This window comes from Fulvia fulva, chromosome 9, assembly GCF_020509005.1.
Source record: "Fulvia fulva chromosome 9, complete sequence".
NCBI lineage: Eukaryota > Fungi > Ascomycota > Dothideomycetes > Mycosphaerellales > Mycosphaerellaceae > Fulvia > Fulvia fulva.
This window is the reverse complement of record NC_063020.1, coordinates 2051870-2122188: the sequence shown is the minus strand read 5'-3', so window position 1 is coordinate 2122188 and position 70319 is coordinate 2051870. Positions and strand designations below refer to the sequence as shown.

The 70319-nt window shown below is 47.1% G+C and overlaps 15 protein-coding genes across 15 annotated transcripts; 9 read left to right on the top strand and 6 right to left on the bottom strand.

Moving 5' to 3' along the window:
* Nucleotides 1-14499: 14499 nt before the first annotated feature.
* Nucleotides 14500-16427, top strand: CLAFUR5_09276 (Efflux pump dotC; the record flags this gene model as incomplete). Its single annotated transcript, XM_047908424.1, has 4 exons — nt 14500-14697; nt 14748-14892; nt 14964-15261; nt 15314-16427. The coding sequence occupies 4 exons, from the start codon at nt 14500-14502 to the stop codon at nt 16425-16427; spliced, it is 1755 nt and encodes a 584-aa protein (XP_047766372.1).
* A 437-nt stretch (nt 16428-16864) lies between these two features.
* Nucleotides 16865-18240, top strand: CLAFUR5_09275 (L-saccharopine oxidase; the record flags this gene model as incomplete). Its single annotated transcript, XM_047908423.1, has 2 exons — nt 16865-17026; nt 17080-18240. 2 exons carry the CDS (start codon nt 16865-16867, stop codon nt 18238-18240), a joined length of 1323 nt encoding a protein of 440 aa, XP_047765993.1.
* Nucleotides 18241-19598: 1358 nt separating this feature from the next.
* Nucleotides 19599-20131, top strand: CLAFUR5_09274 (uncharacterized protein; the record flags this gene model as incomplete). The annotated part of the gene is made up of 2 exons (XM_047908422.1): nt 19599-19780; nt 19837-20131. 2 exons carry the CDS (start codon nt 19599-19601, stop codon nt 20129-20131), a joined length of 477 nt encoding a protein of 158 aa, XP_047765992.1.
* A 185-nt stretch (nt 20132-20316) lies between these two features.
* Nucleotides 20317-21398, bottom strand: CLAFUR5_09273 (Sugar transporter STL1; the record flags this gene model as incomplete). The annotated part of the gene is made up of 2 exons (XM_047908421.1): nt 20317-20464; nt 20521-21398. 2 exons carry the CDS (start codon nt 21396-21398, stop codon nt 20317-20319), a joined length of 1026 nt encoding a protein of 341 aa, XP_047765988.1.
* Nucleotides 21399-21446: 48 nt separating this feature from the next.
* On the bottom strand, nt 21447-21851 carry CLAFUR5_09272 (Galactose transporter; the record flags this gene model as incomplete). Its single annotated transcript, XM_047908420.1, has 1 exon — nt 21447-21851. One exon carries the CDS (start codon nt 21849-21851, stop codon nt 21447-21449), a length of 405 nt encoding a protein of 134 aa, XP_047765987.1.
* Nucleotides 21852-22200: 349 nt separating this feature from the next.
* On the top strand, nt 22201-23196 carry CLAFUR5_09271 (PI-PLC X domain-containing protein 1; the record flags this gene model as incomplete). Its single annotated transcript, XM_047908419.1, has 1 exon — nt 22201-23196. The coding sequence occupies one exon, from the start codon at nt 22201-22203 to the stop codon at nt 23194-23196; it is 996 nt and encodes a 331-aa protein (XP_047766371.1).
* Nucleotides 23197-23564: 368 nt separating this feature from the next.
* On the top strand, nt 23565-24143 carry CLAFUR5_09270 (uncharacterized protein; the record flags this gene model as incomplete). The annotated part of the gene is made up of 1 exon (XM_047908418.1): nt 23565-24143. The coding sequence occupies one exon, from the start codon at nt 23565-23567 to the stop codon at nt 24141-24143; it is 579 nt and encodes a 192-aa protein (XP_047765990.1).
* A 1581-nt stretch (nt 24144-25724) lies between these two features.
* CLAFUR5_09269 (uncharacterized protein) lies at nt 25725-26330 on the bottom strand (the record flags this gene model as incomplete). Its single annotated transcript, XM_047908417.1, has 2 exons — nt 25725-26062; nt 26129-26330. 2 exons carry the CDS (start codon nt 26328-26330, stop codon nt 25725-25727), a joined length of 540 nt encoding a protein of 179 aa, XP_047765873.1.
* A 1338-nt stretch (nt 26331-27668) lies between these two features.
* On the top strand, nt 27669-29384 carry CLAFUR5_09268 (uncharacterized protein; the record flags this gene model as incomplete). The annotated part of the gene is made up of 1 exon (XM_047908416.1): nt 27669-29384. One exon carries the CDS (start codon nt 27669-27671, stop codon nt 29382-29384), a length of 1716 nt encoding a protein of 571 aa, XP_047765874.1.
* Nucleotides 29385-30185: 801 nt separating this feature from the next.
* CLAFUR5_09267 (uncharacterized protein) lies at nt 30186-33417 on the bottom strand (the record flags this gene model as incomplete). The annotated part of the gene is made up of 2 exons (XM_047908415.1): nt 30186-30278; nt 30334-33417. 2 exons carry the CDS (start codon nt 33415-33417, stop codon nt 30186-30188), a joined length of 3177 nt encoding a protein of 1058 aa, XP_047765871.1.
* A 539-nt stretch (nt 33418-33956) lies between these two features.
* CLAFUR5_09266 (Autophagy-related protein 9) lies at nt 33957-36822 on the top strand (the record flags this gene model as incomplete). The annotated part of the gene is made up of 4 exons (XM_047908414.1): nt 33957-34007; nt 34088-34704; nt 34791-34885; nt 34997-36822. The coding sequence occupies 4 exons, from the start codon at nt 33957-33959 to the stop codon at nt 36820-36822; spliced, it is 2589 nt and encodes an 862-aa protein (XP_047765872.1).
* A 1174-nt stretch (nt 36823-37996) lies between these two features.
* Nucleotides 37997-38830, top strand: CLAFUR5_09265 (uncharacterized protein; the record flags this gene model as incomplete). Its single annotated transcript, XM_047908413.1, has 1 exon — nt 37997-38830. One exon carries the CDS (start codon nt 37997-37999, stop codon nt 38828-38830), a length of 834 nt encoding a protein of 277 aa, XP_047765897.1.
* Nucleotides 38831-40020: 1190 nt separating this feature from the next.
* CLAFUR5_09264 (uncharacterized protein) lies at nt 40021-41284 on the bottom strand (the record flags this gene model as incomplete). The annotated part of the gene is made up of 4 exons (XM_047908412.1): nt 40021-40198; nt 40246-40272; nt 40323-40939; nt 40994-41284. The coding sequence occupies 4 exons, from the start codon at nt 41282-41284 to the stop codon at nt 40021-40023; spliced, it is 1113 nt and encodes a 370-aa protein (XP_047765898.1).
* Nucleotides 41285-43070: 1786 nt separating this feature from the next.
* On the top strand, nt 43071-44254 carry CLAFUR5_09263 (Putative galacturan 1,4-alpha-galacturonidase A; the record flags this gene model as incomplete). Its single annotated transcript, XM_047908411.1, has 3 exons — nt 43071-43476; nt 43531-43866; nt 43917-44254. The coding sequence occupies 3 exons, from the start codon at nt 43071-43073 to the stop codon at nt 44252-44254; spliced, it is 1080 nt and encodes a 359-aa protein (XP_047765869.1).
* Nucleotides 44255-45528: 1274 nt separating this feature from the next.
* CLAFUR5_09262 (uncharacterized protein) lies at nt 45529-46842 on the bottom strand (the record flags this gene model as incomplete). The annotated part of the gene is made up of 2 exons (XM_047908410.1): nt 45529-45550; nt 45599-46842. 2 exons carry the CDS (start codon nt 46840-46842, stop codon nt 45529-45531), a joined length of 1266 nt encoding a protein of 421 aa, XP_047765870.1.
* Between the last annotated feature and the right edge of the window lie 23477 nt (nt 46843-70319).

Below are 70319 nucleotides of genomic sequence, written 5' to 3'. Positions count from 1 at the left end.
TACACAACGCACCTAGTCTGACATGGTAGATTGCGACGAGGAAAAGACGATAGCCTGAGCAAGGAAAAGACGGCTGTTAGGACGGGGAAAAGACGTACAATGCAAGTGGATTAGTTCTGTGATCGGGGAGGATCGAGGGCAGGGTGATAAGGAACTTCATATTGGTTAGTAGGTGGAAACGCAAGGAGTACGCTGCCCGGCGTGGTGTGTGCCCCGAGCAAACCTGCGAGGCATGGACGGCCGCTTTCTAGAGATAGGCTGCGGTAACGCGAAGGGCGTCAAAACCTGGGGCGTGGTGTACACTGGCAGCGACGGCTGACACTGTCTGTACAGCCCGAGAGGACGGATGCGCATGTCGGTCAATAGAGAGCACTAAAGGGCTTAGGCCTATGGAGGTGGATATTGGCTTAAGGAGCAAACAGGGAGGGAGGGCGTAGAGGGAAGCTTTTGCTCCGGGCTAACCTCTCGAAACGAGGCTACACGGTGGTGCTAGATGAGTGGGAAAGCGCGGTTAAGACTTGTCACCTTATCTCGTAGCTAGCTTGCTAAATACGATTCCTTCCTTGCCCTCGACATCGCAGGGGCCTTCGACAACGTCTCACACCAAAGGCTAATACATATCCTACAGCAGAAAGGCATCCCCCAGTGGGCAACGTCGTTCGTCTTCTCCTTTCTCCAGGAACGGACGACATACCTAGTCCTAGGAAGGTACACGTCCGACCCGGTGAAGGCAGAGACTGGAATACCTCAGGGATCTACTCTCTCCCCTATCCTGTTTCTGATATTTATGTCGGATCTAATCCCCCTACTCACCTCTCCGCAAACCTCAGCATCGGGGTTCGTAGACGATACAAACATCCTAGCCTGGTCAGACTCGACAGAAGAGAACTGTCGCCTCCTTGAAGATAGGCACAAGAAATGCGAGGAGTGGGCAAAGAAGCATGGTGCCCGGTTCGCCCCTGAAAAGTACCAACTTATACACTTCAGTAAAGCGAGAACACACCATAATATGAAGGCGGCGGTAAGAATCCAAGGCTACGAGACCAAGCCATCAGCGGAGCTACGAGTACTAGGGATCTGGCTCGACCCGAAGCTAAGCTGGAATGTACAGATTAAGAAAGCCCAGAGTCGAGCGCAAGTCAATGAAGCCTCGATAAAGAGGCTTACGGCATCTACATGGGGAGCAACATTCGACAAGGCAAGAGTAATGTATACGGCGATCGTCAGACCAGCTATGTTGTACGGGGCACAGATTTGGGGAACAGGAGGCGCAGGCAAGCCGATCCCGAAACGGATAGAGCAACCCCTAAACAGGACACAGGCAGGCAACCTACGTAGGGTACTAGGCGCATACAAGACAACGTCAACAAGCACGGTAGAAATGGAGACAGGAATACCACCAATCGGCCAGTACATCCGGGGAATGAGAATTCAATACGCGGCAAAGACGACAGGTTACCTAGCACAAACCACGATCCAGGAGGCAAAGAATAAGATAGAAAGCCGCTACCGGAGAGGGGCAGGATATAGGACAAGCCAAAAAGAGGATGACCTTACGACCTTTACGGCCGTACAGACAAGCACCGAATGGCTAGCACGAAAGGAGGAGGAGCGTAGGACTCGCCAGGCCGGCGGGAGCAAGGCTAAGACCCAAAACCTAGCGGAACAGATAGCGAGCTGCCTATGGGAGCAGGACTGGAAAAGGAAGCCCCCTAAGACAACAGGCCCGATAGCGCTCCGAGCCTTCCAGAGACACAATTACCAGCTATATAGGGACCTGACAAGGGCCGAAGCAAGCATAGCGATCCAAATCAGGTCCGAACACATTGGATTAAGGGCCTACCTGTTCAGAAGACGCGCACTAGACATCTATAGCCCAGCCTGCCAGTGTGGCTACCCATCGCAAAACCCAGAACATATGCTACTACGATGCCCGCAGTGGGCGAGAGGCAGGGGAAATTGGAGGCACCAAGCGGGAAGGAGAGACTACAAGTCAATTATTAGGGACAAAGGCAACATTCGCCGAATCTCTCGGTGGATACTACAGCAGGGATACCTCCAGCAGTTTAGCCTCGCGAGCGAGACGGAGGAGTGGATAGACAAGAGGCGGAAGCGAGGGGGGTTGCAGATAGGGTAGTCATCAGGGCAGGCCCATGACACTAGCGTACCCCTAACAAGGGAAATTTAAGACGACAACGAGGAGGAAAAGACAGGCGGGAAGGAGGAGGGGTTTTCACCAACACGGTTTCCCCTCTATATATACAAAAACAAGATAGCATAGCTGCATAGGCCAAAGGGCACTACAACAGCTTAATGAAATATCTATCTATCTATTAAATAGGTACGGGTAGATAGTAGCGGAGTAGAGTAAGAGATTAATCTTTAACTAACTAATAGTACGAGTATAAAGTAATATAATATATTGACTACCGAGCTTTAAATACTATTATAGTCAAGTGATTTCTCGTATTAGACATATTCGAAAGCTCTTATCAAGGCCATTCTAACGATATATAAAGCAGGCCACTACCCCTAGGATTAAGGGAGTTCTACCTTATTTAATCTAGACAGCTTAAAGCTCTCTTCACCCTGTTTCTTTAGCTCTAAACGCCGCGGAGGTGCCTAGCTACATTAGGCAACTCCTAGGTAATAGTAGCCTAGGCTACGGCACTAACGGCGCCTACGGCTCTATAGGCGAAGCTCCCCTAAGATAACTAGTAGCAACTTATAGAGGACGTAAAAAGTATAGAAACTAACGATCAGCTCCCTTACCGGTCTCTATAGGTAATAATTACTTAGCTACGTACGGCGCTTATACTGTCGTATTACCGAGGGCAATAAGAAATAAGGACGACGTCCTAGGCGATTAGTAAGGCCACCCGGAATCAACACCCCTATAGCTAGGTATCGGTCGCGGTATTAATACTAGGCCCCCGCCTTACGCACGATATAGTTACGATCCGTATTGTAGTAAAGGAAGACTAGGCCGAAGTTACGAAGCTATCGAACAAGGAGCTCGCCTAACGAATTAACTAACTAGAGGTAGTCGTAGTGAACGAATAGTCTAACGGCACTCTATAGATCTATACTAGCTCTACTACTACTAGGAGGCACCTAGAGGTATAGCTATAGTAGGCATCTAAGGTTACGGTATTAGCGAAGGTCTTAATAAAGCAATTTATAATCCTAGTCTATAATATCCCTAAGGAGTTCGACCTAACTAACTAAGGTCACCTACGCGCTCTCTAAGAGGACAACCCGGTCACTCTTAACTCTCTAATCTAGAAGGCGACTTAGCTCTATAGGAAATGGGTAGAAGGTAAGAAGGCCTCGGCGCTAATAGTATAGCTATAAGACGCGAAAGCGGCGGATCTAGCGATAAAACAAGGCCTAGTCTAGCAATATAGCCTTAAGATAGTAGAAAAGTACTCCTTATCCTTTCGTGTCCTCTAATGCTTTAAATGCTAATAGTATAGACACCAAACCTATACGTATATAAACAAGTAGGCCTGCTCGAACTATATAGGAGACTATATATCTAGGGACTATATATTAACTACGAGACGGTATACGAACTATCCGGGGTACTACCTATCGTATAGTACGGAATGCCTATAGCGGAAACTAGTGAAAAACAAGGCAATCACAAACAGAACCGTCGCCCTAAGATTCTACGGCGACCGTAAGGCTAGCCTATACCGGAACTAACTAGCGGCGGTCGGGTATAAGCGCCCTAGGGCTAAGAACGATATAAAGGATGCGTAACCTAGGGCGTACGGGAGGCCACGTGCTCTACTAGCTACGGCGAGGGAATCTAACTAGGCCCGGCTCCCCTTTAGTATATAGCCGATAGGCGTAGACTAGGACGTATAGGGCAGTAGGATATAGGACGATATAGAGGAAATGATTGTCGATGCCGATAACTAGCCTCGACACGCTTAGTATCATCTAGTATAACGTTAACTATAGCAAGGATATAGTCTAGAACTATTTCCTATACGAGGCGGACCCGCGCGTCTACTACGTCCTTATAATCTAGGAGCTATAGATTGACCCGTACTATAAGAGACTAACGACCTACAAGTTACTAGGCTATACGATATGCCTACGAGGCGACGGCAGACCCCGTACGTGCTTCTATATTAGTAAGGACATACTAGAATCCGACTAGGAGGTAGTGTACTACGTAGACGAAGAAGGCGGGGGCGATATTACCTCCCTCTACGTAGGTAGCACCTAGATATACAACCTATATATATAACCGCTAGCCTCGAGGTCTAGCCGCGACCTAGGGGTCTATAGACACCTAGACAGTGCGCTTAAGAGACAAGGGTACTATATCGTAGTAGGAGACTTCAATATATACTACCCTTCCTAGGAAAGCCTTATATAGCCGTACCCTATAGCCGACGAAGTACTCGACTTGATAGCGAGTAACGTAATTGCCCTTAATACCCTAAAGAACCTAGGTACCTAGAAGAGAGGGGGACTCTAAGGTACGATCGACCTCTCCTAGATCTTAGATAGCTACTACTATACGGTAACCTACTATAGGATCGAATATAAACTCGAGGCGTCGTTAGACTATATACTAGTTAGGACCTCTATTACGATATAGATATAACGTATACTAGCGGGAACCCCTAAGCTAAACTAGGGAAAGGCCTACTAGGCTAATATCTAGGCGTACCTTAATAACTCTAAGAGGCTAGTCTAGATTACGTAGTAGTAATACAACAGTAAAGACGAGATAGACGAGGTAGTCTAGGGGTTAATAGACGAAATAAAAAAAGCGACCTTACTTTACGTTCCGCTTACCTAACTAACGACATAGTCTAAACTATACTAGACGCCGAAGTACACTACGGTAGTAAGAGAAGTAAGGAGAGCCTACCGGGTGTAGACGACTAGCTATAGCGAGGAGGCCTAGAACGTATATAGGGAGGTATACTAACAGAAGAAAGCTATAATACGGAGGGAGAAAGCAGTCGGCTAGAGGGCTATAGTAGAAGAAATCGCCGGTAAGCTAGAGAGGATATAGAAGCTAGCGAAATAGGCCCGATAGGATCCTATATAGGGCCCCTCCTTCTCTATCCTAGCGCTACAATCGCCTAGTAGCCCGGTTAGCGACCCCGAGGCTAAGGCGCGTCTACTAGCTAGCAAGTTCTTCCCGCCCCTAGTCGAGGCTGATCTAAGCGATATAAATAGCTCTACTCCCCTAGCCCCTAGTATCGCGGTCTAATAGGAGGTGTCCGAGGGAGAAGTTGCCGCTGTACTAAGGAAGTTACCGGCGAAGAAAGCCCCGGGGCCGGATAGGATCCTAAACGAGCTACTAAAGAAGTGTAGAGATCAACTAGCCCTAGTAGTTATAGCGATCTTTAACGCCTGCCTACAGACCGGGTACTACCCGATAGCTTTTAAACAATCGACGATAGTAGTCCTACGTAAGCCGTAGAAGGAAGACTATACGTAGGTGAAGTCGTACCGCCTAATTGCGCTCCTTAATACTCTTAGGAAGGCGCTTAAGAAGCTAGTTATAACGAGACTCTCCGAGGCGGTAGAGGAACACTCCCTACTCCCGGACACCTAGATAGGTACGCGCCTATAGCGATCGACGCTATCCGCGATAGAGCTTATCACCTCTTAGATAAAGGCTATCTAGTATAAGAATAGGGACAAGGTAGCTTCCTTACTTAGCCTAGATATATCGGGAGCCTTCGACTACGTATTATACCCGCGGCTACTCTATATCCTAAGGTCGAAAGGACTCCCTAAGTAGCTTATCAACTTCGTACGGTCCTACCTCTAAAACCGTAGTACGTCGATCCTAGTCGGCTAGTATAGAAGCCTATTTCAAGTAGTCTATACTAGAATTATATAAGGCTTAACGCTAGTACCTATTCTGTTCCTCTTCTTTATAGCGACGCTACTCCTAGCCCTAGAATCCTAGAACACCGCTACGAGCGGCTTCGTAGACGATATAAACATCCTAGCGTAGTCTTCCTCGACTAAGGAGAACTATAGGCTACTAGAAGAGAAGCACAAGATCTACGAGGACTAGGCTAGGAGGTACGGGGCTCGGTTTGCCCTAGAAAAGTACAATCTGATACACTTTACGCGCCGGCTACGGTTCTATAATATATAAGCTTCTATCTAGATATAGGGGCATACGACTAACCCGGCAAATTAGCTTAGGATCCTCGGACTATAGGTAGACCCGGCGCTACGGTAGAGGAAGTACGTATAGGTAATATTACGGAAAGCTAAATAGAATATAGTATTATACTAGAGGCTTACTACGTCTATATAGGGGGCGGACTTCCGGTAGTTACGACTTCTATATACGGCTATTATACGGCCAGTCCTTACCTATAGTAGCCAAGTGTAGTCCTTAGGCGAGAGGGCCTACCTATCGAAGGGACTCGTCGCGCCGCTAGCGAAGATCTAAAACCAATACCTAAGGAAGGTCACCGGGGTATATAAGTCGATACTAACGAGGATACTTAAGTACGAGACCGCTATACCGCCGATCGACCTATATATCTAGGGACTACGGACCTCCTACTTAGGCAAGTCGGTATAGTACCTAGTATAGAAGGTTATCGCTAGTATAGTCGTAAGGGCCCGCGAATCAGTACTAGCGTATAAGGGCATTCGACCCGGAAACGAGCCGAACTACCGGGTAAGGGACGAATAGCTAGTAATATAATAGGAAGGTAAGAAATTGTTTATAGAGTAACTATAGAAAGAGAGGTAGAACAACTAGGTTATAGGGTATAGTAGACGCCCTTAGCTAGCGGGATAACCTAAGGAATAGTTAGCTACGAAATCCGCGGTTAAGCACTCCCCGAAGCTTATCTACTACCGCCTTACGAGGGTATAGAGTAGTATAGTAACCTAACTACGAAGCGAACACATCGGCCTCTAGGAGTACCTATTATAGAGGAAGGTTCTAGGATATACGAATACTAGCTGCCCCTACGGCTATCGCTCCTAGAACGTACGGTACGTACTCCTCGTCTATCCGAGGTAGTCGCTAGAAAGGGGGGAGTGGATAGTAAAGGCGAGGAACCGGACGATTAGGGCACTTCTTAATAACGCTAAGGACCTACGGCGTATTACGAACTAGATACTAGAGAAGGGCTAGCTAGAACAGTACCGCCTAGTAGGAGCAGTATAGGAAGAGAGGATATAACGTAGCGCGACGAGACCGGCTAGGAGCGGGGGCTAACGGGGTAGTGATATAGACTACGCACGTTTAGAGGGAAAGCTAATCTAGATAAGGAGTAGTCGGGGGCGGGAAGGGTTTTCACCTATTCGGATTTCCCTTTGTATATAATAATAGATATATACCTATATAGGCTAGATAGGGTCCTAGGATAGGGAAATGACAAATCTATCTATCTATATAGTAATATATTAGGAACTAATGTGTTGATTATATTAGATATCTATCTAAGCTAAAGGGGAGAGAAGGTATCTCCCTATAAGCTAAGTCATTATAGATACCTTAGGCTACTAGATCACTTCCTAATTATTGACTCCCTTTAAGATACTACATCTTAATAGTTACTTCGGATAGAGTCTATATTTCTTATAAACTGCCTTAGTAACTGACTCTAGGAGCCCCTAAAGTAGAAGACGGCTACGGGAGCTATTATTAATGTCTTCGGGATTAATTAGGTCACTAGAGGCTACGAAGAGACGGATAAACTCCTTTATATCCTACTCCTTAGGACTTTTCCCTTTCTCGGCCCGGACTATCTCTTTAAGATATTCTCGACTTCCTAATATCGAATAGGTATTAAATCTCGAAAATTTAGCTAAGAAGGACCTCCTAAAGGTGCTCCGCCTTACTTACTATCCCTCTAACCTTATTACTAAACGTCGGATAGTAGTCTCGTAGTTACGCTCGAAACGACCCTAGAAGTTGTCTTTCTTAATTAATAGCCTTAGTAGATACTAGTACATAAGATTATTAAACTTCTCCTAGAACTTAGTAGCGTTCCTACTATTAAAGAGGGGGTTTTCCGGACTCCCTAGAGTAGGGAAGCGAGGTCCTACATTTTCTATAGTAATAGTAAGACGGCTAAACAAAGCTGCTATTACATCTGGACTATAGGGTATTCCTAACGTTATAGTACCCTTATTTAAGTTATCCTCTTCTTAGTCATTTCGTCGTGCTCTTTCCTTACCCTTATTATTAGAGCTTAAAGCCTCCGGGGTATTATCTTTATTACTATCCGAGTCTTCTATCCCTTCTAGAATTATAGCCTCTCTATAAGGCCTTTATACCTTCGTTAGACTCTCTAGTAACTCTTAGCTAGCTCTAATACTAGTAAACGACTCGAACCTCGATAAAGATATAACTAGAACTTATAACCTTATTCGTAACTATAACCTTACTCGAGACGTTATACTTACTTTGCTTAATACTAAGAACCTTGACCTTAGGTACCTTGATACCTTAAGATTTCGACTTCGAGTCGACCTTAACCTTGATTTTACTAAAATGTACTAATAATACTACCTATTAAATAGGTACGGGTAGATGGTAGCGGAGTAGAGTAAGAGATCAATCTTTAACTAACTAATAGTACGAGTATATAGCAATATATCAGGAACTAATATGTTGATTGTGTTGGATGTCTATCTAAGCTAAAGGGGAGAGAAGGTATCTCCCTACAAGCTGAGTCATCGTGGATGCCTTAGGCTACTAGATCACTTCCTGATTGTTGACTCCCTTTAAGATACTACATCTTAATACTACCGGGTATATACTTAAACCCCCCCTTATTAACTACTAAAATATAGACGACTAACTACCCTAGTAGGTAAGGGCGCGCCTAGTGACCTTAGGATAGCTTACGCGTAGGTATATATACTTACCGGTCCGCGGGCTATAAAATATATATAGTGATCCTAAAAGATAATAAATCTGAGATTTTTAGATTCCTATATTTTTGCCTTATAGAGAGATTCCTCGTAAATCCTACCTTCCTACTAAGGTCGCCTCCTAGCTATATATGTCTTAGTAGTACCCCTATATACCCCTACTACGTAATTAACCGTTAAAGGTTAACGAGATTCGACGCGGAAATTTCAGGGTCTAAAGGGGCCCTCGACTCGTTAATACTATTTAGGCGTCTATTAAAGCACCCCCGAAATAGATTAGCTAATTAAGACCCCTAAAGTCGCTTAGCCGAGAAAGCTATTTATATAACTTCCCTAACCTCTAGAGAACGTAGGGGAATCTCAGAAAATCGATTAGCTTATTAAGATAAGCTCCCTAGATCTCTAGGGAATAGACGTTACTAGGTCACAAGTGACGGTCCCTAAATCATCCCTTAGAAAGTAAAAGGCTAACTATAATATTCAAGGCTATGACATAAAATAGAAAGCCCTAAAATCTATAGTCCCTAAGCCCGAACTAACTACTAAAGTAGGAGAAGCAATAGACCTCTTAGAGAACCTTACTACTTTTTACTAAGCTTTCTTTATAGCTATGTAATTAGTAGATAGTTCAATACTATAGGATAGCGAATTCCTAGAAGAAGTTAAGAAAATGGCCTTTATAGTAACTATAGAAGCTATTATATATAAGTAAGAGATCCTAATTCTAAAATTCTATAAGGATACTATAAATAATAAGAGCCCTTAGCTAGCGGGACAACCTAAGGAATAGTTAGCTACGAAATCCGCGGTTAAGCACCCCTCGAAGCTTATCTGCTACCGCCTTACGAGGGTATAGAGTAGTATAGTAACCTAACTACGAAGCGAACACATCGGCCTCTAGGAGTACCTATTATAGAGGAAGGTTCTAGGATATACGAATACTAGCTGCCCCTACGGCTATCGCTCCTAGAACGTACGGTACGTACTCCTCGTCTATCCGAGGTGGTCGCTAGAAAGGGGGGAGTGGATAGTAAAGGCGAGGAACCGGACGATTAGGGCACTTCTTAACAACGCTAAGGACCTACGGCGTATTACGAACTAGATACTAGAGAAGGGCTAGCTAGAATAGTACCGCCTAGTAGGAGTGGTATAGGAAGAGAGGATATAACGTAGCGCGACGAGACCGGCTAGGAGCGGGGGCTAACGGGGTAGTAATATAGACTACGTACGTTTAGAGGGAAAGCTAATCTAGATAAGGAGAGGTCGGGGGCGGGAAGGGTTTTTACCTATTCGGGTTTCCCTTTATATATAACAATAGATATATACCTATATAGGCCGAATAGGGTCCTAGAACAGGGGAATAACAAATCTATCTATCTATCTATAAATAATAAGAAATAGGGACATCTTTAGAAGGAAGCAATCTAAACGGAACTAGATACTCTATAGAGTAACAACACCTAGGAAAATTCTATTCTACTAAAAGGAGCAAATCTAGTTATATTAAGATAGGTCTTTGATATTAAGAGAAGTATTAGTAGAGCTATTAAAAAGTTTAAGGCTAGACTAGTTATAAGGGGCTTCTTATAGAAGTTTAGTGTTGACTTTATAGAGACATTTATACCTATAGTAAGACAGGACACCTATAGGGTGTTTATAGCTATTATGTATAAGAAGGATCTTTATCTTTACTAAGTAGATGTGAATAATGCATTTATAGAAAGCACCCTCTATAAAGACATCTTTATATTACTACTACTAGGAGTTAAGCTTCTACTAAACATAGTATTCAAAATCCTTAAAAGCTTGTATAGACTTAAGTAAGTAGCTAGAGATTAGAATCAACTCTATATGTTAAAGCTCAGAGAGATTAGATTCGCACAGTCAGAAGTAGATCTATACCTACTTATCTATAAGAGGAGGGAGATTGTAATCCTTATATATATAGATAACATTCTAATTACTATACTAAAGTTAATAGATATTCTCTAGTTTAAAAGAGAACTTAGTAAGATCTTCAAGATTAAAGATCTAGGTAAACCTAAAAAGATCCTTAGTATAAGAGTTATAAGGGATAGGAAGAGAGGAATCCCAAAACTTGACTAAGGACACTTTATTAGGGACAGCCTAGCTAGGATAGAAATGAGCTATAAGAAGGCAGCACCTATATACTCACCTATAGATAGCTATAAGGCCCTTGAACCTTCAAGCTATATAGATAAGAGGTGTAATAAGGCAGAGTACTAGAGTATTAATAGTACTAAGATATAGCTAGTAATAATTATAAGGCTAGACATTACTTTTGCCCTAAAAGGATAAGCTTATTTATAAGTAACCTATCCACCTACTATATAAAGGCTTTAAAGAAGATCACTAGGTACCTAAGATTATACCCTAATCTAGGACTTTAGTTCTTAAAGTCTAGAAAAGGACACCTTATTAGATACTATAACTCTGATTATATAATAGATAAAGTAGATAGAGTCTTAATCCTTAGGTATATCTTCTTCCTCTATAGGGCACCAGTTTCTTAGATAAGTAAGAAGTAAAAGTCTATAGTAACATCTATAATAGAGGCTGAATATATAGCTATAAATATATATACGAAGAAGTCCTAATTCCTAGCTTTACTACTAAGAGAAATAGATTGTCTAGAGTTAGTAGGAGACTGTTCCTATTAACTAAGAATCACTAGAAACTAGGAGACTGTATCAAATTTGAGACTAGTCTAATTAAGAGGTAACAATTAAGCTACCCTTACCCTAGTAAAAGATGTATATGTTTATAACAAGTCGAAGCATATTGACATTGCCTATAACGCTATTAGGAAACTTTAGTAGAGGAGGCTTATTACTATTAAGTATACCCTAACCTCTAAGATGGTTATAGACGGGTTTATAAAATTCAAGACTAGTCTATACTTCTAGAGGTTTATAAGCTAGCTTAACCTATTATAAAAAGGTCTAAGTACTATTAATAGGAAGTGAGTAGACTATAACCTCCTATACGAGATGAGTAGGAGTGTTAAGATGTAGCATCTTAAAGAGAGTTAATAATTAGGAAGTGATCTAGTAGCCTAAGGCATCTACGATAACTTAGCTTATAGGGAGATACCTTCTCTCCCCTTTAGCTTAGATAGACATCTAATATAATCAACATATTAGTTCCTAATATATTGCTATATACTCGTACTATTAGTTAGTTAAAGATTGATCTCTTACTCTACTCCGCTACTATTAATCCGTACCTATTTAATAGTAAGCGTAAAATACGGCTACTAGTAGCTACTAATACTAAAGACAATAACAACCCTAGAGTAAGTATATACTATTTACCGGTGCGGCCCTAGTAGTACTATTATTAATAGGTATTTCTCGGACTCCTATTAGCTAATAGCGTAAGGGCGAGAAATACCCCTATTACTAAAAGTAGCGCGTCTAATTAGAATACGAGAAACACCTCTAATCTACTACTAGTAGTAGTACTACTACCTTATTACTATATCATCCGCTACTTTCGTACCTTATATATAGTATATACTTGCCTAGAACAAAAAGGTATTACTACCCTAAGGTAATAACCTTTAAAAGTATAGAAAGTAAGGTACCCCGAAGATATCTTTTTAACTTTCCGATACCGTTACTTAGGTATTATCTATTAGAGCCCCGTTATACCTTATATAGTATAAGCTCTGTCGTAGATAGCCTAGTATATTACGCTAATAACTAGTATCTTATACTCCCTATAGGCGGAGCGAGCTCTCTTACTATTTACCGAAGCAAGGTTACTTAGTATAGATTAATTAATTAATTGATTAATTATTCTATTAACGTACTATTCAAGTCCTAGACTATATAATACGGGTCGTATCTACGACCGAGTTCAAAATTTAAAGAGAAAAGCCCCGCGTATCTAGACGTAAAACTTCTTCGAAAGATCGCGAGCTCGCGCTTAGTATTCGTAATAAAGGTCTACGAATATTACTACGGTAGTACGCCACGTCCCGGTAGTAAAATTTATCGCGGTCTTATTACCCTAGATAGACGGCAAATTACGCCCGTATTTCTTCGCTACGCCGCGCCGGGGAGGCCCGCCGTACGTACGCTAAAACCCGAGAGTTTAAGAGAGAGAGAGAGAGGTAGTATCTCGAATAACCCGTCCCCTCTAAGAGTCTTCGACCGCTTCCTTCGTATAATATCCCGAGATTTAGTATCTCGCTCTAGATTCGTAGCGAGAGCGCTCGCTTTATACGGCCGTTGTTATCTAAAGAGAGAGTCCGCCGCCTTCTCTCTTCTTTCGAGTAGTTCTAAGTATCTTTGTTAATAGATATCCGGGCGTATCCTCTCTTCTCCTCTCTTCTCTTCCCTTCTTCTTCGTACCGTACCCTAGGTTACCCGTCGTATTATACGTTTTGAATAGGCGTCGCTTTTTATATTTACGGCTAAGCCGCGATTCGAGAGAGGGGTTCGAGTTTAAGAGGGAGAGTCTTAGTTTCTCTTCGTTATAGCGAAGGTACTTACGTCGTCCGCCGCGTAAAGGCGCTGTCCGTAGGACGACTTACTTAGTATAGAGTAATTATCGGATAATTAAATAAAGTTAAGCGGACGATAATAATATGTTTAAGTATATAATAGGACTAAGGCTACCCCTAGATCGAACTTAGGACCTCTAATATTTACCGGTAAGTAAGATAATTATACGCTTAAGTAAAAGTCCGTATAACGGGACTATTACCTAAGCTATCTTACCGGTAATAGTTATATAATCTATACCTTATTATATAGGTAATAATAGTAGGAGTAAAAGTAAGGCATAAAGAAGGGGTATAAAGCTCACCTTAGCTTACTTTGCTTAAAATAACTAACTTACCCTTACTATAGTAGTAGTAATACCGAGGGCCTAACGTTACTACTATAGATAGAGGGGGTAGTTATAATAGGGTATACGTAATTATATAGAAATTAGCTCACTTACTCTAGCGTACGAGCTAAGGGGGTGTGTCGCGATCCAAGCGTATATATAGGTAATAGCCTATTATTATTAAAACTTAAGGCTACGTATACTAAGACTTAGGTATCTAATTAGTTACCTATAGCCTCTTTAAGAGTAATACTTGTCTATTCTAGATAGACATATATAATACACACTCTGCTTTTGAAACACCCTATATAAGCCCGTATAACAACTTCCTATACTTCTAACGTAATAATCTATAGCCTCTTTAAGAGTAATACTCGTCTATTCTAAATAGACATATATAATATATAACCTGCTTTTGAAACACTCTATATAAGCCTGTACAATAACTTCCCACACCAATAACGTGATACACTTAAGCGTAACACTACGTAAGCAGAATAGCAAAAGAGGGGTTATGCAGTAGATGCACGTACAGGCCACCACCCTAGTGAGCAGGGATGTCAATGCACATGCGCCGAGGACCGACCGGACGGAATTCGCGACACAACTTCAGGTAGCGAAGACATGAACAAGATGGCCAAAACAGATGCCAAGTGTTCGACATGTCTATTCCGAGCACAATGACCTGGACAGTGCTGCTGCACTTCCAGTGGTGTGATCGAAGTGGTCAACTCGCAAGTCACGATGGCAGCCATGGCAGTCAAAGGACGCCCGCAGCTTTCACAACAGTCTGAAGAGGACGACAGCTCACATGAACACTCCATCAAAGGCGTTGTTTTGCAGCAGGGCGTGCCGAATGGCGATGTCGTTGAGGAAGCGGGCAAAGGCCAACTTGACGAGACCAAGAAAGGCTTGGTAGTGATTGTCATGCTATCACTTTGCGTAAGTTAGCCACCGAGCATGCCATTTTCCAATGAACTGATCATCTCCAGCTCTCTGTGTTCCTTTGCGCTCTGGATGCAACAATCATCACCACAGCACTCCCGACGATCGCAGAGCAATTCAACTCCACCGCAGGCTACACTTGGATCGCCTCATCTTATCTGATGAGTGAAGCGGCCACGACACCGCTCTGGGGTAAGTAAAGCCTTACCCAGGACCGCTCAAATTCTGGTTATGGCGAGTCAAGTTCTAACGCTCAAACTCAGGCAAGCTAGGCGACATCTTCGGGCGGAAGCCTGCTCTGCTACTTTCAAATCTCCTGTTTCTCGTTGGATCTGTCCTGTGCGGAGCTTCAACGAGTGTGGAGATGCTTATTGCTTCTCGAGCGATTCAAGGTGCCGGAGCAGGCGGCATCATTACTCTTGTGGATGTGATCATCAGTGATCTGTTCAGCATGAGGACGAGAGGTGCTTATCTCGGGCTTGTAGGCGCTACGTGGGCTTTGGCATGTGGGCTAGGGCCAATCTTGGGAGGAGTGTTCACCAGTCAAGTCAGCTGGAGGTGGTACGTATATGCATGCTCGAAGGGGTGTGTGACAAAGACTGATGCGACACAGGTGCTTCTACGTCAACGCTCCTTTGGATGGTGTGGCCTTGATCATCACATTTTTGTTCCCATTGAGTACGCCCAGAACGCCGATTATCCAGGGCCTACTCGCGGTAGACTGGTCAGGGACCTTGACAATCACCGGCGGCGTACTCATGATCTTATTGGGCCTGACATACGGTGGCATCACCTACCCATGGAATTCAGCTACTGTCATCTGCCTGATCGTCTTCGGCGCTGTAACATTGGTCCTATTCGTCTTTACGCAGTGGAAAGTGGCCCGCTACCCGATAATGCCACTCGACCTCTTCTCCAACCGATCCAATGTTGGGAGCTTGGCTGTCACTTTCGCACACGGCTGGTTCTTCATGGCTGTCTTCTACTTCATGCCACTTTACTTCCAAGCTGGACTCGGTGCCAACGCTTTGCTTTCGGGGGTCTACCTCTTACCTGCAGTACTGGCGACAGGTGTGAGTGCGGCCATCACGGGAGGTGTCATCAGCGCCACAGGTAGATTCATCCCGCCTATTCTACTTGGGATGACCTTGGCACTCCTTGGTATTGGACTGTTCATTGATCTGGATCAGTCGTCTGGGTGGGCAAAGATCATTCTATACCAGCTGGTAGTAGGCTGTGGTTTAGGACCGAACTTCCAGGCCCCGCTTGTGGCACTTCAGGCGCACATTGCCCAGCGAGACGTCTCGACCGCTACAGCAACCTTCAATCTCGTGCGAGTTATGGCCAATGCTATTAGTGTTGTGATTGGAGATGTGGTTGTCGCGAATCAGATGAACAAACAGCAGACCAGCCTGCGAATCTCTCTGGGTGAAGAGCGTGCTGAACTGCTTGCTGGAGAGAATGCTGTAGCCAGCGTCGGCTTGATGAAGAAGTGGCCGAGCGAAGCTCGTGAGATTGGGCAGCGTGCCTGTTCGCGATCGTTGCGGACGGTGTGGATTGTGGAGACGTGCTTCGTTGTTCTGGGATTGCTCTTCTGTGCGTTGCTGAGGCCGAATGTGCTTTCTACTGATCTTGAGAAGATCAAGCAGGGCTTGGAGACCGAGGAGAAGAATGCTTTGGCGAGGAAGGCGGAAAAGGAGGGCCTTACTCCCAAGGGTAATGCCTAAATATCGTCAGCAAATCTGCAGAGCTCAGCCAGAGTGTCAGTGTTTAATTAAAGCTATGAGTAGATGGGAAATGACAAGTGCTTCTGCTGCGGCATGGAAATGGTACATTTTCAGCGATGTTTCGTCCTCATCGCCTGACATGTTCACAAGGCGTCTTTGATCAAGGCCGATGTTCTTCCATGTTTTGCAGTCTTTCATTAGCATAGGGATAGGGAATGTGGCAAAGCACGTTCACTAACCACGTTTGTTGTCATTGGCTTCAAAACTGCCTTCCAGCCGCGAGCCCCATGTCATTTCTCGAATCTGGAGCTGCAACTGCAGGCGAGCTCCGCGGTGGGGCATTGAATGGAGCATATGTCATACTGCGCGAATCACGATTGGCGATATCGTTCTTGCTATCGTTGTTCTCCAACCATCCAGCGTGCTACCAAGACACCATGGCTGAATTGAAGCAATCGTCCATTCTGATCATAGGCTGCGGAACATGGGGCGCCTCGACAGCATTACACTTAGCCCGACGAGGATACCAGAACTTGACTGTCTTGGACCCGTATGATGTACCATCGACAATATCGGCAGGTAACGATATCAACAAGATCGTAAGTCGAATCAGAGACTGACAACGCCCGATCTGTACTGACCGTCCAATCAGAAAGGCTGGGCCGACAATTACTCCGCTGGTGGTGGTGATATGAAGGACTATGTGAGGGATCGCGTATCCCGAGAAGCAACCGAAGCATGGGATTCAGATCCTCTCTTCAAGCCCTACTACCACGAGACAGGCTATGTCATCGCCGCAAGCCAGCCCAAGCACATTAAGAAGCTCTACCATGAAGAGCAACCGACTCCTGAGAAAGGCTTTGTTGAGCTAAATACAGCTGAGGACTTTCGCAAGACGATGCCAGAGGGCGTATTGACGGGTGACTTTCCAAATTGGAAAGGCTGGCTCAAGAAGGATGGTTGCGGCTGGGCCCATGCTCGCAAAGCGATGACGGCAGCGGCAATGGAGGCACGGCGGCTTGGGGCGACGTTGTTGACTGGTAGCCCTCATGGCGATGTGAGGTCGTTACTCTTCGAGAATGGTGACGTTCGTGGTGCTGTAACTGCAGATAGTATACAGCACCGGGCCAAACGAACAATCCTTTGTGTAGGTGCCAACGCACCACAGCTTCTCGACATGAAAGGGCAGCTTAGGCCGACGGCATGGACGTTGGCACATATCCGCCTGACTGGTGAGGAGATTAAGTTGTACAGAAACTTGCCCGTGCTCTTCAACGTCGAGAGAGGCTTCTTTATGGAGCCAGACGAGGACCAACATGAGCTGAAGATTTGCGACGAGCATCCTGGATACTGCAACTGGACGACATCCGACAAGAGTATCTCGATACCATTCTCGAAGCACCAAATCCCACTTCGGTCAGAGGAAGGCGTTCGTCTATTTCTGCGGGAGACAATGCCACATCTAGCAGACCGCCCCTTCAGCTTCGCAAGAATTTGCTGGTGTGCCGATACTCCCAACCGGTCCTTCTTGATCTCTTCTCATCCTGACTATCCCGGCTTGACGCTAGGTATTGGTGAAAGTGGGCATGGTTACAAGCACATTCCGGTCATTGGCAGGTACGTCGCCGACTGTCTAGAAGACCAGATGGATGGCACGATGAAGCAAGTCTGGAGATGGAGGCCAGAGACAGCAGTCGGAAGGAACTGGGAGGATGTCCAAGGTCGAATGGGCGGAAGCTATAAGGTCTTGAACCTTGCTGATATGCCAGAAGACCAGTGGACTCAGATACGGTACGATTCGTCGAAGCTCTGAGAGTGGATGGCACTGAGACTTTGGATGATGCTCGTGGAATAGCGATCACGGTAGCCAGTCGTTGCCTGATTTGCGCTATGGTCCACTGTCATGTCTTGGGACAAGAGAGTGAAACGCAGATCATGCAGATCGTTGTCCGTAGTTCTCTGGCGCCAGGATTGTAACACGTCCTGTACCTCTGCGAAGTCCGCAGGTATATGAGGTCTGCCTTCCGTGGGTACCATGAACACGCCATATGGAACATCAGTATAGCTCATGACCTGCTGCATTTTTGGTGAGCTCTGGAGATACATTACCGGTCCACGAGTCGCAAGTTTCGTCGTAGCAGGATCTTCGCGCCAGATCTGGAATTGAAAGTGCGGCTCATGATTAGACACTACGAGCATTTCCCTCCAGCTCGCACTCTCCGGTTGTTCATCGCTCAGGATCCCTCTGCATGACATAGCCACTACCGGCCCAGCTCGACTGAAGGGGCTCATAGCGCCATTTGGAAGACCTCCATGGCTGATGCAACGAATATCAACGCAAAACATTGCGATGTCGAGAACCTGTGATGCACCCAGCAAGGGGTTGACCCTAGGGTACTGCTCAAAGCCGATGAGATGTTCATCGAGAAAGTAGGCGCCGAAACCGGGTTCCAGCCATAGTCTTTGTCGCAGCAGGCTTGAATTCTGGATGGTGTTCCAGAAAGTGCAGTTGACTCTTTGGCTGTGCAGCAATGTTTGCATGTCCAGGTCCTTGAGAATTGCTTCAAGGAGCTCGACAGTGCCTAGGACTTGGCCACAGCAGACATCGTGTTCGAGCTTCGTTCATCCATCATCGCTTGCCATTATCTTCGTGGTGAGAGGCGGTAGCCCTGACCATCTCGTTTGTTCCTCATCTTGCACAGCCCCAACGGGAAAGCTGAAGCTGCGCAGTTCGCAGTACATGTAGAGGATGGTTCACTCCGCAGCTGGGCAGTGCTGTCAAGCGAGAGTCATTTTTCATTGCAGTGGCACGAGTTCCTTTGTCATATTCCATCGAACGTGACCGATTGCCACGCGGGCCTCGTGGTCAAAAATGAACAAACGATTGATGATGAACGGTACCGCATTATTCCATGCAAGATCTCTCGGCAAACATATCTTACAGCGGCAACGATTCGCCGCATCTCGATACCAAGACTGCACAGCTCAGTCCCAAGGCCGCGGTTTGCGGGATAGCGTGAATGATGACGTGTGGACGTCATTCCTTCGACGCCAGCCAAGCACGACTGCAAGCAGGCTCGTATTTCCTCGTAAACTAAGAAAACAACCACTTCACCTCTTTCACAAACTTACTTTTGACATCCCCTGAGGTATTCTCTGCGATATTGAGATATGGCACCTGCTCTGGAGACTGTCGCACACCTCGCGACGCGAGCGCTGGAATCGCGTCAAACGCGCTGCTATAATACCATCTATGGCCGTCGATGTTCGTACAACCGATGGGGAGGATGGGGCAGATGGGTCTTGCTTGGTGTCATCGTGGGATTAGCAGTCTTGATCTTCTTCGCCTTCGCGTAAGTTCAGCGCTCGCATTCCAGTGTCTTGGGTCCGGCTAACGTTGTGTCTTTAGCTGCATGACTGCTCGTCGCCGTCGCAAGGTCGGTCGCAAGCCATTTATGGGCACCGGCTGGGCTGTTCCAGCGAACATGAAGCACAATGGCGCTCCGATGCAGCAGCATTACCAAAGTCCACCACTGCAGTATGGCCAGCAGAATAACGCTCAGTACGGACAGAACGCCGACTACTACGGTGGTAATCAGTATGGAAACAACACTCAATACCAAAAACCAGCCGGAGCACCCCCAGGTCAGTCGTACGGACAGTACGCTCCACCGAGTGAACCGCCTCCTGCGCACGTCAGGTAGACGCATCGAACGACGATGATCCAGTCATCTGCGAGAAACAGCTTGGAAGATAGCAGGAGTTAGTGAGAAATGTTGTCGCTGGGACAGATTAGCTCGAGACAGCTTAATGCTGTGCTGAATGATAACGAAACACGATACCCTGTAGCATAGGAAGTGCATGCAAGTAATGTTGGAATATCGTGACCTTAACGGTCCTCTGCAGTCTCGATTCGTGCCGTGGTCGTTTTGCCCTCGAACACTGCCTGCTCAGCAATGATTTCATGGTCAATCAATGTCACTACGCGATCGCCGAAAGCCGCTGCGATCTCCTCGAGAGTTTTGTGCTTTGTCTCGCTGTTATGATGGTCAGTGAAGAGTGATATCTACTCAGCTTTGGGGCAATTACTCACGGGAAGTAGAAGTATGCGATCACTAGGAAGAACAGAGTGCAGCCAACAAAGACGTAATAGTAGTTCTCGTGAATTGTCGCGAAAGCACTGGGTCCTGCCTCGGTGATGCCGACGTTGACGATGAAGTGTGAGGCAGCAGCTAGACCCATTACCTTGCTGCGCAGCGCCATAGGAAGCACTTCAGCGCCATAAAGCCATGTGGTGCTGTTAAGCATGCCGTAGTAGGTGACCACGAACAGATAGACGCCGAGTACTGCGAATCCCTTGCCGACCTTGTTGTTGGTGTTCTGGAACTCCCGCTGCATTGCTGCGGCGTAGATCTCGATCAAGACGATCCCACTCAGACCAGCTAGAATCATCTTTCGGCGGCCCCATTGATCGGTCAGGAAGCGAGTAGTCAACGCGTTCGATAGAAACGCGATAGTCCCGTAAACGCCAGCCAGTGCAAGAATCGTGTGCGACTCAATCCCTAACGACTTGTATAGGATCGTCTGGTAGTACTGAATGACATTGACACCGGTGAGAGATGTCATGGTCTGTACCGCGATGGAGACCAAAGCTCGATGCCGGAAGAGTCTGAAGATGTCTTTGTACGTCTTCACCTCCCTCTCCATTTCGTACTCGATTTGAGCTCGCATGAGAGCGAACTCTTCTTGGAATTCGTGAGAATGTAGGTCTCGTCGGATCTTGACAAACTCGATCCTAGCCTCGTCAATTCTTGCATTCCGTATGAGCCATCGAGGGGAGTTGGGCATGAAAGTCAAGAGTCCGATGAAGAGTACGACACCCCACGGGATCTGAATAGCCAGCGGTAGCCGCCACTGGACCTGTCCGTATGATGCATAGCCACATCCGAAACCAACCCAGTTGCTAGCCATTGTACCAAAGGAGATACCACAGCCAGAGATGCCTCCAATTAAGCCACGTTAATGAGGAGCGGATATCTCGCTAAGGTAGATAGGCACCGTACCGACCATGCCGCCAACAGCGATTCCAGCGAGCACACGTCCAGCCAGGAACATGCCCATATTCACGGCTGCCGTCTGGATCACCACGCCAATGGTGACAATGATGCACATGAGCTGCATGAACCTGAGGCGACCAAGCAGATCGCCAGTGAAGGTCTGTAAGAAGGCACCGACTGCTTCGCCAGCGATGTATACAGCGACAACAGCTCCAGTCAAGTCATTGGAGGGGTGTCCCATGTACTCGGTCCAGCTCTGGTGAGCGATGGTCGTGGTTGCAATGCCAGTGTCGAAGCCGAAGATGAATGTACCGATGGCCGCGAAGATGGCCGCTCCGAAGGTATACCAGCCATCACTGCGAGCCATGATGCCATCGTTCGAGGCAGTGACCTTGGTGAGAAATGCTGAAAAACTGTAGACTGCCGGAGACGTGCGGTCTTTCTTCCCTGCATAGTCATGGCCGCGATCGGCATTCCTTCCTATGGCTTGCCGTCGTGCATCTCGCATGACACCTGTGGAACGGGATGATCTTCTCCATGTTGATTGTTGATGCACATGTCGTGTTGTGTGAGGCGGCAGAGGAAGAAGAGGAGGTCGGGACAAAGTCAAGCGAGCCGTCAGATGCCGAATGGCACTAAGCCCTTTTGAGCCTCTCGCTTTGTGCCTGACTTTGTGCACTGCACATCTCACAACTTCCGCACCACGACAATGTACAATGTTCGTTGTCCTGGCGTTGCTGCTGTCCACCTTATCTTTAGCCTTTGACCAGGTACCTCTCTCACCATCGAGCATACCGCCTCGCTACCAGCTCGATGGGAACGACGATCCAGTACCAAAACAGCCGGGCCAGCGGATTCCTGTGCCAGCATTGTACAACCATCGATATTCTGAGCAGACCTTCATAGGAGCCCATGATGCCGTTGCAGTCAGGACAGCCGAGAATGGCTGGACGCTCTCTGGAAACCAGTACTTCAACGTCTCCACACAGCTGAGATCCGGAGTCCGCCTTATCCAAGCCCAAGGACACCGTGACCCCACTGGCAGTGATGAGATCAGGATGTGCCACTTCAACTGCGCATTGATGGATGGTGGTAGTCTGCATGAGCTCCTACGGGATGTGAAGGACTTTCTGGACCAGTTTCCTCACGAAGTCGTGACTCTACTCTTCGTGAATACTGGACCGCCTCTCGAGCATTGGGTCAAGGCATATTATGACACTGGCCTTGATCTGATGTCTTACATGCCTCCCAGAACGAAACGTTGGGGAAACATGAGGATAGAAGACTGGCCTACCATAGCCGACATGGTATCTTCGAATCAACGCCTCGTCTCCTTCATGGACCGAGGTGCCGACGAGTATGAAGCTCCTTTTCTGCTGCGGGAGTTCGATTACATCTTCGAGACCAACTTTGGTATCGAGCGTCCGAGTCAGTTCAGCTGTACTGTTGCTCGTCCTTGGTGGATAGTCGGTGGTTACCCGGACCGTCTGAGTCTCGTCAATCACTTCCTCTATGCAAAGTTCCTTGGCTTCAGGTATCCAAATGCTACACAAGCCAATACCACGAATGCGGCCGGCTTCCATGAGGGCGAACTCGGCGAGCATGCGGTGCGATGTCGATCACTGTACGAGAGAAGGCCAAACTTCCTGCTGGTCGACTTCTTCAACGAAGGTGATGTGTTTGACGTCGAGTTTGGGTTGAATGCCAATTAACAACTGGAATAATGACGGGACAATTCCATGCCGCAACAGAAGCCCTGTAAGCAGCACCTATGCTCTAGTCAGCCAGGAATCTGTTGCGTGGAACGGGGATATCGCCCAAATGGTGAATCGGCGGCTGAACGAAATCGTGCCAGATGTGCGTCACAGTGAATCGACGATGATAGCAAACGCTTGCGAACATTCATTTGCACGGTCCCACATGTGTCATGGTCAAAGCTCTTTTGGTTTCATTGCTCGGGATGAAGTGAGACATTCCTTTAGCTTCCTAAAAATCTTCAGCACTCGCGGCAACACATCTAGCAACCAAGTCTCCAGCCATCACCACTACCGCAAGCGCAATCACACTCTACCGCCTCGAGATGGCCACCATCGGCACAGCTACGTCTCAAAATTCGAAATGTCACCTGCTTGAACTCCCTGCCGAGCTCCGCAACCGCATCTACCGCTATTCTCTTCTCGAGGACAGACAAAGCGGCATCGATATCTACCCTCAGACATTTGCACAACCACCTTTGATACGCACCTGCAACCAGATTCGCGCCGAAGCAAGCTCCATCTACTACAGCGAGAACACCTTCTACGTCGATGCTCCAGACTTTGATCATCGCCTGCTTGCCGCTTTCTACACGCAAATTCAATATGTGCTCAAGCACGGAGTATACATTGGAGCTCGAATACATGTAGATAATCGGGACGCAACATCGTGGTCGAATCTCGTCGCATACATCAAGACGTACTTTGACGGCAAGCCCCTACCAGCAATCGACTGTGGACCACAATGCGCAACCAATTCCTGCGGTGCTGCCCATCACATCTTCAAGGTTGCTAAGCTCAAAGTTGTGGAAGGAAGTTGTTCCTGGGAGGAATTAAAGTCGACGATGGAGATCATGAAGGATATGGCGGAAGAGCAGGCGGACGGGAGATGGAAGTGGACTTGAGACGATCTGGGATACGAGTGAACAAGAGCAAGGAGGCTTGACGGACTGGCAAATGTGCTGTGGTAGCAAAGAAATTCGGACCTGGTCGTACGAACGCGCAGCCGGCTTTCACAAGAATGCGCTCTGTCAACGGCTACTGGTACAGACCAGGCAGGGGAACGACGACGCAGGTCATGAAGCTGCTCTGTACCTGAGAAAAGTGACATAGAGCTCAAGAGGTGACCTGTATCTTGAATCTCTCATTTGTGCGACAGTGCGCAGACCCAACTTCCCAGGCCCCCGCAGCTTTTACATGCTTGACAACGCCCTCGATTTGTGGTCCAAGCTTCAGACTTCTCACCAACCCCACTTCCAATGTCAATCTCCGACAAACGCTGCAACAACAACACAACATAGCTGAGACTCCACACAACATTGAGCAGTCACAGTAGGTTGCGGGCATTCTGCGCTCCCAGCAAACCCCGCTGCTAACGTCCGCCAGATCTGACCTGGAGCACCCTCGCCACAAGCGCGATGTCGAGCAACACCTCAAGCACCACCGCGGGCAAGGCTTCCACCACCTGTCGCCTCCTAGAACTCCCTGCCGAGCTCCGGAACCGCATTTACAGGGACGTTCTCGTGAGCGACCACGTCGGCATCGAAGCACATACTTTCTCTCAACCCGCCATGCTTAAGACATGCTGTCAGATTAGATCAGAGGCAACCTCAATCTACTACATCGAGAGTACGTTCTATGTGGGTGCAGACGACTTCGACCATCGTTTGCTAGCTGCCTTCTGTCAACAAGCCGGTGCAAGCTTCAGAAACAGAAACCAGGGTATGAATATTTGATTACGAACTCGCCACTCCTCAAGCTCCTGGGAGAATCTTGTGGGATGGTTGGCTGCATACGCAGATGGCCACACTGTCGCCTTGAATGTCCGTGCAGACTGCAAGGCTCACGCTTGCTGTGCTGCCGCCGCAACTTCTGCGTTCAGACTCGTTGAGGCGCTAAACCATCTACCCTGGGAACATATCGAGCCAGCGCTGGCCGTGTTGAAAGAGTCGACTGAGCAGCAAGCTATGAGAAGGTGGACTTGGACATGAGCTGGAGGGGCAACAGTAGGTCTGAACACGACTTTGCCACTGTCCAGTCATACTGACATGTAATGCCAGATCCAAAGGGCGAGTAGAGTGTATGGACGAGCACGTGACGTGCAGAAGAGGAATCGGTTTGACATGGCGTTGACATGGCGTTAGGACTGTCAGTATCTAACGTACTATGAACGAGAGTCTTAATCGTGGAGGCTACGCCGGCGGGGCAGCGGACTGAAAGAGCCAACGACCTAGCAGTTAGCATACGGAACGCGAATGTATGGCGAGCGTCGCGTTCGCACTCAATAGCAACACAATGACAGAAAGGGCCCTTGAAAAGCTGTCATTGAAACGTAATCGTAACATCGTTCCTCCATCACTGTCAAACCATTTCGTCCTGTGGATGGGTATCTTCTGCTCTGGCGACATCATTGTCTTTGAGACGCCATAACGACCAACGCTAAATCGCATACACGGAAACAGACGGCCTTGCGCCCAGCTGCTTCGCTAGATATTGCGATGTTCTTCCGTCGCTCCCATCCTTGCAAGCTCCTCGCTTCCTTGACCCCAGGTACTCGTAGGACTTGTACGCTGGCTATCCTCATCGGCCACACTCGAAGTGGGAGTCGTTTCTGGTGAAACGATGTAGAGATTGTCATAGTTGCCCAGAAAGAGTCTACTCCAGTATGCCGTAGAAGGTAGCTTGATCGAAGCGAGGGAGGAGTCGTAGTTCGGTAGGGTCTTATACATCTCTTGCTCGTCTGGTAGGTATAGATCGTGGCGCTTGATCTCAACGTATGAAGACATCCGTGGTATTTGCTTCTTTGTCACGCGAAGCTTCTCATCTGCGGAGACAACTGTCAGTTTCTGGATGTGGCGTGCAGCCTGAGGACCACGAGTTGTCCACCCACCTTTGTCAAGCCAAGAACACAAGTCCTTCTGCGACGACGTCTGCAGGCCTCCTCTATACTTGTAGAGTAGGATGGGAGTCTCATCAAACTCATCGAGCCTGTATCTTTCTGCGCTCGCACTACTACTCGCCGAGCCGTGCGTAGAATCTGTCAAGCCCGTGTCGACTTTGTTTGCGCCCGGTTCTGTTTTCGTTGCGGACATGGTGCTCGTGACCACACAGGCGGCCTCCAGGTACGGATTTCGGTGAGTCACTGCGATATTGGTAGAGGGTAATAAGTTCTTTGAAAGGGCGAGTCTGGTCGTGTGGAATGCGACCGCCTAAGACAAGGCGTGTTGGGTGGGTTTGCTAGTAGATCAAACAAAGCGCTGGAAGAGAGCCTACTTGCTATGTAGGTCCGCGCTGCGATGTCAGCTGAAGACTCAGGCAAGCAAGGAACGGGTTCTAAGCGGCAGTGGAAGCGAGCACGATTCTCGATTGGATTCGTGTGTCGCGAAGTGTGTTGGGAGGCAGCAGGTGACTGGCTGTGTTGCAGCGACCTGAGGTTCGTCATGGTTCTTGGCGCGATCACACTGGACCGTGCACAATTCACGCTGGACCGTGCGTCGGAAGTGAGTGTGGCGCAGCTTCCACCTCGAACCACACGAATCGAGATATGTCTCTGCATTCAACATCCACAACATTTTTCGACAGGAATGGTTTCGAGAACACTGCTTCATTCTATTCGGTTCTATGCAGGACACTACTTGGGTCATCTGGCTGCCGTCCTGGGACTGAGACATCCCGCGATGCAATGGCGGTACCCGACATGATGGCTGCGCCTGAGAAGCACAGATTCAGGGCAGTGTCACGCGCTGGTCGGATTGCCCTTCCCACCCATTCCGAGGTCGCACAAACGAACATGCAGGCACCTCGCCTGCCTCAGGTCTCTGCAGGAGCTTTCGATAAGGATCACGTTCCTGAATGCATCTCGACATCAGCCACCTTCACTAACCATGTCTGGGTAGCGCTATGCAGAATTGGGCCAGATCATCAAGACGAGGCCATCACGGGGCTGAGATGACTTCCCATGGAGCTGCCTTCTCCGCCCATGATGAGGTTTGTTTGCTTTGCTTGTCCTCCCACCTAGACGAGACAGATTTCGCATACCGCATAGCGTTCAGCGTATCGTCTTTTTCAGCCATTTCGGCCATCTCTTGGACCACAGTACCTGCAGAAAGATCACCACACATACCAGAAGCGCCGAGCTCAAGTACATTCCGAGACACCTATTCCATGTGACCCTACCTCACTCTTTCTTACCTCCGTATCCGGTCGTTTCAACGTAGGACACTCACTGCGCCATTTAGGCCACACCTCGCCCTCATCTGATCAGTGACGCCTGGTGGACATAGATTAAAGAGCTAACAACGAGCACACATTTGGAATCACACGATACCTGGGAGTGATAGAAAGAGGAGCCTTGCCCAACGTGGCACCGGAAAGTGGATGCCATACCAGTAAAGCCGTGGAGTGTTTTCCAGTCCACGGCTAATAACAAGATGGAGGAGAGTACCGCGACACTGTCTGCCCCTGCGCCCTCACAGCCGCACACTCGAAGTTCAAGTCGTGCTCCTAGTGCGCCGAGAAGAGAAGAGACGAGCGACTCAGAGAAGGCTGGAAGGGTTTGGGCGCGTGGAGTCGACGACCCATGGCATCCCTGCATCTTGACACTGGACGGTGGAGGGATCCGTGGTTACAGCAGCTTGATGATTTTGAAAGCGTTGATGCACGAAGTATGGATCTGGGAACAGTACTACGACAGGGAAACAGTGACTGTGCGAACGGATAGTCCGACAGAACTGCACAGCTCCTTTGAGCAAGATGAAGAACAGGCAGAAGCTGGCGCCCTTCGTGGAAGATCAGGACACCATCGGACACTTGGCAACGATCCTGACCAGGGACATGAACAGCACGGCATAGAGACAGAGCTTGGCCAGATAGCGACAGCACCAGCAGCAGCCAGAGAAACGCTTCTGCAAGATGCCTTGACAGCAGACCTGTCCACCAGAAAAGCGGCATCAGAGGCAGAGCTATTGCCTTGCCACTACTTCGACTTCATGTACGGCACATCGACTGGCGGCCTAATAGCCACAATCCTCGGACGTCTACGAATGACAGTAACAGAAGGCTTAGAACTCTATCGAAAAGTCGGCGACGATCTATTCGGAAAGCGACGAAGCAAGATTCCCCTGATGACAAAATACTACCACGAACCCTTCGAAAAAGCAGTCCGCGACATCGTCAGCAGTCGATGTCATGAACACCCCAACTGCGATGGCAACGACCTCCACCCCTGGGACAGCTCCAACCCCATCCAAGAACCCTTCGACGTCGACAAGCCTAGGGTGTGCCAGCAATGTTGCCTGAGTGCGACGCACGACGAGAACATCTCTGAAGCATACCTCCTCCGCTCCTACGCACACTACTACTCCGAAGACGCCCCCAACTGGATAACCCGCTACAACGAAGGCGCCGACCCGATCCCCATCTGGACCGTAACGCGCGCAACAACCGCCGCACCCTTCTACTTCGAAATGGTCGAAGCCATCGTCGCCGACCAACAAAAATCTTTTAAAGACGGCGGCATCCGCGAGAACAATCCCTCCGGCGCCGCGCTGTCCGAATTCCACTCCCTCTACGAAGGAAAAGCTGCAGATCCCGCTCTAATGCTCAGCGTCGGGACCGGCCGCCCAAATACCAAGAACGATGGTTTCCGTAGTAGTGCACCCTGGAGTATCCCCTTCGTCAACAAGTTCCTCGAGAAGCGCGCCGTTATCCAGAACCTCCTGATCAAATACACCGAAGGCGAAAAGCAGCATAAGAACATGCGAGAGTACGCGCACGGCGAACACACCTGGTATAAACGGCTCAACGTCTCGAAGGGGTTTGAAGATATGCCACTGGACGAATGGCAGCGCGGAATCTGGACAGATCCCAACACAGGGGAGGAACGGACGGTTGCTGGCGGAGCGAGTCTGACGAAGATGGAGGAGGCGACGGAGGAGTACCTCAATCGTCCTTTCGACCCGGAGATCGATTCCTATGCGCCCCCTATGACGATGCTGAAGCAAGCGGCGCAGAAGCTGGTGTTGCAGAGGCGGGCAAGGGAGGAGTTGGGTGGGGAGCGTTGGGATGTTTTTGTGGGAAAGAACTTGCACGGCAGGAAGGTTAACGCTGAGGTCGATGCTGATGGGAGGAATGGACATGTTGGGTGAGGGGGCGCTTGTAGATGTATGTTTGAGTTTTTGAAGATGGGAACGAGGCTTGTGGGCTTTGGGCATGTCCGTCGTGGACTGAGGGCGATGTACAAGAGTCCGATCGCGGGACGTGCCACGGCGAGGGGGGAGAGAAGTGGGACTGGAGACGAGGGAATGTGATGATCCCCTGGCATTAGCGACTGGGAATAAGACGGGACAGGCCTGCAGCGCTGACCGCAACAGAACAGACGATCTGGATTGCCCATGGCCTCGCCACTGATGGCTGAGAGGAGGAGGGTGCGCTTGTATCGCAATCAGGAGCAGTGTACATACTGTGATACAGCATCGGTAGAGCTGAGTCCTGTTTCAGTGTCGCTGTAATGAAGATGTATTCAACCTGTGGACCATATTCACTGCCATGATCGCCCCGAAGCGATACTCGACATCAGTCACCGTTGTATGCTCAGCGCCTCTCGTGTCTCGTCCGCCCTGGCATGCGCTCTTTAATGCTCGCCATACGCTCTTCATGATTCGTACTCAAATCGTGAGTATACTGCCTGATCTTCAAGTCGTGGACAACAGGACCGCTCGCCTGTCTCGCATATCGCCAAGACACCTTGATTGGTGACTCGTCTACGTGTAAACGCATGATCAGTCGCTTGCTGCTACAGGGAAGTATCTGGGCCCGTCTTGGCGAACACATGTTGATACGCTCGGCGCAGGTCAATCCAGAAGTGGGCTTCCGACTCTATCCGCGAACTGCCACTGTTTCAGCAACCTTGGTTAAAAGTCGTTATTCAATGTGGAAGGGGAGTGATTTCAACCCCAGAATGGCACATTGCTTGCGATTGTCGAGACCGTATCGGTGAAGTTCTTGCCGTCGGCGGCAGACTTCGATCTCTGACCAGAGAGCTATCATATGTGTCAGCAGGTTAACAGCGAGACAATACACCAAAGGTCAACTTACCTCCATGTTGACACTACGATGTAACAGGACCAACCAGTCCACGTAGCTACTGGCCTCGCCATTGCGATCTTCGTACAACAATCTTGCAAACTCAAATTCGGCACCATCTAGACCTTGCCTAGCGAGCTGTATTGAGAGTCCCTTCGAGCCTCGGCCCGTACCTGCGCCTTGCTCAAGTGCGAGCAGAATGTTTCGCACCTGTGCGTTGAGCAGTGTCTCAAGAACTGGTAACTCATTGAGGTTAGGGTCCAGCTTGTCGAGCGCATCAACTCCCTCGCCAAACAAGTCCTCCAGTAGATTCGGGTTGACCGCGCTATGAAGCCAGAGGATCAACATCTGTCCATTATCGACCAAGTATGCACCGCCGTCCTCAAGCATTGCAAAGCTGGCTCGTACGCCTTGAGGCATCTTCAGATGACCGTTCTCATCTGCAAAGCCTTCCCCTGGCTCAAGGTTGTGTATGGCGATTATTCTTGGGTATAGGTACAAGCTGAGTTCTGCAGCACCCATGGACTTGACCATGCGAATCTCTTGAACACGTCGGTCGCTGGGCTCCTTGCCAGCCTTGAAAGCTCTTGACTTCACGAGGCCGAGTACGAGCATGGCGAACTCCTTAAGATTCTCCGGCATCACAAGCTTGCCTGGTGGGTGCGACTCCGAATGATGCTTGCGGTAACCTGCGAGTATATCAATGGCTTTGTCTTGTAGGGCTTGCCTGACATCAGCCAGTGATCGATCCGGGATTTTGGATGCAGACTCCTTGGCAAGGATTGAAAGGACTGCGTCTTGGTCCACAAAGCGCAGACTGTCTCGCGCATTCTCGACAACCGTAGCGACCATGTTTGTGCATCGTACGCGTCGCTGTCCCGAAGAGGTCGTGTAAAGCAGCGCCGACTGGAAATGAGCATCGTTGCGTGTCTCGAGCTTGCCGTCGTAGCTGAAGGTTACTGCGACTGAGCTGTCTTCCGTTACCGATCCCATCTCTAGATCGGCGCCGAAGGTGTGTTGTGTAAAGTTGCCGCTGTAGTGCGCGATCTGCAAGCCATTACTGCAGCGCACCTTCATCAAGACGGCATAGCCTTGCTCGCGCTGTACGCAATGGCTAAGCTCTTTTGCAAGCTTGAGCGTATCACGAGGCCAAGCCCAGTTCGGGTAGTAGAATGTCTCGCCGCCAGTTTTCTCGGAGACGTGGCCAATCGTGGCAATGTCGAGGTACCCACCAGCAGGTGCGGTAAGGAAGAAGTCGATGCCTACTCCGGCTTTGACCATGTCCGCCTGGATCTTCTTGAAAGCTGGGTTCTCTGTTCTAAGCAACACCTTCTCTTGTTCGGGGTGGTCATTGCTGGCTGTCTGCATGCCCTTGTCACGAACAGTCAGGCGACCAGGCCCGTATGTCGGAAGGCTTGCAAGACTGCACAATACCTTGCCACCAGTATCAGACAACGCAAATAGTGCGGCTTGCAACGATGGTAGGAGTGCAGGCTCAGCGTGCTTGATCCTTTCGAACATGGACGGCATACGCTGCAGGAGGGTGATGATGTTCGTCCTGCATTCTGCAGCATCCACAAATAGATGTTGGTTCGAGATCGGCGTAAAAGGCTCCTCAAGGTCCGACATGACAAGCTCCTGGGGCCCCGAAAGCGCAGCAGAGACATTATAGAAGTGGACTTCTCGATCGAATGTCGCAAAGCCTACCCTGGCACCTGCCGGGACTTTGCTAGGCTTCAATGGTGCGGCCTCAGTCTCTTCATCGCCCTCGTTCTTCTCAGGCAACTCAATATCATCTCCGTACAGTGCAGCGAGTATACCGTCCGCCATCGCTTTCAAAAAGCCGCGATTGCAGCTCTCCGCACTCACGTCGATCAGAAAAAGGTACCGCATGCCGACTGGCTCCTTCGACCAGTACTCTTTTGGTACCAAGAATTCGCAAGAACCAAGCATAAGCTCAGGCCTCTCTTGTCGATCGACACGCATACCGGATGGATCAGTTGGAGCAAAGTAGCCAGCATCGACCTCGTTGGGATGGCCACAGAGATTGCATGTCATTCTGTTGCCTCCATTCGAAAAGATCATGAAAGGGTTCACATATGCCCTGCATCTTCTGCATCGGGGTGGTCCAGCATCTCCAAAGTCCAGTACAGGTATAGGGTTCTCACCATCTGCCTGCCTCGCAAGAGGTTGAACTACTAGACCCAATGGCAATCCAGTCGTTGATAGCTGTTCCTGCGAATTGGGAATGCAGTTCAGTGTCAGTCTCGCATGTCTCGGCGAAGCATTGCCTTGATCGAGGGCGACCAGAGGAGTAACAGCTGGTGGTGGGACCCGGGTCTCCATAGTGGGGTATACGTGAGTCTTGTAGTATTCAGCCGGCATGTCTCGACTCGTTGGTACACTGGGTATCTGGTCCGGATTCACCCTCGGCGCACCCGGGGCCTGTGTGCCTTGCTGCTGTATATCCACCGGTCTCCCGGCGGCTGGCTGAAGTCCTGCAGCATGAGGCTGCTGAAACTGCTGCTGACCAGGTTGTGGCAGTTGTTGCGACTGCCATGGCTGAGTCGTCTGCTGCCACGGCGCCGCATTCGGGTCTGCGCCTGGCTGTGCCTGTGCCTGTGCTTGTCCATTCATGACCGGTCCTGCCGGTGGAGCGCCATATGGCTGTTGTGTAGCTGCAGATGGCTGCTCGATCTGGTGGAAGGCATGTCTATCCTTCTTCCTCCGCGCTGGGTTGGGTGCGCCTGCGCCGACTCCCATCTGGCCCATCTGCTGCGTGACGTCCTGTGTGCCATCATGCTGTTGCTGCTGCTGCTGTTGCTGCTGCTGCTGTTGCTGCTGCTGCTGCTGATACGGAGCTTGCTGGCCGGGCTGCTGGGCGTAGTAGCTCATGTTGGGTTGTGGTTGCGGAGTGGTCTGCTGTGGGAAGTAGCTGTCTGGGACTACCGCGGGAGACGGTGCTCCTTGTTGGTATCCACCGGGAGACGGCGCTACAGCAGGACGCAGCTGAGATGTCGTTCGCTTCGCTCGGGGGCGTTCGTTGGCAGGAGTGCCGAAAGGAGAGGCATTCGGTGAAGAGATGGAGAAGCTCATGATAACATAAAGCCGCGATGTTCAGGCCAGCTTGCAACCTCGACGATCTCACACAACTCGCACGTGTCAACAATGCATGTCCGAACTGTCGTTTCGAAGGTGAATATCGGTAGCATGTATCGTACACAGCCTTTATCGCCGAACGGAATCCCAATTCTAGACGGTGATCATGCCACGCGATGGACTGTTTATAGATGTCCCACTTGCGACAATCCTGGAAGCATATCTGCTATCCATTTCCCACCGTTGTGGCGTCTCTTCAGCCACATTCCAGACCCTCGCCAAGCGCCGTCCTTATCTCCGATAGCAGGCGCGTCATTCTCAAGCTCCATCATCACATGCGCGCGACACCTGATTCACCATTCACCGTCCACTTTCCACCTTCCTCTGGCGGATCTGCCCAGAGTCGCCCCCAGATCGCCGTACCACGCGCATCTTGTGTGATCACGGTGGAGATGGGCGGCTTTCGCAGATTCTTCAGATCCCTTCGGTAACACTACGACTCTCCTCCGCACCTATAACAAGACGTGTGGCCTACCATGGACGCCTCGCGCTTGATTTCGCGAGTCTTGCCCGGCGCAGAAGGCGATGTACGTACGATATCGCTAGCTTGTTATTGGCTGCTGCGACATTGACATCTCCCGAGGTGCATGGCTAACACACGTTGTAGGTACACAGCTCGATGTACGACAGACTGCGCATGGCACCCGACCCTGGCTACAGAGACCTCGAATCACAACGACATCCTCCTCCCGACACCTTCCACGATGAGGATGATGACCCGGACGCTTTCCTGTACGATGCCAATCAGACGCCGACCCATCCTGGCCAGAGTCCTGAGATGATGGCCTCGCCGGTTGCCAGGCACTCGCGACCACGAAAGCAAGCAAGAGATCAGATTGGATTGGATGACGACGAGGACGTCCCAGCATCGCTATTGCTTGATCCTGGAAAGAGAGGAATCAGTCGTGCTGCTGCGGGAAAGCAGCCAGACGCCAAGTTGGCGAAAGCAGAAGCACAATGGCAGGCTATGCAAGAGCAGCAGAGATTACACATGTCGCAAGCACCGAGGTCGACGAGACCGGGCTCAAGGCCTTCGCGAGTGACAGCACCTCATACTCAGCCTGCCAGAGCGGATCCAAGGAATGAAGCCATGTGGATGTATACCAATGCCGGCAACCTGGACTCCTTTCTGCTGGAGGTATATCAGTACTACACTGGACACGGTGTATGGTCGATACTCTTGTCTCGCATTCTCGGCTTGTTGAGCGAGCTTTTCATGTTCAGGTACGTGATTGAGGCGTGCCGAGCATTGCATGATGGCCAAGGGATCGGTCATGTTCTCGAAAGCGCTGACAGTATTGCTCTGTTAGCTTCGCCATGTTTCTCACTACCTGCATCGATTACCCCAAGATTCCAACAAGCAGATCAACTGCGGAAATCATGATACCAAAGTGCATGTCCAAAGGTAAGTACTGAGAAGCAAAAGGCATTGCATGCCTCACCCATCGCTGGTCAGGATTTGTCGACGTTCTGGTTCACGTTTATAATCGCAGCTAATGACTATTCTGTCCCATAGCATCCTGGGTGAAGAATGCGGCGCTGTTCTTCTTCATCATATACTGGCTAACTCGAGCCCTCGGATGCGTGCAAGACACACGACGCCTCTTCCGCATGCACGACTTCTTCCATCACGTTCTTGGCATCAGCGACGATGACATCCAGACAGTGTCCTGGGTTCGAGTTGTGGAAGGCCTGGTTGGAATCCAGAACGCTAACATCGCCACTGCTGCCCCCTCCAGCCAGGCAAAGAAATACTTGAACAACCAGACTGACTACAGACAGCCACAGCAGAAGCTGACGGCAGAGACGATTGCGAATCGACTCATGCGCCAGGCGAACTACTTGGTCGCTCTGTACAACAAGGACATCCTGGATTTCACCCTTCCCATCCCATTCCTGGGCACCCGGCAATTCTATTCGAAGAGTCTGGAATGGGCTCTCGACGTCACCCTCACGAACTTCATCTTCACTGAGCAGGGCAGCATTCGACCTTTCTGCTTGGAGGTCAAGCACCGAAGTGAATTGATCGATGCACTTAGAGTCCGGCTCCGGTTCGCAGCGGTCATCAGTGTTGTGGTAGCGCCTTTCAACATCTTGAGGTTCTGCATCATCTTCTTCTTCAGGTACTACACGGAGTTCACCAAGAACCCTTCAAAGGCTAGTGCGAGGACTTTTACACCCTTCGCGGAGTGGAAAATTCGCGAGTTCAACGAACTGGATCACCTCTTCACAAAAAGACTGCGACAGGCATATCCGTTCGCGAACGACTATCTGAAGCAGTTTCCGAAGGATAAGATGGATCAGTTCTGCCGCTTCATAGCGTTTGTGAGCGGTGCAGTTGCTGCCGTGTTGGCGCTCGCGACTCTCTTCGACCCCGAACTGTTCCTTGGCTTCGAAGTGACGCCTGGGCGGACTGCTGTCTTCTGGTTGACGCTTACTGGTATCATTTTTGGTATTGCGAATGGAGCTCTCCCTGATGAAAGTGAGGTGTATGACCCTGTCATGCACCTGAGAGAGGTCCTACTGTACACCCACTATATGCCCGCGCACTGGAAGAATCGCCTGCACAGCAACGAAGTACGATCCGAGTTCTCAGCAATGTATCAGATGAAAGTGTTGATCTTCATCGACGAGATATTGAGTCTCATAGTGGCTCCAATCATCCTCTGGCGCAACGCCGAGACTCGATGTGAGCGTATCGTCGACTTCTTCCGAGAACAGACTGTCCACGTCGAAGGCATCGGTAATGAATGTAACTTCGCCGTCTTTGGCTTCAAGAAGGACCTCAACGCGACTGATTACCAGGACGCTCTGGAAGATACAGACGGCCTACGAGAGGACTACTTCGCCGCGAAAGATGACAAGATGAGTCAATCAGTCATGAACTTCAGGCAATATTACAGCCACTACGGCCATCGGCCGGGACACCGCCCACATCGATGGCAGCCTCCACCTGCCTGGCCACCGGTCATCACGCAGTCCATTGCTGAAGAGCCGGGACCCATGCCACCGCCTACTCGTGGCAGTAATGCCAGGAAGTCGACAGCTTCTATGCTACGATCACCTCGTCAGGCCGCGCATGGTGCTTCTCAACGAGGCGCAAATGGCGCAAAGTCCGGACGTGCTGCCCAGTCCCACGGGATATCTGAAAGTAGAGTCATGGCTCAGGACAGCGATCTTCACGACTTCGCGGACGCGCCTGGGGCAGAACAGCTTGAGAGCGATACTGATGATAATGATGAAGGAGCTGGCGGTGAGAGGGTTAATGCTGGAGTATTGGGTATGCTGGCGCAGTTCTCGAAGGCGCATAATGAGAAGGGTACTGGTGCTGTGAATATTTGATGATTGAGTATGAGTTATGACAGCGATGCCTATTGACCTCTATGCTCCATGCCCAAAACTTCTGGTAGGCCATCAAGCACGCAATATAGGTGATGCTGGTGCTTTGTTAAGATGACAGTATCGTTGTCAGTTTCGACGCCTGATAGCCACAACGTCCACAATAGCCACATCCATACGGAGGTCGGGGTGCCAAGCCACGGACTACTTTGAGATGCGCGAATCAAGGCTTGACACCAACATCAACTCGACATCTTCCACATCATCATCGGTGGTCGGCGACAAGAACGTCCTATGAGAGCCATGTTTCAGCGCCATCTTCGTTGACATCCGCCATTACGCCGTTGGCAGGGCGATGTAGAGGATGGTCGCCAGAATTACACAGAACCAACATGCTCGTTAAGATTGTCAGCCAACTGGCGACAAGTACAAGCTGTTCCTGCGTGGGCAGCGACACAACATGCTGAGACGCTGAGATGCTGCATCTGACAGACTTGTTCGAGGTATCGAACGATCTCGTCCGCGTCTCCGGCAGTCATGGCACCGCGTCGCTGGGCTGCAGATGCGCCAAACTTCGCCGTTTCAGCTCCAGATCTGGTACCACAGGCATGTACACGTCCAGCCAACAGTCTACCAGAAAGCATCTTGCAAAGTCCAGGGCTTGAGTCTAGCCAAATGCCTGTCAACTGGCAGTGTGGCGTCCTTCCACCAACAAGGACGCCCACCACACCGCTCGATATGGGTGGGGTTTCTTCCTATCATGTGCTGCACCCGTGTGGCTATCCAGCCAGTGTGGCTGCCAGCCGCAAGTACTGATCAGTGAAAACAGCAAAGGCGCGCAAAACTTCGTCCACATCATGACTCGGTCCTGCTGCCATCGATCAACACACCAGACGGCAGGCTAAACTTTGACTTGCAGCACGCTACATCATATCCGTGAGGGGACTCCGGTACTTAACACCAACAACAGATCAGCGCATCTACTGTCTGGGATCTATCGCCAAGACAGCGGGGACGTTGCATTGGAGTCTTTATGCTGAAGAACAGATCTGGAGTCGAGACCTGGAGCTTACTTGGTTTCCACATCGCACAGCATCGTTGCACTTGCGACACGTCAAGCTTCTACAAAGCCTGGTGGATGCTGTTCGGATAACAACTTCACCTTTGCTGTAACACGATGGATTATAGAGACGAAGAAGCACTTGTACGGACGTCTTTCGAAAACGCCAGGAACAATGGAAACCTTTCACCTCGCGGCAACAGGTCAAGGTCATCAACACCGCCGTGGGATCAAGACAACACCCTCACAATGCCTCCAAAGACCATTATACTCGGGGTCTGGCCACATGCACGCAGTGATCACATCGAATACTATGTTCGAGGCTATGAGTCGTTGTACCCCACTGCGAAGTTACTACTCTTGCAACACTCACGGACCTCAACGAAGCATATCGAAACCGTGGTGTCGACCTTGATCTGCGACGAAGAGAAGCAGCGTCTTCCATTTCAGCAACCAAGTGTCCTTGTGCACTTATTCGGAGACGATGCAGCTGCCCAAGTATGCCGTCTACTACGATCATATCGCATGCGAACAGCTCAAACCCTGGATGTCAAATCTATCATCCTGGACTCGACGCCTGTCATTGTCGCGCCTGACCATCAAATTCTCCGGCGATCACCTGTACAACTTTTGGTGTTTATTTGGATCCTCATCACATCGGTCTTCTGGGGAGTTAATTCAACCATGAGTCTCCTGTTCTCAGGTTCGAACGGCACGGATGTCAGAGGGGATCTTCACGACCCCGATCTACTGCCAGCTACTGCCAAGAAATGCTACATTTTCCCAGAGAACGACCTGATGTTTGCATGGGACAGTCCTTCTATCGATGACCCACAATGTCACCGACACGACTTCCGGATCCGAAGGAACAGCATTGATCACAAGCAACACTGGACTAGCAACCAAGAACGATATTGGCTTGGTGTCGAAAACGCCTGGGATGGGCGGTGATGCGGTGGGTATGCAGACCAGTTCAATGGAGATGCGTTGTCACAACATGATAGCTGGGCGTGTTGTGCCTGCATATTTACTGCGCTGCCAGCTGGTCGGGCTGCACACCTGTAATCGACAACACCACATAGATGATGAAAGCACGAATAGACGATACAACATGAGCAATACGCACCATCCTTGTCACAACCACTGCAGTGTCACCGCGCCTCCGCATCTCTCCACAGACTCCCATATTACAAGGCGTACACGACCCATCAAACAAAGCAACGACGCGCACATCTCCTATGCCTCATCATCTGCAATTCCCCGGACAATGACGCGCACAATCGACCAACAAAGCTATGCCAAGGCGAAGCCTATGCATGTAAGCTCCGACGACCGACGACCAAGAACAGTCTTGAGATCATTCCGGGACTATGCAAGACTTTCTCATGACTTGGCAGAGGTGGGGTAGCCATTGAGGTGTGAGAAGATGCTGGGAGTGTTACGAGGCGCAGATGCGGTGGTCCGGCTGGATGTGTTGTGGCACTTAGGACTTGCGAGATGCAGATGCAGTGCAATACCGGGACAGTATGTGTGGACTTTAGCGCGTTTCAGGTCATGCTGTATCGGATGCAGCGCCGAATGATGAGGAGCTGTGGGTGAGTGGGGATGAGGTGGAGGATGTGGGTTTGTGGATTGTGGGAGAGATGGCATGCGGCTCTGCTGCTCTGCCAGTCGAGACTTGAGAAAGCGGCGGCCGACTTCAGGTTGTGTACATGGTGACGTCTTCGTTGGTAGAAGTGCTAGCCCCTGTGGCAGCTTTCGCAGACGACGCGAGATCGCATTCGAGCCACGACAAGTCCGTTCCATAGCAGTGTCCTGAGACATATATCATGGCTCTCTTCCCAGGCAACCCGACACAGCCAGCCAAGCAGTGAGAGTATTGACGTCTGGAGGGATTGTCTAATCTACGACATGGCGACTACCATCCACGAGCTCCCTCTTATGTTCATATCCAATAGCTCGTATCGAACAGCGTCATACAAGGCGGAGCACCCCAAGAGATGTAAAGTCCTCAGCTCGTACTTTACCGCTCAAGTCGAGAGAGGAGCGAGTCAAAGCATGCTATCCGTCGCACCTTTCCCAACCACCAGCTTTATACCACCGCACACCATTATGGCTCAATCTATCTAGAATGGCGTTTTCTAGCACAGATTGTTCTTGAAGAAAGTGAAGTCACCACTGTACGTGTGTGTCTTGACGTCTCCCATCACATCGATCACGATGTAGTCTTCGCTTCGGATGAACGCCCTCGCAAACTGCTCTTTGTCTTGCTGAGCATCTGTGTTGAACAAGCGAGCAGCTACGTTGGTCGAATCCCAGCTGAGATAGTTAGCAAAACCCTTTTACTCCAAGAGGAAAACACTTACGAGTAGAGCTGACAGGTTCCACGAGCACTGCGTCCCGCATCGGGGTTCGGAATGATCGACATCCTCGTCGACCGTACTCAGATGCCCACAAGAGGGCGTCTTGACCGGCTTGGTGAGCAGGGTTGTTCTGGAAGGGTACGCTGGCGCTGACGATTGGCACAATGGCGGCCCCGGTGTTGAAAGCCCGTTGAGCATCGAACCAGCAAGACAAGTACTCAGTGACCAAGAAGCGATACTGGAAAACATCGAGGTAGGCTTTGTTGTTCACGATCGTGAGCTCGCCGTCGTTGATCTGAGGGATGACCTGGAGACCGTCGAAGCCGTTGTCCTTGGCGTACTGCAGGCATGTGGCCTTGTGATCCTTCTGGTTGAGCTTGTGATTGGTTGAGTCGATGGCCTTCTTGGCGAAGAATTTGAGATACACCTGCTTTGAAGTTCCGGTCTTCTTGACTAGACCGGCCGCCGTTTTGAAGGTACCTGGGTCCTGGATGTCAAGTATGAGCATGAAATTTGGCTTATCCAGGTTCTTCAGATGGCCCAGCATTGCTTCCAAGAACTCCATCTTCTGAGCGCCATCAGGCTTGATGATCTTGCCTTGACGGCCGTACACCTTGAGAGGAACCAGGTTCCAGAAGTCTGCGAAGTGTTGGTTGATGAAGATTGGTTTTGGTGCTGGCTGAGACTTCAGAGCCACCTTCGTGGGGAATCAGCATCAGCGACGATCAGAGCCGTTACAGGACTGTCTTACATCGATCGGGTTCATCAAACCCTTTGCATTATCCTGGATTGTAGCACGATTTGAGATCATGTCGTGAGTGACCCACAGAACTCCATCCTTAGAGGGACGAACGTCGAACTCAACGCCTGGCAGACCGAAGTCTGCTGCGCGCTGGAGGGCTGAGACGGTGTTCTCGGCGATGTTGGAGCCATCAGTCACGTCGTGGAACAGGCCACGATGCGCAAGAGTTTGGTATGCTGAGATCGAAGGGGTCAGAAGAGCTGTAGCGACGAAGCAAGATGTCCAGAGCGAGGAAGGCATTTCGTAAGGTATTGCTGCTTGAAGATGCGAGTTGGTTTTGCTTATGACTTCGGCTCCAAACGATGCCGCGAGCCTTTCTTATATGCCTCCCAGCATTCACATACCCAGTCTCTTTGCCCTGTCAAACTTCGCACGAGCTTTTCTAGGCTTCCAGACACGTTCTCGGCCCATTCGACCTCATCGATTTCGTCCAGCAACCGCTATGGTATCGAGAACGTGCGCGATCGCTTTCAGAGGACGCTCAGTCTGTTCCATTGTGGGCTCATGGCTTGCTGGCAGCTGATAGGCCGACGAGCACATCAACTGTTATTCGGTCCTGCACTACGCATCAATACGATGTTGTTGCAGCCTGGAGGATACCTTGGGTCCAGTGACCCTTCCAGACTGGTTGGAAGTTTCCACGACTGCGCAACCCCATGAGCAAGTAACCCATTGAGTTGTCGCTAATGGCAGCAGCTTGGCTAGGAAACGACGCTGCCTGTTGTGGCTTCGTATCGCACTCAAAGCGAGGCTCGATGCAGACAGGGCTGCACGGCTGCAAATCGTTAGGTGAAGTCGGACACAGAGTTTCGCACCACTGCAACAGACCATTGACCCCGGAGAGTTGCATCACTGTTCGTTCGCTGCGATTATTGCGTGACGCTCTCTTCATTCACATAGAGCCCGCGCTGTGGTTGAGTTGGCTGCAATGTCAACAACCTTGGGCGTCTGCCGTTGGCCACAACCTGCGATATGTAGGACCATATGGCACTCCAAAAAGCAGGACACTCAAAGGATCGCAAAGTACCTTCAGCGTGACATCCTGCTGTGTATGCCTTGAAACCTCTGGTCTTTGAGCATCAGGACACTCGGGCGTATCTGCAGCGTCTCTAGTCGAAGCTCTGGTGATCCAGCTCTCACTAAGCGAGCATTCAGTGAGTTCATCTGAAAGCTTTAGAAGTTTCGAGCCACGTTACAGCAGCCCACGACCAAGGTTACTTCGAAGAGCTTGGTATTGCTTGGGAGGTTGGAATAGACTTCGGCAACACGAGCTTCAGCTGGGGAGAAGACCAAACACCGCCCAATGCCACCAGGTACCGATCGATGGTAGCGCCAGTGTGTTGGGCCTTTCATTGCTTACATGATGGCGATCCACAAAAGCCTTATGCATGCTTGCTGGTAACTCCCGAAGCGTCTCCCAGCGTGTATGCAACCAGATGGAAGGCGCATGTCTGTCCTCCCCTCTGATACGCGATTCCTCGTACTAAAGCCACGTGGTCACTCTCATTGGCCAGAGCCAACCTTGTTCGACAAAATATCGTATTCACCAGGTTGTGCATCGATGATACTGTAGGCTTGCTGCGATATCTGGACTTCTGTCGAACAGCGGAAGGACTTGAGCTTCTCGTTGCTGTTGTTCGTGCGACACTGGTCCACAGGCAGAATGATGTGCCCTTTTGCATTCACGGCAGCATGCTTCGTCATTCTTCTCGCTGGACTCGTCTCTGGTCGCGAGATCTCCAGTTAAGTCCAGGTCTACCATTTCCCATCGAACACGTCAGGATCCTTCAGCTCAGGTCCATTCACGATTCCGCTGAACAAGAATGCCAGCTTGCCATACCTGGGAAATGCTCCTCGGATCCCAGACAGCCACATCTCACGTTGCAATTACACGAAGCACTGCTACGTGACACCTCTTGGCTTCGGGAAGGACGACTCCTCCAACATCCTAGCGGCCGTGCAGCAGTGTGGTACAGATGGGATCATCACCCTACCTGCGCCATTCGTATACACGATCTCGCATCGTATGCACATGAAGCTCCAGAATGCCAGACTCGAAGTTTTTGGAACACTATCTTTTGAACCCGACCTGCTTTACTGGATCCAGAACTCATTTCGCATCGAGTTCCAGAATCAGTCCACGTCGTGGATTGTAGAAGGACACGATATCGAAATCGACGAAGGCGGCTGGGCACAGGGCGGTGTCAATGGAAATGGCCAGGCGTGGATGACTCGTACTCAAGGTCGGAGCAATCAATTCGGGCGACCGATTCCACTGACGATATTCAACTCGACAAACGTCTCAGTGAAGAATTTCTCCATACGGCAGCCACAGTTCTGGACTTTCTATGCACAGGATGTCCAACACCTAGAGATGAGCGGCATCTTTATCAATGGAACAAACACCGACCCCGCTGGCAACAGATCCAATTGTAAGTCCAAGCTTGGGTATGACGCCTGAGATCTTGCGTCTGACCACTTTGTAGATGAGACCAACATCGATGGGTTTAATGGTGTCCGGGTCAATCATGCTCGCCTGGCAGACTGGTATTTCCATGGCGGTGACGACTGTATTGCCCTGAAAGGCAACTCCACGAACTTCGCCATCAGCAACATAACTTGCCTAGGAGGTGGGATCGCATTCGGTTCGATCGGCCAGTACAAGGAGTCTCCAGACTTCGTCTCCAATGTCACGGCTCAGGACATTTCGGTAGCAAAGGATATTCGCCCCCCGACAGGAGGAGCGGGTGTGTCTGGCGGTGCATACTTCAAGAGTTGGGTCGGCGTTGAAGCCGGTCAGCCGCCGCAAGGTGGAGGTGGAGGTGAGTCGAGCTCTTCATCTTGTGTGAATTTGCTAATGTCTTGCTGCAAGGCACTGGACGAGTGGACAATATCACGTTCACCGGCTTGAGCGTGCAGAACGTGACCAATGCCATCTTCGTAAACAAATGCTACTTCAAGGTACCCTCCCAAGCACAGCACTGCGATACCAGTACTTTGGTGTTTGGCGACCTGACTTTCTCCAATGTGTCCGGGACTGTCAAAGGCAGCACGGGAGTCTCGCTGAACTGTTCAGCTGCAGCGCCGTGTCAAGACATCAAGCTGGAAGACGTCAGGCTAGCTTCGGTTGCTAACAAGAGCGTCGCTCTTACTTGTGTCAACGCGAAGGGGTTGATGGTGCAACCTGTAACAGCACGCTGCCCTCCATGATATACCATAAGCATAGATCGCTACCGTAGCCATAGACAACACATGTATGTCCCAGCAGAGCTCTCATGGTCTTCGGCCAGTCCTTTCAGCCCAGCTCTTGCATGTTCATGATCCATGCGTGCGTAAGGAGCCAGTTTTTCAGCGGCGGTCAGGCGTAGGTATGTCTCAAGGTCGAGCTGGCGTATCGTCTTTGATTCACCACAAAAACGTGCTGTTGGCGGTTGTGAACCTCCAAAGGTAAGCGTAGCGGAGTGGAGCTCTCTACCAACCCTTCTAGACTGCAAAGTAGCGTGCGATCCACGCTACCGCTACCCGACGTACAGTGCTTATTATACGACGACATAGGCGTTAGCGACGAGTATATGTTTGCGAGTTCGCCAACAGGCTGTGAGAACCTTGGCGAGTGCGAATCTGAGATACAGAAAAGCTACCTGAGAAAACTCTAAATACAAAGCTGAGCGCCAAGCCGGCGGTGTGTTCGGATAAGAACGTCACAAGGCACAGTGCGGTAGGTCACGTGACCCTAAAACTTGAAAGTTGACCAATCAGAGCGGGCGCCAAGGCTAGTTGAGGGCTGGTGATAGAGCTCCACTCCCTCCTCGCTGACGCCACCACCTACTGTACGCTCGAGTGTTCGCAAGCTCACACGTCGCTACGGTGGATGGCTAGCGCTCGTCGGTCGTTACGCTTAATCAATGCGGGACCATTGCAAGTCCGTCTAGTCGTTCGAGGGCCAGGGCAAGAGCTTTGTCAGAAGAGTACGTCTTGCCACCGGCGTAAAGGCCGGTTCCGCGAGTTTGGATCACGAAGCGAAGTCTTTCCTTTTCGTCTCCTATGGCCAGCAGTTTCCCGTCTGCGACGAAACATTGCAATGGAAGCCACACATATGTTGAGACAAGGAAGATCACGACGCGCAACGTATCGTGACAAGCCCAAACACCGGAGCCAAGTTTCTCCGAGGCAACCCGTGGAAATGAACCTTGAGATCGAACTTGCTTCCTTTCCTTTCACATCACCACGATCATCATAACTTGGAATTCGATCAATGCCAGCTAGTGCACACACTCACTGATGACAAAGGCTGACGAACACTCCGGGAAGGTGATCGAAATGCGAGCTCAGCCACAGCCAGAGCACACATGACAACGTGGACCAAGTCTATGTATCGGATCACTAACATTCACTCCCCAGAGCCACTTGGGACGCGAACGACCGTTGGCATATGGAACTTTACCCGGCCGCGGACGAACTTGACACAGGTCACCGATCATCGCTCAGTCAAGGTCCATATCATTCCTGCGAAACAGTCAGCACATCCTCCATCAACCCCAAGAGCAAACATACCAGTACAGCGTCTGATGCTGGACTTCCGGACCCGTCTGCATCAGCTCCCAGTCGAAGATTAACCGGACGTACTCCATCATATGACTGGCCACCTTGATCTGCCCAACATCTGTGGGATGGAATAATGGGCTATTATCGTTATGCTGCATGATTCCAGTGGTGTTGTAGTAGTACACGAAGCCCTCGCCGCCCTTCTTGTTCAGCTTGCCATTGTTGAAGTGCTTCACTATAGTCTGGATCTCCTCGTAGAAGCCGGCTCCTTGCACCCACGTGCTGCCGACTTGACCCCAACCACTCCACAAGGACTGGACGATGATCTGAGTCTCCGGCCAGACTTCGTGGACTTGCTCGATCAGGCTGATGTAAGCGGCCGTGAAGCTCTCGGAGGTGACGTTGTTGTGGGTGTTGTTGTCGTTCGTGCCGATGTTGATGATGGTCAGATCTGGATGTTCCTGCTTCGAGAAGTCCCAATCTGGAGCGTCTGTCAGATTCGGGCCATACATCTCCACAGCACGACCGCTCGTATCGACAGTCTTCTTCCATTGATGAGATTGGCCTCGAGGGTTTCCCCAGCAGTCGGTGTCGGTCACACAGACTCCGGGGTATGCTGTGAGGCTGAACTCGGTGTTGCCTAGACCATATGCAAGACCCCAGGCCCAGGAACTGATGCCTTCGAGAGTATCACCGTAGCCAGAGGACAGCGAGTCGCCGATGACTTCGATGCGACGAGCGTAATCTGGAATTTTGACCAAACTGGCATTGCCGCCTGAGAGATGCACTTTCTCGATCTGAACACCGAACGCCCAATTCGTGACTCGCAGCTCCAGCGTTCGCAGGTTGTCTATGGAGGTAGTCAAGTTCCAGCCTGGTGTGCTAGGGTCGATGAACAGATGGGTGGATTTCGCGGTCACATTCGTCAGCGTCCAGTCTTGGCCATCGAGTCTGTATGCGAGCAATACTCCAGGTGAGGTGTAGTTGCCAAAACTGATGGCCACATTGTCTGCTTGGAAGCCAAACTTCAATCCGGGAGCGGACCACCACGAGATGTACTGCTCGTCCCAACGTCCTTTGTAAGATAGTTCAGCACAGTCGGGTGCGTAGTCTCTCCACTGTGTTCCATTGCCATAGCTCTGGAGAGAGATTTCTGTGCTTGGGTAGTTGCTTGGCCGGACTTGATCATTCTGCCAGATCGTTGCACTCGCAAGACCGCCAAGACAAACCAATGGGAGCAACGATGTCTTCATCTCGATCTTTTTGGCGAGTGTCCAACTTGTTCGGTGGAGGCAGCGAAGTCCTCAAGTACTTAGCACATCCTCCTGCAAGCCATGAGAAGAGCAGCGTAACATCGAAATTTATCTTCGATACCCACTCTTCGGTACCCATTATCCTCGGTGCCTACCCTAACTTCGATAGCCACTTCCGAAGTGGTGTCGCTAATACGGATGTTGCTATATCAATTCACTATACGCTTAATGAGTACCAAGATTTTAGGCGCTTTGTAATAGGTATATACTATATAGAAATAATTATATATATAATATATATAAGTTAGCGTTACTTATATATTATATTACTACTAAGATTACGATATAGTAGATACTAAAGCTCGGGTATTAAGCTACGGAGCTAAATCCGCGGTATTATTATTACGTTAGGAGTATAGAAAGTTATTATATAGGCTTATAAAGGGTGTTTTAAAAGTAGACTATATAACGTACTTTACTACCGAGCGGGCTATACTACCGAGCGGGCCACTTTTGCTAAGAACTGTACTACTTCTACTTTAATTACGACGGTATCTTAATACGACGACATCCTATAGAATCGTTACTAGGAGGACAATTCCTCTTTAAATTCTTCGCTATCTAGCGAGTCTACTTAATAGGTACGTACGTTATACCCCGACTCACTATATTGCTTATAGCGTCGTAGCCTTAGTACTAGCCGAACACTATCTAGCGACTCTCTACTTACTTCCTACCTCCTAGTATCCTCTAGAGGTATTAATTGCGACGCCTTATCGAAGGTTAGAGACCCTCTAGACTGAATATACTTACGCTTTCGTACTTTCCGCTATATAAGGGCCTCGTTAGACTTGCGTAGCTTACTAATCTCGCTTCGTATAAGAGCTATCTAATACGCTATCTCTCTACTCCCTCTCTATTGCCCTATTGAACGACCTTCCCCTTTCTACTACGCCTTTCTAAACCCGTAACGACGCTCTAAGACGTAATAATACCTATTATAAACCCTGTCTCGTCGAAGTTATAGGTGTCCTAGTTAAGGATGCTATACTTCTCCTTTATATTACGTATAAGTAAGAACTACTTCTCGATAACGTCTAGATCTTCTATTAGGGCTCGCTAACGATCGTATCTACGTGTTATACGAACCTTTAGCTCACGATGCCGCCTAATAAACCTGTCTGTCTAATTGAGACTAGCGGGCTTAAGACCCTTCTCTTATAGTAATAAATCGGCTATTACTCGTATACTAGCCTTTAATAGCGGGAAATCTCTAAGATCTAGCTCGAGTATATACTCAAGTATCACCCTCTCTTCTAGCTCTATAAGCTTCTTCGAATTGGGCTCGTAGTCACCCCGAGGAGGACGTCTATTCAATCGATACCCTAGTATAGTTCGAGACGCGTTGTATACCTTTATAGTAAGTCGATTCATAATTGTCGCGTCGCGTTCCGTAGCCTAGACAGCTAAGGTCAGTTTGGCCTCGTTTAAAGACAATATACGCTATAATAGTAGTTATATAGCTATATCTATAAAAGTGGTATAGTTCTTAGTAAAAGTAGCCCGCTCGGTAGTATAGCCCGCTCGGTAGTAAAGTACGTTACGCATTATAAGTACTTTAGCTTTAACGGCGTAAAACAAACTACGTTAAGAGGCTATAGGGTATACAATAAATATGCCGGTATATAGAGCGTAAGGATCTTATAGTCTAGATAGTAGTCCTTAAAACCCTAGTATATAGCTCTTATAGCCGTCTAAAATAAGCAACCTATAGCTACCTATAGAACGCGCCTCTATATATACGTCAAAGTGGTTTAACTACTCGAGGCTAAGCACGTTATTTATCTATCTATTCTCGGAGACCGTAAGCCTCTAATCCTACGGTATATCTACCTCTCTATACTATACTAAAATATAGACGCGCCCTTTATAGATAATAAAGGGCGAGGTCGAGTAGCTAGCGGTATAGATACCCTAAATGACTATAACCTACTCTCTAATACTAGGCTAAATGGCCGTAGGGCGAGAGCGTCGTTCTAAGCTAGTAACGGCTTTTATAGAGCTTATAACGTATATTTAAAAGCCCGTCTTACCGAAGTTATAGATATCCTCGTTATGTACGCTATATTTAGTAATCGTCTCTTATATAAGCTTAAAATAGGCGCTTATAACTTATAGATCTTCCTAGAGTATTCTCTAACGGTCCTTTGCTCGGTTAAAGGCCGTTTTAAGCTCGGTAGAGCGTAAAACAAATCTCTCTACCTAGTTCTTACCTACCGGATCCGCGTCGCGTTTACTAAGTAGCTTATCCGCTATATCTACTACCTCGCTAAGGGTAGGCGTAAATCCTCGCGAATCGAGGTCGAGGATATATCGAATAATTGTCTATTCTTCGGTTAATATAAGTTTATACTAGATAGGACGAGTATAGACGCGAGGAGTAATTCCGTAGTACCGGCTAGTTAGCGTCAAATAAGGTACGTAATATACTATAGCTACGCGTAGGAGACTCGGAAATTAGCCCTAATAATAGGTAGAGAGGGTAAGAGTAATTCTAGCTTCTTTATTAGACGATTATATATTAACGTACTTTACTACCGAGCGGTATAAGGGAGCCGTTCTTAATATAGGGTAAATAACGAAGTTGTTAGACAGGCTATCTAAGAGGAGTACGAGGTACGGAAAGTTAATATATAAGCCGAGGCATACGGGCCGGCCCGTGCCGAGTCACGTAACCGACTACTATTCACTAGACGTCTACCTAGGCCCGTAATACCACCCCCCCTCCAAAAAATCGGCCTGTCCTTAGTACTATTCTTCCTTACGACGTAGGCCTACGCGAAGGTCGTATCGTTCTCTAGATTATCTGCTTTATTATCTATCGCGTTATTATCTATTACTTCGTCCTCTATAACGTCGTCTTTGTCGTCGGTCGTTAAGTTATCTATTACTACGCTCTTACGCTTTACTATACTATTATTATCCTCGCTATATCGGATACCGAGAGAGTCGTAGCGATTTACGAAGTCTATAAAGGCCTCCGTTATAGGCGCTATTATATAAGTATCTAAAGAGCTATAGGACCTAATACTATTCGAAGATAGCGGTGCCGTTACGGTTATAGAGTTATAGGAAGCTTCCTATTTGTATTAACGTATATTACTCGTATTCCTACTATCGGCCGCTCTTCTCGGGTCCGTACTATACGGGTCTTTATCTAAAGCTACTATCGCTATTAGACTAACATAGTCATCTGCCTTATATAGGAGAGCTATAGGCGCTGTTTCTGCCTAAAGGTAGTGCCTACCTATAGTTACTACTTTAGCTATAACTAATACCGACGCGGAGGGGTTCGCTTCGTTCGCTACCTATCCTTCTAGTACTATAAAGCCGGTAGGTATTAGTTTCCTTAGGCTGTTATAGTAGAAGTCTATAATAGAGGCGGCGGCTATCTCTATTATATCCTCCGCTAGCTCCTATAATAGATCCTCGTCGTCTCCTACCTAACTAACTAGATACTTATACTAGCCGTACTTCCTCCGTATATTTAGGATCTTATCTATATACTAGAACTGATCAATTCCCTCTTCGTTCTCCACCTCGATCGGCGGTAGGGTTAGTTCTACTTAGCTAGGTAACGCTTTATATATAGGGAGTAAGAGGTTCGTATAGAATCCGTTATATAGGTTTCCTAGCGACCGCGGTAGGCTTAGGCGATACGTATCGTTCGGCAGTACTTCTGTTATTACGTAGGGGCCTACGTAGCGATAGTTAAGCTTCTTAGATAGCCGAGCTATACGCTAGTTACGGGTACTTAAGTAGACTTTGTCGCCTACCTCGTACGTAGGTACTAGCGTACGATATTAATTAGCAAAGTCGGCTTATAAGTCTTATATTATATATATTACTTCGTATAGATACTCCTATATATCGCTTATTCTCTTTACGAAAGCGTCGGCCGATTGTACGTTAAGCTTCTACTTAGCGGGTATCGCTCGGATCGGAAGGTCTAGCTCGCCGTCTACGTATCGCGGTAGTTTACCGTAGTTAGCTATAAATAGTGACACTCCTATACTTTTAGATACTCTGTCATTAGCTATAAATTCTACTAGCGGTAGCTAATCCGGCTAGTCGTCCTAGGTATAGTTAATAAAAGCTCGGAGGTACTTTTCTATTTCCTTATTTATGTTCTCGCTCTGTCTATCGGTCTCGGGGTAGTATCTAGTAGACAACTTTCGCTTAATCTATAGCAACTCGTAGAGGCGTTACTAGAATGCTAATAACTATTACGGACCGCGATTAGACGTAATCGACTTTAGGAGCCCGTACCTACTAAACACGTACTTAATATAGATATACGCGATATACTCGGCCTTTATACTTAGTACTAGGATTAGGTACCTCTTCTTACTTAGTCTATTAGTTACTATTAGGACGTTCTAATAGGTCTAGCTATTAGTAGTATAGCGTCCTTCGGGTAGCTCGACTACGAAGTCTATAGCTACGTCTTCCTAGGTATCGAATAGAATCGGTATCGGGTATAGTAGGCTATATAGCTTTTTAGTTAAAGTCGTAGTGTTTATATATACTCGATAACTACGGTAGAAAGTACGAACGGTACGCGCTATCCTCGGCTATATATAGTACTAGGTAACCTTCTTATATATCTTAGCTCTTCCTAGATATCCGGTAGTAGGTATATCGTAGAAGGACTTAATAATTCGGCTATAGACCGTATAATGCTTATCTTCGGACGGTAGTACGAATAGTCTAAGCCCGCTAAACCGGTTCTTTATATAGATTATGTTGTTAATAATAATAGCGTCGCGGTCGTTAAGCTTACTACTACGGAGTAAAGTTACCTTCTATTTATCGCGGAGTTACTATAGAGCTTCTTAGGCGTTGTCTTAGTTATATAGATTCCGGATGTCGGTCTCGAGGCCCTAGTCGATAACTACGCTAGTATTCGTAGTCGTAGCTATAGATATAATCCTACTAGCTAAGAGACTTAGAGCCTTAGAGGCGGGGACGTTTATTCCCGCTATACTAAGGAATCGTTTAGGGCCGAGTAGTACGCGGTTTTAGTATTATCGGCGTAGGTCGTTAGTATTATACCGCTCCGGTAGGTCCTACGTCCGTCGTATTAGGCTATCGGGCTTTCTACCTTATTTGCCCGGTTAATATACGATCTTAAAGAAGAACTAGGAGAGGAATTCGGCCTAGCGTACTTAGCGTCGGTTTAGCTCTTTCGTAGTTATAAACTACTCTAGGTTTTTATAGTTAGAGTAGACGAGTACCGGCTTACCGCTATCTTTTAGGTTCTTAAAGTAGCCTTCCTTACTATCTATATCTCCGGCTATAAGCTCCGGTCGCTATTCTTCGAAGGCCTTAACGATCGTAAGTAGTTCCTTATCGTAGATATAGTAATTATATTCCTAGGGGGACATCTTCTTAGAAAGGTAAGCGATAGGCCGTAGTACGCCGTCTTTATCTCGCTAGCTAAGTATAGTAGCCGTTACGAAGTCAGATATATTAGTTTTAAGTACTATCTCTCTTCCGTGTTTAAATATAGCTAATACGACACCTTCGGCGTCCGTAAATACCTATTTAAGTCCCTCGAATACAGATTAACATTCTAGGGACTATATAAAAACTACGTCCTTCTTAGTAAGCCTAACTAGCGGTAGGACGATCTTGCTATAGTTCTTAATAAATCTTTAGTAAAAGCCTACGAATCCGTTAAACGTAAGGATATTCTTAGCCGACTACGGCGTAGCCTAGTCTCGTATAGCCTATACTTTAGCTAGGTCTATAGACACGCCGTCCTTACTAATAATAAGGCCTAGGTACTTCGTAGATTACGTATAGAACTCGTACTTAGAGAAGTCTAGCTACAATCCCGCGCCTTAAATCTTCTAAAGGACCTTCTTTATATATTCTATATACTCTTCCTAGGTGTCGCTAAAGATAAGAATGTCGTCTAAGTATATAGAGTAGAAATTATTAAGGAACTCGCGAAGAGTATCGTTAATATAAGACTAAAATGTGCCTAGCGTATTATATAATCTAAACGGCATTACTAAGTACTCGAACTGTCTATATCTAGTAGTAAATACGGTCTTCTATACGTGACCCTCCGTAATACGGATACGATTAAAGGCGGCGATTATATCGAGCTTAGTAAACTACTCCTTGCCCGCTATCCTATTAAGCGTGTCTTATATTAAGGGGATAGGGTATCTAGACTTTAACGTAATAGCGTTTAGGCCGCGATAGTCTACGTATATCCGAAGTCTACTACTAGGCTTACGTACTATAAGTACGGGCGAAGCTATATCCGCTCGTCCTACGTACCTTCGAATCTTCTAGTCGGCTAGGTAGCTATCCGTCTAACGCTTAATCACTTTATCCTCCTAAGGAGATATACGGAATAGATACTTAACAGGTAGCTTACTTCCTTCCTTAAGGTTGATCTTATAATCGATACCTAGTCGGTATAGTAGTAGCTTATATACTATTAAATAGGTATAAGTGACGTAGTAGTAGAAGACGGCGGATCACACGAAAGACGAAGAAGGACCTAATAGGATAGCGTGTATCTATATATAGTATCGCCGGTATTAGTATAGGTAGATGCTAGGTGTCCGGATGTTTACTAGCCTATAGGCTAGTAAACCCTAGTTACGTAATCTAGTTATATAACACACCTACACCTATATACTTATCCTACGGCCTATATGTTCTTAATACTCCTACTTAGGCCACATAGTCTCCTATAATCCCTTTACGTAAGCTAGAGCTACCTTACAAAGTTTTAGAACTACTAGCTATTAAGGGGCTTTATTAACCTATTAGTAGCTATGTCCTTTATATAGTAGTAGTTCACTACAATCTTCTTCTACTACTAGAGATGTCTAATATAGTTATATACAACATCAATATGCTTTGACCTTTTATATATATAGGCATCTTTAAAAGTGTTAAAGCGGCTTAGTTGTTACCTGTAAGCTTGACTAGCCTTAGCTCGTTAACAGTGCCCTTACTTACCCTTATACTCGGCTAGAAAGAGCTGTTTCCTACTAGTTCTAGGCACCCTATTTCCCTAAGGACAGTAGTAAGAAATTGTGACTACTTTACGGCTACGTTTATAGCTATAAACTAAGCTTCTATTGTTAATGTTATAATAGACTTCTACTTCCTACTTATCTAGGACATAGGTAATCTATAAAGAAACTACACGTATCCTAGAATTAAGACTCTATCCACTTTGTCTATAGCGTAGTTAGAGTCCGAGTATCCCTAGAGATTGCCCCCTCCCTTTCTATATATAAGACCTAGGTCTAGGTACGACCGTAGGTATCGGGAGAGCTTCTTTAAAGCCTTTATATACTACTACGAGGGATCAGTAATATATAAGCTAATTCTTCTAAGGGGGAATGCTAAGTCTGGCCTTGTCATTGTCTTAGCCACATCTAGGTACTATTATAGCTCTAGTAATCCTGTTTGTTACACCTCTTATCTATAGGTGCCGTAGGCACTAAATGCTCGTAGCTCTCTATAGGTAAGTAGGTTAGCGTAGCCTTCTCTCTAGCTATATTCATCTTAGCTAAGTTAGCGTGGACATAGTGTCCTTGATTAAGCTTTAAAGTGCCTTAGGACCTGTCTCTTATAATCCTTATTCTAAGGATCTTCGTAGGTTCACTAAGATCTTTAATCTTAAACACTTTTCTAAGCTTAGCCTTAAACTACTAAACATCTAATAGCTTCGGAGCTATAATAGGTATGTCATCTATATAGGTAAGGACTATAAGGTCTCTATCCGTATAGATAAGTAGGTATAGATCTACCTAGGACTAGGTAAATCTAATCTTCTCTAGCTTCGTAACATAGAGCTTGTTCTAGTCTCTAGCTACTTACTTAAGCCTATAAAGGCTTCGTAGGACCTTAAACACTATGTTTAGAGGTGCTTTAACTCCTAGGGGTGGGATTATATAGATGTCTTTAAGAAGGCTACTTTAGGTAAAAGTGTTAAGATGTAGCATCTCAAAGGGAGTCAACAATCAGGAAGTGATCTGGCAGCCTGAGGCATCCACAATGACTCAGCTTGTAGGGAGATACCTTCTCTCCCCTTTAGCTTAGATAGACATCTAACACAATCAACATATTGGTTCCTGATATATTGCTGCATGCTCGTGCTATTAGTCAGTTGAAGATTGATCTCTTACTCCACTCCGCTGCCATCCACCCGTACCTGTTTCAACAGGTTATGAGCCCGGGTTTGTGCAGGAATAAGAGCAACCTATATCAGTACAGGTTACTTGTATCCCTTGCTATCGTAGCAGAAAACATCTGGGAATCAGAAGTCTACCCCGTCTATCCTATCAAGGAGCTTAGTTCGATACTAAGTGATAGGTAACCCAGACAAGGACTCTGTGCGGCTTACTCAAAGCCAATACCTTGAAGATACTCTGTAGGCAGAACTGCATCGAGATACTATCAAGAAGGACTTCAAGTAAGTCATTTGAAGCTCTGCTAGGAGAGACAGACCTGTGTCCTAGCCCCGAGACCTCACACCGCTCCTTCTTTACTTTACCAAGCAGGCCTTGGTATCCACACCTACGAACTTTCCTATTCTACACCAGAAGCCTCAGCAGGATCTGAGCCACCACCTTGGAACATACACACCTTGTTTCATTACATCCAATTTATTATAGATTCATACCAAGAGAAGACAGAGGAGAAGGGAGGCAAAATCCCAATTCTTGGGAGGGACAATTAGAAGAGATGGTTCAACCTTCAGAGATACAAGATGGAGAGCCAATCAGCATTCTTTGCAATTGATGACCTAATGGAAGTGTCTTTTGACAACATCAAGGGCAAGACTCTGAAACTCCAAGAAGAGGCTACAACCAAAGAGATCCTCAATACGCCAACATGGACAAGACACAATGCAGTATGCAACTTCAGTATCCTTAGTAGGATCATAGAAGAAGATGAATTTGAGCTTGAGGGCTCATGTGAATCTGGAAGAGCTGCTGAGAAGTGGGTGTATCTCTGGAACAAGTATAGCTAGGTGCTACCAACCTATGCACATGAGCTCACAAAGCAATTTGTGACCTTTGAGATGAGTGAAGAGTTCACCATCAGATCTGCATGGACACACCTGGTTTCTCTTGGAAAAAGGATTGCTGATGTTGACCCAGAGGGTCAGCATTACAGGAAAGCTGATGTGAGGATGACCCAGCTCTTAAGCTCACTGCCACCTGACTACCATGTAGCCAGGGATACTATCATGGCTCAGCCAAAGATGGATCATGAAAGGACCTTAAAGATCCTTGAAGCTCAAGAAGCCAGGTTGGATCCCTCTAAGGCTGAGTATGGCATGGCAGCCACCTGGGTCAAGCCCTCAGGTCTAGCAAGACCACTCTCCTGCCTTCTCTGTGAGAAGGATCATCTGATCAAGGACTGCCCTAATTTGCCTGAGGCAAGAAAGGTCCTTAGATCTCATTCCCAACCACCATCTTCCCAGAATACAACACATGTCAAGAAGAAGAGAACTCCACCACCCACTTCAAGGAGGACACCAAGAGAGAAGTCCTCTATGGAAGAACTTAAGAAAATGGTGAAGAAACTCAGCTCTGACATGCTGTCACTCCAGAAGAACCAGGCCCAGTCTTATACCTCTAAAGCAAAGAAGACTGGAAAAGGTTTCTCCGCCCAAGAGTCACCATGCAGCTCATCCCCAGAGACAATGTCTGATGATGATGAGTATGATGAAGTGGCTCACTCAACTGTAGAAGTCCAAGGCAAGTTCCCCTCGTCAGAGTGGTTACTTGACTCCTGTGCTTCATCCCATATGACTGACCAAAGCTGCCTCTTTAGATCTATGACTCCCTTGACAAGGAAGAAATGGATCAAAGTGGGAGGTGGGTTTTTATTGGCCACTCATATTGGGAATGCAGAGATGAGTGGGAGAGCTGGCAGAAAAGTTGTTTTGGAAGATGTCCTGCTTGTACCCAAGCTAGGAGTGAACCTGGTTTCATGGAACCAGTTTAGCAAGCAGTTTGGTGTGCAACCTCCATCATTTTCTCTTGTTTCCCCCTCTGGTGAGACTGTTGTCCAGACAAAGCTCCTTGGGGGGGTTCTATTCATTGATGAGATTTCTCCTCTCCTACAAGAACGGGCACATTACTCATCATGTGCACCACCAATAGAGAATGCCTTTGTGACTGCTCAATCAGAGACCGACCTGAAGCAGTGGGAGCTTTGGCATAGAAGATTTGCACACTTTAGGAAGAATTTGCTCCAGAATCTTCACAAGGTAACAGACTTGAAAGAACCCATTCCTATCCCTAAGGATGGCTTTCACCAGTGCAGAGTATGCTCAATAGCAAAGATGAAGAAGTACAAAGGCAAAGTTACAGAGAGAAGACCTGAAAGACTTGCCCTTGTATCTATTGACATATGTGGCCCACTACCAATCTCAAGACTAGGATTCAAATACTGGCTTGAGATTGTTGACAACTTCTCTAGGAAGAAGTGGACCTTTCCTCTTAGGAAAAGAGAAGATGCTCCAGTTGCTCTCCAGAACTGGAAGATCAAAGCAGAGAGGAAATCATCAGCGCAGCTGAAAGCAGTAAGACTTGACAATGCAAAAGAACTTATTGCATTAGTGAAGCAGTGGGAGAAGGATTTGGGGATTGGGCTCGAGCCGACTGAGGCATACAACTCTCTACAGAATGGACCAGTTGAGAGGTCAATACAAACCTTAGAGGACTCTATAAGGGCAATGCTTGAAGAGGCTAAAATGCCGGTTGAATTTTGGCCTGAAGCACTAGAGGCCCAAACTTATATGAGGAACAAACTACCAAATGGCCCAGATTACGATGGGTTCAAGGTTTCACCAGATGAGGCTTTTGATGGTATCAAACCGACCATCAACCATTTGAAAGTTTGGGGATGCAAAGCTGTTGTCTATATGGACACAAGATCCCAACCTCAATGGGCAAGAAGTGACAAGCTAATGAATAGGGGTAAAGAAGCAGTGTTTATTGGGTATGTTGAAAACACAGCTAAAGCCTGGCTCTTTTGGGAACCAGACATGAGAGCTGTTAAACAACACACACATGCAGACTTCTTTGAGGACCAGCCTGGAGGTGATATAGGTCTCAATGTTCCAACATTGAATCTACCAAGCAGTGCACCAGCTAGGAAGCCCTTAGGAAGGCCGAGGAAGAACGTATCCTTAGGACAATCTACCTACCATTCAGGCGTCTATCAGAGCCCCCCCGAAATAGATCAGCCAATTGAGAGCCCTAAAGTCGCTCAGCCGAGAAAGCTGTTTGTGCAACTTCCCCAGCCTCCGGAGAACGTAGGGGAATTTCAGAAAATCGATCAGCCAATTGAGAGAAGCTCCCTAGATCCCCAGGAAATAGACGTTACTAGGTCACAAGTGACGGTCCCTAAATCATCCCTTGGAAAGAGAAAGGCTGACTATGATGTTGAGGGCTATGACATGAAACAGAAAGCCCCAAGATCTATGGTCCCTAAGCCCGAACTAACCACTGAAGTGGGAGAAGCAATGGACCTCTCAGAGAACCTTGCTGCTTTTCACCAAGCTTTCTTTGCAGCCATGCAATCAGTGGACAGTTCAATACCATGGGATAGCGAATTCCTGGAAGAAGTTGAGGAAATGGCCTTTGCAGCAACTGTAGAAGCTATTGCATACAAGCAAGAGGTCCCAATTCCAAAATCCTACAAGGATGCTGTGAATGACAAGAAATGGGGACATCTTTGGAAGGAAGCAATCCAAAAGGAACTAGATGCTCTACAGAGTAACAACACCTAGGAAAATTCTGTTCCACCAAAAGGAGCAAATCTGGTTACATCAAGATGGGTCTTTGATATTAAGAGAAGCATTAGTGGAGCTATTGAAAAGTTCAAGGCTAGACTAGTTGCAAGGGGCTTCTCACAGAAGTTTGGTGTTGACTTTATGGAGACATTTGCACCTACAGTAAGACAGGACACCCTTAGGGTGTTTATGGCTATTGTGTGTAAGAAGGATCTTCATCTTCACCAAGTGGATGTGAACAATGCATTCACAGAAAGCACCCTCTATGAAGACATCTTCATGTTACCACCACCAGGAGTTGAGCTTCCACCAAACATGGTGTTCAAAATCCTCAAAAGCTTGTATGGACTTAAGCAAGCAGCTAGAGATTGGAATCAACTCTGTGTGTCAAAGCTCAGAGAGATTGGATTCACACAGTCAGAAGTGGATCCATGCCTACTTATCCATAAGAAGAGGGAGATCATAATCCTTATACATGTGGATGACATTCCAATTGCTGCACCAAAGTTGACAGATGTTCTCTGGTTCAAAAGAGAACTTGGCAAGATCTTCAAGATCAAAGATCTAGGTGAACCTGAAAAGATCCTTGGCATGAGAGTCACAAGGGACAGGAAGAGAGGAATCCTGAAACTTGACCAAGGACACTTTGTTAGGGACAGCCTAGCCAAGATGGGAATGAACCATGAGAAGGCAGCACCTACACACTCACCCATGGACAGCTATGAGGCCCTCAAACCTTCAAGCCACATGGATGAGAGGTGTGACAAGGCAGAGTACCAGAGTATTAATGGTACTTGGATGTGGCCAGCAACAATCACAAGGCCAGACATTGCTTTTGCCCTAGGAAGGATGAGCTCATTTGTGAGTGAACCATCCACCTACCACATGAAGGCTTTGAAGAAGATCACTAGGTACCTAAGATCATACCCTGATCTAGGACTTCAGTTCTCAAAGTCTGGAAAAGGACACCTTATTGGATACTGTGATTCTGATTATGCAATGGACAAAGCAGACAGAGTCTCAATCCTTGGGTATGTCTTCTTCCTCTGTGGGGCACCAGTTTCTTGGATGAGCAAGAAGCAAAAGTCTGTAGCAACATCCACAATGGAGGCTGAATACATGGCTATGAATGCATGTGCGAAGCAGTCCCAATTCCTAGCTTCACTGCTGAGGGAAATGGATTGTCCAGAGTTAGTGGGAGACTGTTCCCATCAACCAAGAATCACTGGAAACCAGGAGACTGTATCAAATTTGAGACCAGTCCAATTAAGAGGTGACAATCAAGCTGCCCTCACCCTAGTGAAAGATGCACATGTTCATGACAAGTCGAAGCACATTGACATTGCCTATAACGCTGTTAGGAAACTTTGGTGGAGGAGGCTTATTGCTGTTGAGTACACCCCAACCTCTGAGATGGTTGCAGACGGGTTTACAAAACCAAAGACTGGTCCACACTTCCAGAGGTTTGTAAGCCAGCTGAACCTGTCATAAAAAGGTCCAAGTACTATTGACAGGAAGTGAGCAGACTGTAACCTCCCATACGAGATGAGTGGGAGTGTTAAGATGTAGCATCTCAAAGGGAGTCAACAATCAGGAAGTGATCTGGCAGCCTGAGGCATCCACAATGACTCAGCTTGTAGGGAGATACCTTCTCTCCCCTTTAGCTTAGATAGACATCTAACACAATCAACATATTGGTTCCTAATATATTGCTGCATGCTCGTGCTATTAGTCAGTTGAAGATTGATCTCTTACTCCACTCCGCTACCATCTACCCGTACTTGTTTCAACAGTTTCTATATCTTTAACCTATTACTTTATAGGTCCTTCGTAGTACGTATTCTACGGTTAGTAAAGGAGGTCGAATAAAGTATAAGGGAGCCGTTCTTAATATAGGGCAAATAACGAAATTATTAGATAGGCTATCTAAGAGGAGCACAAGGTACGGAAAGTTAATATATAAGCCGAGGTATACGGGCCGGCCCGTAACGAGTTACGTAACCGACTACTATTTACTAGACGTCCGCCTAGGCCCGTAATAAGCGGGCTATACTACCGAGCGGGCTACTTTTACTAAGAACTATACCACTTCTATAGATATAGCTATATAACTACTATTATAGCGTATATTATCTTTAAACAAGGCTAAACTAACCTTAGCTATCTAGGCTACGGAACGCGACGCGATAATTACGAATCGACTTACTATAAAGGTATACGACGCGTCTCGAACTATACTAGGGTATCGATTGAATAGACGACCTCCTCGGGGTAACTACTATTACGGTTCACCTCGTAAGGCTACACTTAGTATCACGTGACCTAGTGCACTAGCGCGCCCGGACCCTAGACCCTGACCTCGACGTTTACTTTATCGCGGCTTCGCGACTTTCTTATCTTCTCTTCTTCGTAGAACTTATTCGATTCTAAGGTATTAATACGTTTACGCCCTATCTTACGCCTTGTCCGTATTATTAAGTTCTACCGCCCTTAGATCGCCGAGCCGTACGATTATAGACTACGTATCGCTACTACGACCGCGTACGAGCGAGATTCGAATAGCCGTAGGTACTAATACGACTATCGGACTAGACGAATTATCCTTTATCCTAACACTTAACCTAAACTCTCTTACGAAGGCGTTCCTCCGAGAAGCCCGATAAAAGCGGAACGGCGTACTTAGCGTAGCGTAGTAAGAGGTAGAAGACGAGTCGTAGTAGGATCCGGATTTCGACGATACCGTAGGTATAGAACGACTACGTAATATAGCGTAAGAGATATAGAACGAGACTTAGGGTCGCGGAGATACTAAGTAGGCTCGTTAGTAAGAGAAAGAACGTTAGCGCTAGAAGTACTAAGAGCTACTACGTAATAAGTATAACCGACGTTAGTCTAAGAAGGAAACTCGACTCCGTATAGGTAGAAAGGATAAGACCTTATAATAGGGTATACGTACGCGGAAGGAGGAACATCTTAGCTACCGCTATACGATACCGATTAACTTTACCTAGAAGGGCGAAGAGGTAGAATATAGGCTACGGTATAACCCTACCGAGTTCTAGATTACTATAGCCGAGGAGCTTTCTCGCTCGGTTACTAAGAACCTAGAAGCCTAGCTAGATGTCCTAGACGAACACCGTCTCGCCTACCTCGGTCTTAAGGAGGTACGGGAGGTATTAACTACTTAGAAGAGTCGGCTATAGGCTAAGGCTAATCGGTATAAGGGTAAGTTAGTATCGCTCTAAGTAACACTCGACGAGCTTAGGGACGATAAGGACTTAGTAGCTAAGATCGCTCACCTAAAGAAGTTAGGTAAGAAGGCGGCCGCTAAGATTAAGAACTTACGTAGTCGTAATATAGATCTAGCTAGCGAACTCGAAGCAACCTAGACTAAGTTAGCTACTAAGTAGAGCTTAGGTAAGCATACTACTACGTTTATTACGGATCTATAAGCCTAGCTAAAGGAGCGCGATGACTATATCGCTTAGCTAAAGCCTAAGGAACCGATACCTCTACTACCTCCTACGAGGTAGAAGTCCGCCCTCGAGAAGCTACTCGACGGCGAGGACCCTAGTGTTAAGATAGGTATAATAAAGACTAAGAAAGCTACCTCTACCGTAGCTAGCGACAATAATAATACTACGGTAGTCTTAGTTAACGCCGCTATCTAGCGTAGTAACGGCGGTACCTATAACCCGATTAACTCGAGGAAGATTCCTATATTCTTAGCTAACACACCTAATTATAAGGATGAACTAGGATTTATAGAGTAGAAGGAGAAAGTAGAGGACTACATAACTATAGAAGAGTTATATAGCCGATTATCTATAGTATACTTAGTAGTATTTAACAACTTCGTCGTCGGTAATACTAACGCCCGCCTACGGCTATATAAGAAGAAGGTGACCGGTTAGCGTGAGTTGATAATAGTGCTAAACGACTCTTACGGCGAGCACTATAAGCTTAAGAAGCATAAGAAGGCTTATAATAACTACACCTAAGGTAATCGTATATTTGACGTATTTTGTACTAAGTTCCTAAAGTACGGGTACTACCTAGAGAAGATAGATAAGGAACTTATCGACGATATCTAGGACAAGCTGAACGATAAGTTAAAGCAGGCACTAGTATATCGCGACGACTTTAACAACCTCCTAGCCCTTTAGCGATACCTTCGCGATATCGAACTGAAATTAGACGATATTAAGGGTTCTAGCGGAGGCGGTAGCGGCCGTAATAGTAGTGGCCGTCGCGGTAGTAACGAAGGTAAGCCTAAGTATGTCTACTATAACGAGAAGATTCGTAAGGAATATAATCTTAAAGCCGCTAAGTACGATAGTTATACCTTCCGTAATCTTACTAAGGAAGAAGTAGCTAAGCCTAAGGAGAATATGTTCTACTACGTGTATAAGGCTATAGACTATAAGGGTGCCTAGTCGCCTAAGTGTCCCTTTAAGAAGTATAAGAAGACTAGTAGCGACGCTAATAACGCTACGAAGAACGTATCGATCTAGGTCGGCGACGTACTAGTAGAGCTTAAGGCTACCGAGTCGGGGGAAGCCTAGGCTCTAGTCGTGTACGTACCGACTAGTAGCCTATACTCGCGCCTAGTACTAATCCTCCAAAGACGGTACTACTAGAGCCTCCTAAGGTTACGCCCTTATTATATTACCGTTATAGAGGAAAGAGGAACCCTATATAGTAGGAAATAGCAATTAGTAACATCCCTATAATCTTTAGTCCGGAGGTTATACTATATACTATAAAGACGATAGACCTTCCGCTAAGAAGCTCGTATATTATAGTAGTAGGCGTAGCGGGTAGTAAGTTAGTACGTATTCTAATAGATCCCGGTACCGAGTCGCTATTTTATAATACGAAGTTTGCGAAGAAACATCTATTACGAATACGACTGCCTTAGGCTTAGAAGATAGGCCTAGGAGCTAACCCTAAAGTATCTAGTTAAGCTACGGAATGTATTAAGACTAAGGTCGACCTAAACGGTCATGTCGAGGAAGTTAGTTACTTCGTTACTAACCTCGACTACGACTTCGTATTTGGTATACCCTAGTTCTAGAAGCACTACCCTATACTAGACTAGAGAGCTAATATATTTATATTTACTAAAAAGTACTATACGGATTATTACGATCCTTACCCTACGACTATCGGCGGCACGAAGGTTCGTATATAGCACGCTATTCCTTATTTATAGACTCTAGAACCTAACATCTAGGTGTCTAGTATAACGATTGGCGAAGCCTAAGAAGAAAACCTAGACGAAGGTTACCTTATTTAGGAAATAGGGACTCTTGACCCTAATAAGCTAGAGCCTACGAGTAAGGAACTTATTCACGATATTAGTATACGGCTAAGTACTATATTAGCTAAAGACAAGGCTATCTATATAAACAAGAAGCAAGCGACTATACGAGAAGTCGAATCCTTACTACCCTAATAGCTAAAGGACCTAAAGCACGGATTTGACCCGTCTATCGCTAAAGGCCTACCTCCCTATCGCCCGAATTAGATTTGGCGATTGAATTCGTTAAAGGCGCTAAGCTACCTTTTAAGCGTCCTTATTCTATGTCGAAACTAGAGCTCGATATAACTAAAGCCTACGTTAATAAGGAAGAAGCCGCTAGTAAAATCCGACGCTCTACGTCCTAGATCGCTAGTCCTATTATTATGGTTAAGAAGCTAGGTGGAGGACTCCGTGTCTACGTAGACTATAGAGCTGTTAATTCTATCACTGTTAAGAATAGGTACCCAATACCTTAAGTCCGTAAGACCCTAGCTCGTATAAGCGGCGTATAGTAGTTCACTACCTTAGATATTATTATAGCATTTAACGAGCTACGTATCCGTGAAGGCGACGAATAGAAGACAGCCTTCACTACCCGATATAGTACCTACGAATAGCTTGTAGTGCCATTTAGTCTCTATAACATACTAAGCGCGTTCTAGGTATATATTAATAAAGTATTATATAGACACCTAGACGACTTCGTGTCTATATACCTAGACGACTATATCGTGTTTACGTATAGTTCATTTGAGGAACACGTGAAACACGTACGTACTATTATTAGGTGTCTAATTGACGCTCGACTTCCTATAGACGTCTATAAGTACCGCTTCTTCTAGAAGAGCGTTAAGTTCTTAGGACTGATTATTACTAATAAGGGCATTCAGATAGATAAATCTAAGGTCTAGACTATTATAGATTAGGCTACTCTATAGAGCTTAAAGGATATGCTGTCCTTCCTTAGGCTAGCTAACTTCTATAGGAGGTTCGTTAATAACTTTTCCGGTATCGTTATACCTTTAACCGACCTTATACGCGGTAACGTACTTAAGAATCATACACCCTTCGTGTAGAGCCTAGACTACTAAAGTGCGTTCGAGACCCTAAAGGCAGCATTCTATAAACGCTTAGTATTAGTACATTTTAATATTACTAAGCCCTACGTCGTAGAAACTAATTCCTTAGACAGGTATATAGCTAGCGTATTGTCTTAGGTTAGAGAGGACGGTGAATTGTATCCTATCGCATTCTACTCGACAAAGATAAACCTAGTAGAATATAATTACGAGATTTACGACAAGGAGCTAATAGCTATTATTAGAGCGTTCGAGGAATAGAGGCCGGAGCTAATAAGCGCTCCCTCTAAGGTTCTTACCGACTATAAGGGCTTAGAGTAGTTCATAACGACTAAGTAGCTGACCCGCCGATAAGCGCGCTAGAGCGAGTTCCTATCCGGGTTCGACTTCTAGATAGAATATCGCCCTATTAAGCTTAGGACAAAGCCCGATAGCCTTACGCGCCGTAGACAAGATAAAGACGATAAGGATGATGTAAAATATAGGTAGCAAGCTATATTAAAGCTACGTAATCTCCCTCATAATATACGTAAGCGCTTAAAGCTATTAGCTATAACTACTCCGCGTACTACGGCCGACTAGTATTAATTAGTACTTTACGTACTCGAAGCAAACGAGGCCTCTATCGAAGAACTTATCGAGGAAGCCTATACTAAAGACGAGCTAGCGTACGGCATTAAGAAGGCCCTAGACGACAATACTCGTACTTTACTACGAAACCTAGAAGGCTCTAGCTATATCTCGCTTAGCGACTATAAGTTAGACGGTGACCTAATTAAGATCTAAGGACGTATATACGTACCGTATAAGCTTCGTCCGGAGCTAATAGCGAGGCACTACGATACTCTATTAGCTAGGTATCCTAGGCGTAAGAAGATAGTCGACCTACTTACGCGTACGTACTACTAGCCTAGTCTAGTAGTAGATGTCGCTAAGTACGTTAAGAATTGTTACCTATATATACGATCTAAGGCTTTTTATAATACGTACTAAGGTACACTCCGATAGTTACCCGTACCCTCGGGTACCTATAAGGAGGTAGTACTCGATTACGTAGTAGAGCTACCGGATAGTTATAGTACTAAGGGCGTAAAGTATAACGCTATCCTCACCCTGACCTATAGACTTATTAAGAGGAAGCATCTTATGCCCGTAGTAGATTTGACCCCTAAGGTAGCGGCCGACGCCGTATTAAAGTACGTAATTAAGGATTAGGGCCTGTTCGATACGGTAGTATTAGACCGTAGTAGCTAGTAGGTAAGCTAATTCTAGAAGGCTCTAATAGCGCGTCTAGCTATACGTATAAAGATCTCGACTGCCTTTTACCCTTAGACTAATAGATAGTTAGAACGTACGAACTAAGCTATAGAATAGTACCTACGCGTGTACGTTAACTATACGTAGGACGATTAGGTCTAGTAGTTGCCTATTATAGAGTTTACCCTAAATAATTAATAGAGCGCTACTATAAGTATATTACCGTTCTTCGTAACGCTAGGCCGTAATCCTCGAATAGAGATATTACCTTAGGCTACGAGCGGTAACGGTACTAAGCTTCCGAAAGTATAGGCCTTATCGAAGTAGTACGTAGAAGATTTCGCGACTTTTATAGAGAACGTTAACATATACTATATTATATAGCTTAGATATACCTAAGAGCGGTACGTAGACACCGTAGCGAATAAGCGTAAGCCTATACTAAGATACGTAATCGGCGATAAGGTTTAGCTAGATACTAGAAACATCCGTACTCGAAGGCCCTATAAGAAACTTAACTATAAGAATGTAGGTCCCTTTACGATTACCCGTAAGATTAACGTAGACGTATACGAGCTCGACCTTTAGGAAAGTATACGTATATACCCGAGGTTCTATACTAGTATACTACGCCTAGTAAACGACGACCTATTCCCTAATTAAAGCTAAGGTCAACTACTTATCGAGGCCTCCGAAGGCGATAGCGAGAAGCTAGATAAATACGTAGTTAAGGCGATTATAGATAGTAGATAGACTAGTAGAGCTAAGAAGTATATAAAGTATACCGTCCGTTAGGAAGGTAGTGCTATTATAGAAGTGCCTTATAGTAAATTAAAAGGTAGTGCCGAGGAAGCGATAGTAGATTATTATTATAAGAACCCGTTAGCGGCCGGTCTACTACCTAGATAGCGTAAGCCTAAAGGTTAGATATTAGACGATCTAGACATCGTTACCGATAGTCGACCCTACGACGCCCGCGTAATATAGATATAACTTGAGGTAAGCTAAGGCTTAATATATAGTTAGCTTATCTAAGGTATACTACGGTATAATATAGACTCGACTTAAGGCTTACTACGGTAAGATATATAGTCTCTCTACGGTTAACCTAACGTAAGCTAGCGCTTTCTAATAGTACGGTCCTTTCTTACGGATATATCCTACGGCGATATGTTTCCGCGTACGAGGGCGTACGGCGGTTTAAGAAGGGGGGTAGTATTACGGTTCACCTCGTAAGGCTATACTTAGTGTCACGTGACCTAGTGCGCTAGCGCGCCCGGACCCTAGACCCTAACCTCGACGTTTACTTTATCGCGGCTTCGCGACTTTCTTATCTTCTCTTCTTTATAGAACTTATTCGATTCTAAGGTATTAATACGTTTACGCCCTATCTTACGCCTTGTCCGTATTAACTACGAGCCTAATTCGAAGAAGCTTATAGAGCTAGAAGAGAGGGTGATACTTAAGTATATACTCGAGCTAGATCTTAGAGGTTTCCCGCTATTAAAGGCTAGTATACGAGCAATAGCCGATTTTTACTATAAGAGAAGGGTCTTAAGCCCGCTAGTCTTAATTAGATAGACAGGTTTATTAGGCGGTATCGTGAGCTAAAGGTTCGTATAATACGTAGATACGATTGTTAGCGAGCCCTAATAGAAGATCGAGACGTTATCGAGAAGTAGTTCTTACTTATACGTAATATAAAGGAGAAGTATAGTATCCTTGACTAGGACACCTACAACTTCGACGAGACAGGGTTTATAATAGGTATTATTACGTCTTAGAGCGTCGTTACGGGTTTAGAAAGGCGTAGTAGAAAGAGGAAGGTCGTTTAATAGGGCAATAGAGAGGGAGTAGAGAGATAGCGTATTAGATAGCTCTTATACGAAGCGAGATTAGTAAGCTACGCAAGTCTAACGAGGCCCTTATATAGCGGAAAGTACGAAAGCGTAAGTATATTCAGTCTAGAGGGTCTCTAACCTTCGATAAGGCGTCGTAATTAATACCTCTAGAGGATACTAGGAGGTAGGAAGTGAGTAGAGAGTCGCTAGATAGTGTTCGGCTAGTACTAAGACTACGACGCTATAAGCGATATAGCGAGTCGGGGCATAACGTACGTACCTATTAAGTAGACTCGCTAGATAGCGAAGAATCTAAAGAGGAATTGTCCTCCTAGTAACGATTCTATAGAATGTCGTCGTATTAAGATACCGTCGTAATTAAAGTAGAAGTAGTATAGTTCTTAGTAAAAGTAGCCCGCTCGGTAGTATAGCCCGCTCGGTAGTAAAGTACGTTATATATACTCGCGGTATATATTAGTTACGCGCCTACCTACGCGTTATTAGTACGGAAAAACGTCTCTAGCGGTATATATATTAACGGGGTACTAATAGAATACTAGCTACGGGTATATACGCGCTGAAACGGATTACGGGTATATATACGTAAAACGGAGTACTAATAGAATACTAGCTACGGGCGTATACGCGCGATAAACGGATTACGGGCGTATATAGGTAAAACGGGCCTATATAGGTATTATAGTACGGAAGCCCCGTATAGGAAGCTCTATCTATAGAAGAGCGTATACGGGTATACCTTTAACCCTAAGGACTTATTAGTATTAGGTTATATAACCCTAACTACTACGGGCCGTAAAAAGGTAATACCGGGACGGCTAAACGGAAATTACGGGCTTATAGATATATAAGTAAGAGGCTTAGGCGGATAGTAATATTACTCTCGAAGGGCTACGGTAAGTATAGTACTTTATCTAGTATTTATAGGTAATTCCAGCTTGACTTCTTATAAATTTTATAAAATAAATTTACCGATAACGGGGGCCGGTAAAATGAGTATAATTTAGTATTACATAGGAAAGAAGAGAGTAGAGGAAAAGAATAAATATATAGAGGGGGGCTTTACTAAGTTACGAAGGACTATCGACTTTATTTATATTACTAGCCTTTACCGACGTTACTTAGAATACTATCGGTCGTAGCTAGTCTTTTCTCTTATTTCTCTATCCTCTCCTATACGGAGCCTACCTTTAAAGATTATATTATTATACCGCTACTAGTATACGTTACCGAGGCCGTAGGCCTATAAGAATCTACTAACTACTAGTTTAAACGTATTTACGTAAAAACGGGCCTTTCGAGGCGAACCCCTACTACCTATTTATCCTTCTCGCTCCCCTCTACTATCCCCTATATTATAAGTAGGTATAAGTACGTAGTCGGGTAAGGTATAAGTCGAATAGATATTCTATCTAAGAGAGGCGCGGAGGGCGCGAGAGTTATATACGGGCGCTAAGCCGCTAGTCGGATTAGTTAGTAGGTACGGGGTCTAGGTACGTACCCGCGGGTCTAAGTAAATATACGCCGGTACGGTAATACTACCCCCCCTTCTTAAAGTACGCTCCGAGGTACTCTTCTCTCCTCTTATATCTATCGTATCTATTATATCTCTTATTGCCTTCGTAAACACCTTATTATCTATAAGACTATCGTCTAACTCGCCGTTTAGTCTATCCTCCGCGGAACTATCCTATATAACGCGATAAGGCGCGGGATGACTACTACGGCGACATAGCTTATTAACCTTACTTAATATCCGGACGGTATCTCTCTCGTTATATATACTAAGTTCCTCGTATAGGTGCCCTATATCGTAGTAACTCGCGCTATCTAGGCGGCTATACTCTATATTTAGAAGAGCTTTAATATCGTCTTAACTCGCGCTAATCGGAAGATTAGCGTCTACTACTCGGTCTACTCGTCGAGTAAGATCGTTATAACGACGCGTATCGCTCTCTTTCTTATAAGCCTAGAGGCCTAGTCCTACCGGTATTAGAGCTATCGCTACTTATACTAGTTAGCGCGCTATACGTATACCTATAGCATACTTATTCGGTATCTAGTCTATAGGTAGTTAAAAACTAGGTAGTTTAGTCGCTCTCGGGTAGTTATAGTAAAAGTCGGCT